General features: G+C 44.3%; 1 protein-coding gene and 1 pseudogene across 1 annotated transcript; one reads left to right on the top strand and one right to left on the bottom strand.

Annotated features, from left to right (window-relative positions):
• Nucleotides 1-14,603: 14,603 nt before the first annotated feature.
• LOC140723097 (uncharacterized) lies at nucleotides 14,604-48,865 on the bottom strand. Its single transcript, XM_073037718.1, is given in 4 exon segments — nucleotides 14,604-14,664; nucleotides 42,092-43,044; nucleotides 43,046-43,900; nucleotides 48,819-48,865. Coding segments are annotated over 3 exon segments (1,458 nt in total). The 5' UTR covers nucleotides 43,490-43,900; nucleotides 48,819-48,865.
• On the top strand, nucleotides 48,859-66,598 carry LOC140723096 (uncharacterized; annotated as a pseudogene).
• Nucleotides 66,599-72,089: the final 5,491 nt, after the last annotated feature.

Genomic DNA, 72,089 nt, shown 5'->3' with positions numbered 1-72,089 from the left:
CAATTTCCAAGCACCTTAAAAGACTGTATGCCCCCCATATTAGCCATTTCTGCCCTGGGGAAAAAACCTCTGGCTATCCACACAATCAATGCCCCTCATCATCTGATACACGTAAAAAAAGGCTCTGAACATAAACAAGGAAATAATACATTGCTTTGAGGATTTGTTTGAGGTATAGAAGATAGTTTTTTCTCTCTCACACAGAGAGTGGTGAGTGCATGGAATGGGCTGCCTGCAGCCGTGGTGGAGGCGGAAATGAAAGGGTCTTTAAGAGACTCCTGGATGGATACATGGAGTTTAGAAAGTTAGAGGTCTAGGGGTAAGCCTAGGTAGATCTAAGGTAAGGATATGTTTGAGCCAAAAGGTCTGTATTGTGCTGTAGTTTTCCTATGTTTCTGTGTAGACAAAATATAAGGGTATAGAATGGGTAAATGCAAGCAGACTTTTCCAACTGATTTTAAGTGTGACAACAACCAGAGGTGATGGTTAAGTGGGGAGGTGAAAATTTATGGGGAATATGAGGAAAACCTCTCACTGAATTGACCGTGAGAGTGTGGAATGATATGCCAGCACAAGTGGTGTATGGTAGCTCGATTTCACCATTTAAGAGAAGTTTGGATGGGTATCTGGATGGTAGGTGTATGGAGTGCTATGGCCCAGTGCAGGTGATTGCATTCCACAGCTTGAATGTTTTTCCAGCATTGAGAAGATGGGCCAAATGGCATGTTTCTGTACTGAACTTCTCCATGTTTCAATGACAGAGAAGCTGGCCAGACTCGATTGGAAGGGATACTGGCAGCAGTGACAATGGAGCAGCAATGGCTGGAGTTTCTGGAGCAATTTGGGAGCTCAGTGATGGATACATCCCCAAGTAGTGGAAGCATTGGAAAGGCAGGAGGACACAACTGTGGCGAAATGACAAGCCAAACACAACATAAAAGCCAAACAGAGGGCAAACAAAAGAGCAAATATTATTGGCAAGCTTTTAGAAGCCAACAGATGACAACTAAAAAAAAGGTCAGATATGCTATGGGCATGGAATGATGATATTGTAGCCATTAATGCATCTTGGTTGCACCCAACAGCCTGAGGCATTTAGAGGAACAAAATATCTGGGGCCTCGATTCCTCTTGAAAACCAAGGTTCCCTGCACCATTTGCATCTCAACTTTTATTTTGACAGGCACACACAAACTCTACACCCTTAAAATTTCACTTCTGAAGGCCTCCCACTTACTAAGTACTCCTTTGCCAAAAAAGATTCTGTCCCAAACCACACTTGTCAGATCCTTTCTGATACCATCAAAATTGACCTTTCTCCAATTTAGAATCTCAACCTGTGTTCCAGACCTCTCTTTTTCCTTATTTACTTTGAATCTCATGGCAGTATGATCACTCATTTCTGTCACCAGCCCTGGATCATTTCCTAACTGATTATTTCACACTTCTACATCAGAAATTCTACATCCTGAAGAAGGGCACATTTGACAAACTCTACCCCATCTAGTCCTTTTACAGTATGGGAGTCCCAGTCAATATATGGGAAGGTAAAATCGCTTACAATCTCAGCCTTTGTTTCTTGGCATAGTCTGTGATATCTCTACAAATTTGTTCCTCTAAATCCCTCGGATTGCTTTGTGTAACCAACTCCCAGTAATAGCAACAATATCAGAATTCCCTGTCCTGAGCTCATCTGGCTTTCCTACGATGCTTCTTGCATTGTGATATTCACAGCTCAGCTCATTCATCACACCATGCTCAACCTTTTGATTGCTGACTCTATCTGAGGTCTGAACAACATCTTGGCAGATGGCGTTTAATGTGAATAAGTGTGAGATTATCCACTTTGGGAGTAAGAACAGGAAGGCAGATTATTATCTGAATGGTATAGAGTTGGGTAAGGGAGTAATACAAAGAGATCTCGGAGTCCTTGTTCATCAGTCACTGAAGGTGAATGAGCAAGTGCAGCAGGCAGTGAAGAAGGCTAATGGAATGTTGGCCTTTATTACAAAGGGAATTGAGTACAAGAGCAAGGAAATCCTCTTGCATTTGTACAGAGCCCTGGTGAGACCACACCTGGAGTATTGTGTGCAGTTTTGGTCTCCAGGGTTAAGGAAGGACATCCTGGCTGTAGAGGAAGTGCAGTGTAGATTCACGAGGTTAATTCCTGGGATGTCTGGACTGTCTTACGCAGAGAGGTTAGAGAGACTGGGCTTGTACACGCTGGAATTAAGGAGATTGAGAGGGGATCTGATTGAAACATATAAGATTATTAAGGGATTGGACAAGATAGAGGCAGGAAATATGTTCCAGACACACACAAACACCACACCCTTAAAATTTCACTTCTGAAGGCGTCCCACTGACTTCTTTGCCAAAAAACATTCTGTCCGAAATCACACTTGTGAAATCCTTTCTGATACCGTCAAAATTGACCTTTCTCCAACTTAGAATCTCAACCTGTGTTCCAGACCTCTCTTTTTCCATATTTACTTGGAATCTAATAGCATTATGACCTCTGGATACAAAGTGTTCCCATACACTAATTACAGTCACTAGCCCTGGATCGTTTCTACATCAGGAATTCTATGTACTGATTAAGGGCACATTTGACAAACTTTACCCCATTTAGTCCTTTGACAGTATGGGAGTCCCAGTCAATATATGGAAAGGTAAAATCGCTTACAATCTCAACCTTTGTTTCTTGAGATAGTTTCATGTTTCTTGGTAAAGTCTGTGATCTCTCTACAAATTTGTTCCTCTAAATCCCTCAGATAGTTGGGTGTACTCTGCTCCCTGTAATGGCTATAACATCATAACATAATATGCCCTGGGTTAATCTGGCTTTCCTACAATGCTTCTTGCATTGTGATATACACAGCTCAGCACATTCATATCACCATGCCCAACCTTTTAATTGCTGACTCTGTCTGCAGTCTGAACAACATCTCTCTGGTGTCTAGAAAACAACCTCTCCCTCATTGTCACAAAAACAAAGGAGCAGGTTGTGGACAACAGAAAGAATGGATACAGGATAAACCCTTCTAACATCAATGGATCTGCTGTTCAGAGGGTGAACAGCTTTAAGTTCCTCAGCAAACACCTTACCGAGGATCTCACCAAGTCTGTACATACCGGCTGTCTGGTGAAAAAGGCACAACAGAGACTCTTTCACCTCAGACGGTTGAAGAAGTTTGGAATGTTTCCCCAAATCCCAAGAACTTTCTACAGGGGCAACTTGAGAACATCCTGAGAATTTGCATCACTGCCTGGTATGGGAACTGTAAGGTCTCTGCAGAGAGTGGTGTGGACAGTCCAGCCCATCTGTATATGTGGATTTCCCACTATCCAGGATATTTACATTATTGTGTAAAGAGGACCTGCAGGATCATTGGGGAGCTCAGTCACCCCAACCACAGACTGTTGCAGCTGCTACCATCCGGGAAACGGTACCGCAGCATAAAAGCCAGGACACCAGGATCCGGGACAGCCTCTTCCACCAGGCCATCAGACTGATTCATTCATGCTGATACAATTGTATTTCTGTTATCTTGAATGCCCTGTTGTACATATTAATTATTATAAATTGCTAGAAATTGCACATTTAGATGGAGACATAACTTAAAGATCTCTACTCTTTAAAGAGTATGAAGGATGTACATAATCCTCTCCACTATCTGTTCTGTCATTCTGGCTCCAATCCTCCCTGCAACTTTAGTTTAACCACCCACCCCACAGGGGAGCACAGGCAAGCCTTGCCACTAGGATATTAGTCACCTTCTAGTTCTGTTCTCCTAACTAACAAATCCCCCATCTCCCCTTTGACTTTCCCCCATCAGGTAATCCACCCCCCCCCCCCCACAGCAGTTTCTAAAGTAGTCCACCTATTCTTGTGGGGGATGGCCACAACAGTACTCTGTGATGGCTATTTAACCTCATTCACCTTCCTGACTCTCACCCAATTTCCGGTGTCCTGCACCCTGGGTGGAACTCACATCTCTACATTTCATATCCAACTGCCAGATGATCTGGAATTCATCCATTTCAAGTTCCAGCTCCTTAACGTGCAGGGTTACAAGCTGCAGCTGGATGCACATCTTGTTGGTGAGGGCATCAGGGACACTGCAGTCTCCCCTCATTCCCATCAATTTCCCCTCTAATTTGAAATATGTGCACAAAAACCTTGTGCTGTGCAATGTTTACCCAGTGACAACAATATGGTCTGCACTGAATTTTACATTTTGAGGTATTCATTCAACAGCTAGCAAATCACTGTCAGTAAGAACTTTGATCTCCTCTCAGTTCAATCGAGTTCATCTGCACTGTCACACAGCCTATGTAGCAAGCCTGTAGCTGGTAATGAACGATGTTCTCGTCAGAGCTTTTGCATACTATCCATATCTGATTTGTTTGCTAAATGATGATTTTAAAAGTCACAATTCCAAAGATTACTCGACTTCTTCCCACTTGCAAATTCTCCAGCAACTTTTGCTTCATCACAATACACACAGGGGACTCCACTTTCTGTATTGTACATATATATTCCCCCTGAACCCTCCCCCAGGGGACTGACGGTGATGAACTCAGTGATGGTAATCCCAATGAATATGAAGGGAAGGGCAGTAGACTGTCTCATTGGAGCCTGGCAAATTTGTGATCTGAAAGCTACTTGTTGGCCAGGGCATAGGTGTTTGATATCATTATGTAACCAGAGAGAATGGGTTGAAGCATGTTCTCACCGGTAGAAAATTCCAGAACAAGAGGTGGTAGAACAAGGCACACACACAAAATGCTGGAGGAACTCAGCAGGCCTGGCAGCATCTATGGAAAAGAATATTATTGCAGTAGTGATATCACGTGTCAGAACGTAATGTTTCAGAGTTCCAAGCATGCACAGTAATGAAAAATGATCGAAAAGCATGGTAGCGTAAAACGTGGTTTTGTTTCTGTTAAATAGCAGGTCAACTCTTCCAGAATATTATTTGTTATGAGTAACCCACTGTACATATAAAGCACACAACACCCCTGACATCTCCTTCCAACCGGCTTCCAAGCACCCTAAAACTGTGCCCTCTCCACAGATTTTCTCTTTTATGATTGGAGGTAGAACAAAGGTGATTTTCTCAACTGCTGCTGTAAAAGATTTTGTTCCCGTTCTCCGAGTTCCTAATCCTTGCACTTAGATAGCTGGAGCTCAGCTCTGTCTGAGAGATCCATCGGTTCCCATTCCCTCATCGGCCGGAATCTCCCCGGGGCTGAGAGAGAGGGAAGAGAGCATAACTGTGCCGGGATTGCGGGTCACAGTGTCCGAAGCTCAGAGAAATTTCCCTAAATCGGTGTTGCAAACTTCACGTGGCGAACACTCTTACCTTATGCTGATCCTTCCGTTTGTGCACTGCGCGCATGCGTGATATCCGGGTAAGTGAACAACGCAGACGCCTGCGCATTCAATCGGTCCTTCAGTGAAAGCAAGATTTCTAACGCACGGATTTATGGGTAATTACCGTGCCATTGAAAGTTTCTGCAAACACCGGTTCCATGACAATACTTGTTTTTTTTTGTGTGGCGGCTCCCATAAACAATATACTCCATATCAGCAGGCACTTTGTGTAAGAAAAAAAACCCACCACATTAGTGCTGTCATCATCTCTGTACCAACTTCCACGCAACTTAAACTTAAACCTATGCTCCCTCATGTTAGCTGTTCCAGCCCTGGGGAAAAGCCTCTGACTATCCACACGACCAATGCCTCTCATCATCTTATACACTTGCATGTTTTTCTCCAGACTGAATAAGATGATGGCCAAACTGTGGTTCTCAAGTTCTTCAGTGCTCCGGGCTAAGGTGGTTAAACTCCTTCTTCCCTGCTCTTTTGAACGGTTTGGGTCACTTCACTAATTTCAAAGGATTGTGCCTCAGACAGTTGGACTGTTGCAATGCACCTCTAAAGCCTGACAGCAGACTAGCAAGTCAATCTTCGATGGAGAAGAGTCGGAAACTAGAGTTGCCAGGCTGAGTCAGGGCTTTGGGGCTCCAGAAACAAATGAGGCCTGGAGTTTACGATGAGTAGGAGGAAGAGGAATCACACCAGCAGGATGTGGCTGCAAATGAAAGATCAGAAACATTGTGAAACTGTTTGATTGAAAAAAGGTGGTTAATTTCTGCAAAGTACTGGAGGAAATCAACAGATCAGACCGCAAATGTGGAGAGGAATAAATAGACAACGTTTATACCGAGCCCCTTCAGCATACCTAGACTGTGTACTCCTCTGCTTAGTTGCTGCCTGAACTGCAGAGTTCCTCCAGCATTGTGTCTGTGCATCTCTCTATCTCCAGCAACTGCAGAATCTCTTCTGTTTCATATCTGAATTTGCAAAAGGATTCTACTTTGGCATTAGATACACAGATTTCCTGTTAGTATTGACGTTTTTGTTTATGGGAGCCGCCAAACAAAACTGAGCTGTGGACATGCAACCGGTGCTGCAGAAACTTTCAATGGCACCGTGATTACCTATAAATACATGCGTCAAAAATTTTGTGGTCGCCGAAGCACCGATGTAATGCGCAGGCGTCAGCGTTGTTAATGTACCCGAACATCACGCATGCGCGCAGTGCATCAGCATCCGGTAAGAGTGTTCGCCACGTGGAATTTGCAACACCGTTTTAGGGAAATTTCTCTGAGCTTCGGACACCGTAGTCCGCAATTCCAGCACAGTCCTGCTCTCTTCCCTCTCTCTCAGTCCCATGATCCATACACGGACCCTGGGGAGCTTCCGGTTGATGAGGGAATGGGAACCGATGGATCTCTCAGACAGAGCTGAGCTCCAGCTATCTAAATGCAAGGATTAGGGACTCGGAGAATGGGAACAAAATCTTTTACATCACCAGTTGAGAAAATCACCTTTTTTTCTACCTCCAATCACAAACAAGAGAAAACCTCTAGGGAGGGCACAGTTTTAAGGTGCTTGGAAGCCTGTTGGAAGGAGCTGTCAGGGGTGTTGTGTTCTTTATACGTACCGTGGGTTACTCATAACAACCATATTCTGGAAGAATTGACCTTTTATTTAACAGCAACAAAACCACGTTTTACACTGCCATGCTTTTCGATCATTCTTCATTTCTGCGCATGCTCAGTGCTCTGTACCATCCCTTTCTGACACGTGATATCACAATGAGGGGGGAGTTTTTTTTACGCAGAGTGGTGAGTGTGTGGAATGGACTGCCGGCGACTGTGATGAAGGCGGATACGATAGGGTCTTTTAAGAGGCTCCTGGATAAAAACATGGCACGTAGAAAAATAGGAGGTTATGGGGAACTCTAGGTAATCTCTAAAATAAGTAATGTTCAGCAGAGCATTGTGCACCAGGCCTGTATTATGCTGTAGGTGTTTTCCAGGGGGGGGTGGTTTCTATGTTGGAGATCCAAGAAACACAAATGCTGGAGGAACTCAACAATAATATTCTTTTCCATAGATACTGCCCGGCCTGCTGAGTTCATCCAGCATTTTGTGTGTGTTCCTTGTTGTTCTGGAACCTCTTGTTCTGGAATTTTCTACCAGTGAGAACATGCTTTAACCCATTCTCTCTGGCTACACAATGATATCAAACACCTTTGCCCTGGGCAACAAGTAGCTTTCACATCACAAATGTGCCAGACCCCAATGAGACAGACTACTGCCCTTCCCTTCATATTCATTGGCATTGCATCAATCAGTTCACCACCTTCAGTCCCCTGGGGGAGGGTTCGGGGGAATAATTATATACAACACAGAAGCTGGTGTTACCTGTGTGTATTGTGGTGATGCAAAAGTTGCTGGAGAATTTGCAAGTGGGAAGAAATTGAGTAATACTTAGAAATCTGACTTTTCAAAGCATCATTTAGCAAGCCAATCAGATATGGACAGTATGCAAAAGTTCTGGTAAGAAAATCCTTCATTACCTGCTACAGGCCTGCTATATAGGTTGTCTGAGAGTGCAGATGAACTCGATCAATCCCAGAGGAGATCAACGTTCTTATTGACAGTGATTTGCTAGCTGTTGAAATGAATACTTCAAAATATAAAATTCAGTGCACACCATATTGCTGTCACTGGGTAAACATTGCACAGCAGAAGGTATTTGCGCACATATTTCAAATTGGAGGGGACATTAATGGGAATGAGGGGAGACTTCAGTGTCCCTGATGTCCTCACCGACAAGATGTGCATCCAGCTGCAGCTTGTAATCCAGCACTTTAAGGAGTTGCAACTTGAAATGGATGAATTCTGGATCATCCAGCAGTTGAATGGGGTGGTAGGTATGACATGAAGAGAGGTGAGTTCCACCCAAGGTGCAGGACACAGGAAACTGGGTGAGAGTCAGGAAGGGGAATGAGGTTAAATAGCCATCACAGAGTACTATTGTGGCCATCCCCCACGAGAATAGGTGGACTACTTTAGAAACTGTTGGTGGGAATTACCTGGCAGAGGAAAGTCAAAGGGGGTGATTGGGGATTTGTTAGTTAGTGGAACAGAACTAGAAGGTGACTACTATCCTAGTGATAAGGTTTGCTTGTGCTTCCCTGTGGGGTGGGTGGGTAAACTAAAGTTGCAGGGAGGATTGGAGCCAGAATGACAGAACTGATAGTGAAGAGGGTGAATTGAATTGAATTGAATTGATTTTATGACTTACATCCTTCATATACTTAAAGAGTACAAAATCTTTACGTTATCTCTCCGTCTAAATGTGCAATTGATAGTAATTTATAATAATTAATATGTACAACAGGACATTCAATTGTATCACCATGAATTAATCAGTCCAATGGCCTGGTGAAAGAAGCTGTCCCGGATCCTGTTGGTCATGGCTTTTACACTGATGTATCATTTCCCGGATGGTAGCAGCGGCAACAGTCTGTGGATGGGGTGACTGAGCTCCACAATGATCCTACGGGTCCTTTTTACACAATAATGTAAATACCCTGGGTAGTGGGAAGTTCACATCTACAGATGAACTGAGCTTTCCACACCACTCTCTGCAGAGTCCTGCAACTGAGGGAAGTACAGTTCCCTCAGACTCTCAGGATGTTCTCAAGTGTGCCCCTGTAGAAAGTTCTTGGGATTTTGGGAACCATTCCAAACCTCTTCAACCGTCTGAGGTGAAAGAGGTGCTGTTAAATTGAGGGATAGACTTTAAGAAATGCGATGTAATGATGCAGCTCTGTAAAGGTCAGGTTAGACCACACTTGGAGTACTGTGTCCAGTTCTGGTCGCCTCACTATAGGAAGGATCTGGAAGCATTGGAAAGGGTACAGAGGAGATTTATCAGGATGCTGTCTGGTTTAGAGAGTATGGATTATGATCAGAGATGAAGGGAGCTAGGGCTTTACTCTTTGCAGAGAAGGAGGATGAGAGGAGATATGATAGAGGTGTACAAGATATTAAGAGGAATAGACAGAGTGGACAGCCAGCACCTCTTCCCCAGGGCACCACTGCTCAGTACAAGAGGACATGGCCTTAAGATAAGGGTAGGGAAATTCAAGGGGGATATTAGAGGAAGGTTTTTCACTCAGAGAGTGGTTGGTGCGTGGAATGCACTGCCTGAGTCAGTGGTGGAGGCAGATACACTAGTGAAGTTTAAGAGACTACTAGACAGGTATATGGAGGAATTTAAGGTGGGGGGTTATATGGGAGGCAGGTTTGAGGGTCGGCACAACATTGTGGGCCGAAGGGCCTTTAATGTGCTGTGCTATTCTATGTTCTATGTACACGTGTATTGTGATGATAGAGTTTTAGTGAGAAAGAGCCCAGTGAACATACCTGTGTCCATTATGACTCTGACTGTCGTTGGTTGATTGTCGTCTTCTTGTCTGCCGTCCGGGTAGAAGAAAGCACCACCTGCTGGCGATGACCTGAATTACACAATAAAACAGAGCGTGTCAGTTACTCTGCCCTTCATAATTTAAAACACTTCTGTAAGATTGCTGCTCAGTCTCCGACATTCCAGGGAGCAAAAACATAGAGCGGACATTCTCTCCCCAGAACGGAGATCTCTGGCCCTGACAATAGACTCACAAATCCCTGCACTCTTTCCACTTTAACCAAGCCTTTTCAAACATATAGCAGCCAGAACCATTCTTTGTACTCCAAACACAGTCTCACCAACGACTTATACAATGGCCTAAGCCTTTACAGTTAGAACGCCCTGGATGCAATTCCCGCCGCTGCCAGTAAGAGTTTGCAGGTTCTCACTGTGATCGCATGGGTTTCCTCCGGGTGATCCGGATGCCTCCGTCCCCACACAGTAGGCAGGTTATTTGGCCATTGTAAATTGTCCTGTGACAAGGCCAGTATCAAATCGGGGGACTTAATAAGCTGCATGGCAATAGTCAGGCCATAGCATCACCGCAAATCCTTACAAACGTACTGTGTTTCCAGTGCTACCTAATGCCATGATCGGGCTGGAGATAACCGGAGGCCCCGTGACTCAGCCCCATTCGGCGGAGCCTGATCCCGCGTCCAACGGCATGGAGCCACTCACAATGTTTCTTATGAATCCGTATTTGTTGCACAAAAGGAGAAAACCAAAAATAAAATGTTCCCGCAGAGGGCTATAATGTACACTCTAAAAATATTGTGACATAATGTGATAGCCTTGTCAATTGGCTCGTCTCTCAATACGTAACTGCAAAACTTCAAAAGATACTTACCTTCACCCAATTGACAGATCTTATTCTGGGGTCTATGACACTGTACCCATAACAACCACAAAATGCTGGCAGAAATCATAGGTCACACAGCATCTACGGAGAATTGACAGATGACGTTTCAGGTTGAGAGATTCCTCTCCATCGATTATGCCAGGCCTGCGGACTTCCTCCAGCATTTCGCGTGCGAATCTCTTTTTTCCACATCTGCTGGATCTCTATTGTTTACTATCTCCGGATCCCCCTTTTCACTGCTGTTAAGTATATAAAATCACACTTATTGTGCATTAATACTACCTCTATATCTTGAATTGAGAACATTCGGATTCCTTAGTTAACATCTACGCAGATTTTTCCCCTTTGAGCTGCTGTTCTTTCACAACACTGTGTAATCTGTAATAATGGACATCTAGACCCGGTCTTACAGTCACATCTCTGTAGCACTGTTCGGCCGGCCTCAGTTATGATGCTTTCAGAGTAGTAAAGAAAACAATATTAAAGTTTTCCTTTGGATACCAGAAGGGCTTAGACAATGGACATAATTTACTTGGATTTTCGGAAGGCGTTTGATAAGGTGCCACACACAAGACATGTTAAAATCAGGATAAAATCCGATTGCGTTATAGAAAAGATACTGTCATGGAGAGTGGAATGCCTGCCAGGCAAGAGACAACATGTGGGAATAAAAGGGGGCTTTTCTGGCTGCCTGCCCGTGATTACCGGTGTTCCTCAGGGGTCAGTAATGGGATCGCTGCTTTTCACATTGTTTGTTAATGATTTAGATAATGGAATTGATGGTTTTGTGGCAGTGTTTATGGATGATAGGAATATAGCCGGAGGGGAAGGTGGTGCCGAGGAAGCAATGCGATTGCAGCAGGAATTAGACAAATTGGAAGGATGGGCGAAAAAGTGGCAGATGGAATAAACTGTTGGGAAATGTATGACAATGCGTTTTTGGTAAAAGAAACAATAGCACAGACTATTATCTAAATAGGGAGAAGTTTCAAACATCAGAGGTGTAGGGGGATTTAGGCGTCCACGTGCAAGACTCCCAGAAGGTTAATTTACAGGTTGCGTCTTTGGGAAAAGGTAAAAACAATGTTGGCAGTTATTTGAAGAGGAATAGAATATAAAAGCAAGGAGATTATGCTGAGTCTTTATAAGAGACTAGTCAGGTCGCATTTGGAGTATTGCCAACAGTTCTGGACATATCTCAGCATGGATGTGTTGTTATTGGAGAGTCCCGAGGAAGTTCACGCATATGATTCCAGGAATGAAGGGGTTAACATAAGAGGAGCGTTTGACGGCTTTGGGCCTGTACTCACTGGAATTTGGAAGAATGTCTGGGGATCCAATTGAAACCTACTGAAAGTTGAAAGGATTAGTTAGGATAGGATTTTTCTGATGATGGAGGTATCCTGAACTAGAGGGCACAGCCTCAAAATTGAGGGGCAACCCTGTAGAACAGAGGTAAGGAAGAGTTTTTTTCATTGCCAGAGAGCAGTAAATCTGTGGAATACTCTGCCACGGACTGCAGATGAGGCCAAGTTCATGCAGATATTTAAGGTGGAAGTTGATCATTTCCTGATCGGTCTGGGTATTAAAGGATTTGGCAAGAAGGCAGGTGTGTGGGGTTGAGTGGGATCTGGGATCAGCTATCATGGACTAGCAGAGCCGACTCGATGGGCTGAATGGTCTGATCCTGCTCCTCTGCCTTATGGTCTGAGGTTCAGGGGCTTGGAGATGCTGGATGTGGTGATACATTGGTTTGGCCATCGGCTTCGCGGGAGAAGCCAGCAAATGCTGAAAGATGGTTGAACCCTCTGTGACTGGAGACCAGTGGGTAGTTGGATGGCCCAGGGACCGGTGCTGGATCTATTGTTGCTTATCATCTATGTCAACGCCCTGGATAATTTAATTGCGGCTTTAGTTCGGCGACAGGTAATTTACATGTGTTATGGGCGGTTTGCATTAAATTGATTTACAATGACTGTAGTCAGAGCTTTTGTTGTGAACATACCACGCAGAAATTGACCACTCAGCCCATCGGGCTTTCTGCGCACACAGTGAAATCATGGTTTTCGTTTTGTAACACCACCTGCCGCTTTCTGTAACTGTTTCCCCATCCCCACCTCCAACTGTTCTCTATGTATCGAGGCCTAAAGCAAAATCAAAGTCTTTGCTTCTACATGACGCTGAGGAGATCAGCTCGAAACACCCAGAATAAACACAGTCACAAACAGGAAAGAACACACATTCATCTGAAATGACAAGTTTGGAAACGGAACCCGTGTTGGCAAAACAGCTTTTCACACGCTGGCTTTGAAATCGTAACCTCTGGTTCGAGAACTGTTTTTAACCTTGACATAAATTGTGGAAAATCTCACCCGTGCGGACGGTAAACTGCAGGATCACTGACACCACCACCGCCAGATGAGGTTACTATAGAACTGATGACTTCTTGATCACTGACCCAAAACACAGACAACGTGCTGATTGGGAATAAAGATCCGGAAAAAAAAATCAGAAGCTGAGTTAGTCTCACCTCAATTCACCAAGAATGTTCTATCTCCGTGTCGGTATATTTTCAAGTCGTTTTCTGCTAACTTCAGTCCAACCAGTCCAGCGACAGATATTTAGAAGCTGCGGGGGAGGGGCTGGTGTTGCTGTTCTGTGAGACTCACAGCGCGATTTTCCCTGTACAAGCTGCTGCCAGTCCGCAGGGCGGATTCTCTGCTAAAACCAAACAGACCAGTTCGACACTCCTCTTCAACTGTGCACAAAGGTGGATTAATGTTGTATTTAAGTATTTCTGTTACAGGAAAATAAAACAATAAACACCCGTTGATATATAAAAGAAACTTCCCCAGTGTCTGCAATCTGAATGACTACTGGTTATAATTGCTACCAGACTTTGTGAGATTCCAATATTTAATTTTACTCCAAACTCTCTACATTTATAGTTTTAATATCATTTTTTTGCAATTTATTTAAATAAATTGATCTTTGACATTCTCCAGAGCGACTGTCCGAGTAGTAAAACAGCAAAATCTCACGGTCGCTCTGTTATTCTGAGTAGTTAGTTTTTATTTTGTGTGAGTGCGTGTGTGTCTCTGCGTGACAGAGTGAGAGAGAGAGGGCGGGAGGGGGAGAGAGGGAGAGAGGGAGAGAGGGGGAGAGGGGGAGAGGCAGAGAGTGAGAGAAATCGAAGAAGGGACCTGTGGGACATTTTAGATGTCATTCTCCGTGGGCAAGGTTCATCTGCACTGACTCAGTAGAAACCACCGTAGAAAATGTGTATGACAGAAGGGAACGTCGTCGTTTCTTGTAACGGATCTGGTCAACAATTAATTTGTTAACTTGACCGTCTCCCTTCTCCCCTTGTATTCCCTCCCGACCCCGACAAAAGCCGAGCCCCGCTGTAAACGCTCACTGATTTGCAGAATCGGAGACAACATTTACCTCTGATGTTGATACCGGACGGGGTTCAGTGGCGGTCCCAGATGACAAACATGCCGACCATGCACCGAGAATTCAGTCTGTACTGCTGCTGCCGATGCTGTTATACAGTGTCAGTCGCTGATTCCCTATCCGGATGAGCCGAGGTTAATGAGGCTGTCCGCAGTTCTGATCCCTCACCTGCTCGCCGGTCTGGTACAGGTCGGTCAGCGGGAGGAGAGGGAACCAGGACAAATGCAGCAAACACAGACAGAACTACAGAGACTTTGTGAACCTTCCCTCGCGGTCGCATGTAGTTTCTGTCTGGATTTCCGTGCAGATCTCACTTTTCCTCCTTATTCCTCTGACGCAACGTGATTCTCCGTTTTATTCGGCCAGTCTCAGGCTGTGAGTTTGATCCTGCTGGGTTGAGGCTCCACCCTGTGTGTGAACGGGACTGTCCGGCGCAGGGCCAGAGAAAATGTCACGGCAGTGCTCCGTCAGGACAGACTGCAAACAGGACTAGTGAGGCGTCCTGTGTGGAACTGGGAAATAAGAAAGGTATGGCCACTTTAACGGGACTGTGGCGACCCATTTCCTAGCACACTCGAACCGGCTCACAATTAGCCAGCGTGCAGGCACAAAGGCTAGGTCCGCAACAAAGGGAGAAAAGCCTGCGGGGGTTTGTGAGTACGTGTCTCTTGGAGCATCCGCGCCCGGGGAGGGCGGGATGAGGGAGGCTTTAAAGCAAGGCTGTGGAGTTCGAATAAAACAAGGGTGTCAAACTCATTTTAGGTCACGGGCCGGATTGAGCAAAATGCAGCTTCATGCGGGCCGGATCAGTCGGACGCGTGCGAACGCAGCTTTCGGTGCCTCCGTTTTTTCAGCCTGCTCTCATGTGTCTCAGTCTCTGCTATAACTACAAAGTGTTTCACTTTACAAATTCCGTTTCTTATGAAGAAGACTGCCGTATAAACACCAAAAACCCTGAAAACCTGGTACCTGATTAAACTCAGCATTAGCCATATCATACGCCATAGGCTCTTCGATTACTGGGGCCAGCTTTAATAGTAACTAGATATTATCTCGCGGGCCAAAGATAATTCCACCGCGGGCCGGATTTGGCCCGCGGGCCTTGAGTTTGACCTATACGCAAATGGACAAGGGAGGATAGAGTTTGTCAAATGTGTCGAACAACTTTTCCTTCATCAGTACCAAAGGTCCCAACAAGCGAGTATGCAGTATTGAATCTGTTATGAAGGAATGAGGCAGGGCAGGGGACAGAAGTTTGTGCATAGGAACACTTTGCATCCAGTGACCACGATGCCAAAAATATGCACTTAAATATGCAAAACTTAGGCCTGATCCGTGCATTGAGATTCTGAGTTGGAGAAAGCGCAATTTTGATGGTATCGGAGTGGAACTGGCAAGTGTGGATTGAGACAGGCTGCTGCTTTGTGGCAAAAATGTACTTGGAAGGTGTGAGGCCTTCAAAAACAAAATTTTGAGACTACAAGCTTGCAAGTGCCACGCAGAACTAAAGGTAAGAATAGCAAGTCTAGGAACGCTGATATGCAAGAATTATTGAGGCGCTGGTTAAAAGAAGAAAGGAGGTGAATGGCAGAGAATGGCAAGTAGGATCAAATGAGGTCCTTATGGAGTCTAATACATGCAAGAGAACGCTCAAGAGAGAAATCCGGGCGGCTACAAGAAGGCATGAAGTTCCTCTAATAGACAAGGTGAAGAGAAGTATTGAGGATTCGCTGGAATTCAGAAGGATGAGGGGGAATCTCATTGAATCCTTTCAAAGCTGAAAGGGCTAGACCGAGTAGATGTGGAAAGGACGTGGAAGAGTCTAGGACAAGAGGACACAGCCTCAGATAGAGATTGGTGCTTGTCCCTTTGTTGTTTATCATCTATATCAATGATCTGGAGGATAATGTGGTTCACTGATGAGCAGATTTGCGGATGGCACCACCTTTGGGGCTGTAGGGCACAGTGAGGACAGTATCATGGCTTGCAGAAGGATCTGCATCAGTTGTAAAGTGGGCTGAAAAATGGCCGATGGAAATTAATGCAGAAAAGAGCAAGGCTTCGCACTTCTCTCAGACCTACCAAGCTATGTCTCACACAGTGAACATTGGGGCACTGAGGACTGTGAATAAACAAAGAGATCTGGGGACACAGCTACATAATCCAGTAAAAGTTGTGCCACAGGTAGATAGGGTCCTCAAGAAAGCTTTTGCCACGTTGCCATTCATACATCGATGTATTGAGTACAGGAGCCAGGCTGTTATGTTGAAGTTGTATAATACGGTGGTGAAGTCTAATTAGGAGAACTGTGAGCGGTTTTGGTCACCTACCTACAGGAAAGGTGTAAACAAGGTTGAAGGAGTACAGAAAAAATACCAGCATGTTGCCGGGTCTGGGGGACCTCTGTAATAAGGAAAGATTGCGGAGGGTAAGACTGGATTCCTTAGAGAATGGAAGATTGAGAGGGGATTTGATAAAGTTAAACACAATTACAAGGGGCATAGATGGGGTAAATGCAAGCAGGCTTTTTCTATTTAGGTTGGGTAGGGTTACAATCAGGGTGAAATGTGAGAAGTTTATGGGGAACGTGGAGGGAAATATAGCAACATAGATAACCGACAGCACAATACAGGCCGTTCGGCCCACAATGCTGTGCCGAACATGTACTTACTTTAGAAATTACCTAGGTTTACCTCTAGGCAATTCGTCTTCATTCAGAGCATTGTAACAGTATGGAATGAGCCTGCAGTACAAGTGGTGCGGGCGAGCTTGATTTCAATGTTCAGTCGAAGTTTATATCAATACATGGGTAGTAGGGATATGGAGAGTTATGATCCCAGTGTAGGTTGGTGGGGGGTAGAAATTTTAACCGGTTTCGGTACTGACTAGATGGGCTGAAGGGCCTGTTTCTGTGCTGTTGTTTTATATGACTGCATGTTCCGGGACATGTAATTTCACCCTTTATTCTGGAAACAAACAAAAGCCAGTTCGCCCCTGTACAATTCAGGGATGTTTATGACTATTCATTTATTGACTCCAGCATTAACTGATTATTGTATTTCCATCCGGGCAATTCTTGCCACAGAAACACCTTCCCCCTCGGTTAACCAGCGGGTTGTTGAGTCTCACGGCGTCAGAAAGATTTGAGAAATTTATTTTTCTTAACAGACGCCCATTCTAAATGGCCAGAAATTGTGCCCATGTCGGGAGTTAGAGGTTGTTTGGAAATAGGCGCTATTGAGGGAGTGACGCATGAACTTGAGATGGGCGTCCTCGCTGTTATTGGAATGGCCGTCGGGGAGGGAGAGACGGAGAAGCTGACTATCTTCACCGCAGTTAACCCGGCGGTCAGGGTGGGAATGACTGATTTATTGAAAATTAGAACCAGCCAGGGAGTTGTGTGGTAGGAAAAATGGGAGTCAGGAAGGGAATCATTTCCAATTTTAAAATACTTAAGGGAGTGCGGACAAAAGCGCTGATGACATTCGCAAACTGATAGGCTATGGTCTACGGCAGAGAGAGTGAGTGGAGAAGACAGGGACTGTGGTGAATGGAGAGAGTGGGGGAGGGAGAGAGAAAGGGAGGAGAGAGAGAGAGACACACACAGATATAGATGGAGAGTGAGGAACACCCGGAATTGGTGACAGAAAGCAAGAGGGGGAGTAGCTGAAACAGGAAGGGAGAGAGGAAGAGAACGCTGGGGAGAGAGAGGGCGAGAGATTGGAAAACAGTTAGCTTCAAGGAAACAGTTTGCAGCGTGGGATACGGAGACCTATACTGGGCGTAGGAAACCCCCGTTGTGGTGTAAGGAACAGAGAAGAGGTACACACAATTCTGAAGGGTATAGATCGGGTTAATTCAAGCAGGCTTTATCAACTTAGGCTGTGTGTGACTGGACCTAGAGGTCATGGGTTAAGTGTGACGTGGAAGGTGAAATATTTAATATGAAAATAAGGGGAAACTTCTTCGCTTAGAGGGCGGACAGAGTGGGAACTAATGGAAGTTGGATTGGGTTTGATTTCCGGTAACGAGACACAGATTCACAGAGACATAGAAGTACAACACAGAAACAGTCTGTTCGGCTCATCTATTCTGTGAAAAAATCTGCCTATTCGCATCGACCTGCCTCGGACCACATCCGTCCATGCCCCTGCCATCCAGGTACCTATCCAACCTTCTCTGAAACATTGAAAGCGGGCTCGCATGCAACAACTGCAGTAGCAGCTCGTTCCACACTCTCACCATCCAGTGAGTGAAGAAGTTTCCCCTCACTTTCCTCTTCGGCTTTTCAACTTCTATCCGTCACCCATGACCACTGACTGTAGTCTCGCCCAACCTCAGTGGAAAAAGAAACACGAGAAAACCTGCAGATGCTGGAAGTCAAAGCAACACGCACACAATGCCGCTGGGACTCAACAGGCCAGGCCGCATCTATCGAAATGAGTTAGCTTTATAAAGATCTTTTTTTTTCCTTTTCCATCTTTTTATTATCATTGTTAATAACAACAAAATAAAATTGATACATAGATAATGAGATTACACGCATACATATTTCAACTAACTATAAAAGATTACAAGAGCAATGATTACAGTATAAATGAGTATTCCCACATCGTAAATGATACAATATACAAATAGATAAGGCAAACCTAAGTGTATCATAATATAAAATGAAAAAAGAAAAAGAAAATAAGAAAAAAAATATGCAAAAAACTAATCTAAAAATCTAATAATAGAAGAGAAAAAAAAGAAAAAAAATAGAAAAAAGGAAAAAAAAGGGCTGTTTATAATATCTCACAAAAATACAAAACATCAGTGTCGTCTACTCCGATCCTCTTGACATATATGCAATCAAAACTGGAAAATCAAATAGGCCTGGAACAGGGTCCTATTACATCATATGAAAATATTGAATAAATGGTCTCCATATCTTTTCAAATTTAGTAGAAGTGTCAAATACACCACTTCTAATTTTTTCTAAATTTAAACATAACATAGTTTGAGAAAGCCAATGAAATACAGTAGGAGGATTAATTTCCTTCCAATTCAACAACATTATTATTCCTATTGAGAATTGGGATAAAATTCTTCAATTAGTTAATACATCATCTATACGTGCTAAACATTCATTAATGCAGTTTAAGGTTGTACACAGGGCTCATATGTCCAAGGGTAAATTGGCTCATTTTTATTCCTATATCAATCCTATTTGTGATAGATGTCAATCTGAAATAGCGTCTCTAACCCATATGTTCTGGTCGTGTCCGCTTTTGAAAAAATATTGGAAAGATATTTTTGATATTATCTCTGCGGTATTGAACATTGATTTACAACCCCATCCTATTACCGCAATTTTTGGTTTACCAATGATGGACTCACTTCATTTATCTTCTTCCGCTTGTCGAATGATTGCATTTCTTACACTAATGGCTAGAATTCCCTTTTATTGAAGTTTATATCCTGAAAATTTACCAAAATCTTTTAGTGATTCCAAAAGATTAGGAATTGATTCCACAGGGTTTGAAATAAAAACTAAAAGATCATCTGTGTAAAGAGAAATCTTATGTACGGTTCAACTCATAGAAATACTATGAATATTTTTAGCTTCACAGAGTTTTATGGCCAAAGGCTCCAGTACAGGATTAAATAATGAAGGGCTTAATGGAAAACCCAGTCTTGTGCCATGTAAAGGTGAAAAAAAGTGGACCTGAAGTTATTAGTAATGACTGTGGCAATAGGATTCTTATAAATCAGTTGAATCCACCTATTGAAATTATTACCAAAACCAATTTTTTTCTAAAACTTTAAACAGATATGACCACTCAACTCTATCAAATGCCTTTTCTGCATCGAAAGAGATAACATATTGGGGTTCCTTAGGTAGTGATGAATATATAATGTTCATCAATCTCTGAACATTGGAGAAACAGTAACAGCCTTTAATAAAGCCTGTTTGATCCATCGAGATAATTTCAGTTAACATATTATCCAAGCGGTTAGCCATTATTTTAGAGAGAAATTTTGAATCCACATTTAATAACGAAATAGGTCTATATGATGAACATTCAGTAGTATTTTTATCTTTCTTAAGGATTAAGGAAATAGAAGCTTCATAAAAAGGTGAACTACCCTTCTCAAAGGATTCATGAAATATTTCCAAAAGGTATGGAGAAAGTAACCTTTCAATTTTTATGTAAAATCCTACCAAATACTCATCAAGTCCAGGAACTTTACCTGACTGCATTAACAACATAGCTTTCTGAATTCCATGCTCAATAATTGGAGCATCAGGCATCTGCTGATCTTCAACAGTAATTTGAGTAAATTTAATCTTATGTTTAAAAAAAAGCCTTCATTTTGGAGGAATCTGCAGAAAGTTGAGATCTATAAAGATCAGAATAAAAATCCTGAAAAGTATTATTGATGTCTTCATCGTTACTTGATATATCTCCATTATTTTTACGAATCTTTAAAATTTGTCTTTTAGCTCCAGCTGCCATTAATTGGGAAGCGGTCCTTATTATTTTAATCCCCAAAAATATAAAACTGACTTTTCAATTAAGCAAATATCCTTCAATAGGATATGTTAGTAATAAATTATACTGTGATTGTAATTCCACTCTTCTTTTAAACAAAACAACACTTGGAGAGGTAGCACTGATTCTTTAATTTGTTTAGAGATTTTCTTTTTCAATCTTTTTATTAGTATTAATAATATTATGAAGAAAATACAATTGATATATTAACAAAGGGATTACACGCATACAAATTCCCTTTACACATGAAAGAATACATAAGCAATGAATACAGTATAAACAAGTTTTCCCGAAACATGAACCATATAGTATATATATGAACAAGGTAAATCAAGATATTTCATAATATATAATATAAAAAGAATATATATATATATATATATATATATATATATATGCAAAGTTGACTAATCTACTAATCTAGTATCTAAGGGAAAAAAAGGAAGCAAAAAAAGAAAAAAAAGAAAAACTAAAAAAGAGAGAGAAAAAAGGGCTGTTTATATTATCTTACAAGAATACATAAACATCAATGTCGTCAACTCCGATCCTCTCAACATAAATACGATTAAAGCTGAGAAAACCAATAAGCTTGGAACAGGGTCGTATTACATCATATGAAAATATTGAATAAATGGTCTCCATATCTTTTCAAATTTAATAGAAGTATCGAATACACCACTTCTAATTTTTTCTAAATTTAAACATAATATAGTTTGAGAAAGCCAATGAAATACAGTGGGAGGATTAATTTCCTTCCAATTCAACAAAATAGATCTTCTAGCCATCAAAGTGAGAAAAGCAATCATTCGACAGGCGGAAGGAGATAAATGAAATGAGTCCATCATTGGTAAACCAAAAATTGCGGTAATAGGATGGGGTTGTAAATCGATGTTCAGTACCGCAGAGATAATATCAAAAATATCTTTCTAATATTTTTTCAAAAGCGGACATGACCAAAACATACTCATATGTTAACTCATTAAAGACGCGATTTCCAATTGACATCTGTCACAAATAGGGTTTATATAAGAATAAAAATGAGCTAATTTATCCTTGGACATATGGGCCCTATGTACAACCTTAAATTGTATTAATGAATGTTTGGCACATATAGATGATGTATTAACTAATTAAAGAATTCTATCCCAATTCTCAATAGGAATAATAAGACTGAGCTCTCTTTCCCAATCCTTTTTGGTCTTATCAAGGGGCACTGAACGTATCTTCATAATTATATTATAAAGTTTTGATATAAGCCCTTTTTGAAAAGGGTTTAATTCAAACAAACTCTCCAAAATATCTGAAGACACCAAATTTGGAAACGTAGGAAGTACCGTACTTTAAAAAAATGCCGAACCTGTAAGTATCTAAAAAAATGAAATCTAGGCAAATTATATTTATTAGATAATTGCTCAAAAGACATAAAACAATTGTCCGAAAATAAATCAGAAAATCTTAATAAACCCTTAGTTTTCCAAGCCAAAAAAGCTTGATCTATAATTGAGGGGTGGAAAAAACAATTAGATACAATAGGAATATTTAAAACGAATTGAGTCAACCCGAAAAATTTCCGAAATTGAAACCATATACGTAAGGTATATTTAACTATCGAGTTGTCAATTCGTTTCGGCAATTTAGAAAGAGCAAAAGGGAGAGAAGTCCCTAAGATAGAACCCAAAGCATAACCTGGTACCGATTTAATTTCCAAACTCACCCAATGAGGGCCAAAAGGACCATCCCATTCTTTCAACCAACATAACAAATATCTAATATTAACTGCCCAATAAGAAAATCTGAAATTGGGTAATGCGAACCCACTTTCCTTCTTTGTCTTCTGTAAGTATGTTTTACCTAACCTGGGATTTTTATTCTGCCATATATATGAGGAAATTTTTGAATCAACATTAGTAAAAAAGGATTTTGGAATAAAAATTGGTACCGCTTGAAAAATATATAAAAACTTAGGTAAAATAACCATCTTAATAGCATTAATCCTACCTATCAGAGATAAAGATAATGGTGACCACTTAGTAAACAAGCCTTTAATCTGATCAATTAAGGTTAGAAAATTAAACCTAAATAATTCTTTATGGTTTTTTGTAATTTTAATCCCTAAGTAAATAAAAGAGTCATTAACTAATTTAAAAGGTAAATTACCATAGCTTGGGACCTGTCTATTCAAAGGAAACAATTCACTCTTATTAAGATTTAACTTATACCCAGAAAACTCACTAAATTGAGCCAACAATGATAAAACTGCTGGAATAGATTTCTCAGGGTTAGAAATGAATAATAATAAATCATCTGCGTACAAAGATACCTTATGAATATCTGTTCCACGGTTAATACCCAAAATATCCTGTGATTCTCTGATGGCAATTGCCAAAGGTTCTAAAGCAATGTTAAATAGTAATGGGCTAAGAGGACAACCTTGTCTAGTGCCCCGAAATAAACGAAAGAAGGGAGATCTTTGATTATTAGTAAACACCGAGGCTACTGGAGTTTGATAAATCTGTTTAATCCAAGAAATAAAGGTCGGACTAAAATTAAACTTCTCCAACACATAAAATAAGTAAGGCCATTCAACTCTATCAAATGCTTTCTCCGCATCTAATGAAATAACACATTCTGAAGTGCTATGTGAAGGAGTATAAACAATATTCAGTAATCTCCTAACATTGAAAAAAGAATAGCGATTTTTAATAAAACCGGTTTGATCTTCCGAAATAATTTGGGGTAATACCTTCTCCAGCCTGGAAGCCAATAGCTTGGAAAAGATCTTGGAGTCCACATTCAATAAAGATATTGGTCTATAAGATGCAGTCAGTAGGGTCTTTATCTTTCTTCAGTATTAAGGAAATGGAAGCTCTATAAAAAGATTGTGGCAAATTCCCCAATCTAATTGCTTCTTCAAAAACCTTGCATAACCAAGGAGAGAGAGTAGCAGAAAAACATTTAAAAAATTCTGCTGTATACCCATCTGGACCTGGTGCTTTCCCAGAATTCATTGAGGAAATAACCCCTTTAATTTCCGCATCCGTGATCGGAGTATCTAATACTGAAAGTTCATCGGATGATAATTTTGGAAAATTCAATTTCCCAAGAAAATCACACATGGTATTATGATCCTGAGGGAATTCAGATTGATACAGGGAGGTATAAAAGTCTTGAAAAGACTTATTTATATCATCATAGTTAACTGTCAAATCCCCATTCTGCTGACGAACCTTAGTGATTTGACGTTTAACCCAAACATTCTTCAGCTGACTAGCTAACAGTTTTCCCGATTTATCACTATGTGTATAAAAATCAGATCTGGTTTTCATTAATTGATTTTCAATCGGAGATGTAAGTAATAAACTGTGTTCCATTTGAAGTTCAACCCTTTGTTTGTAAAGTTCCCTACTAGGAGTGGTCGAATATTTCTTGTCAATCTCTTTAATTTTATCAACCAATAAAAGAGTTTCCTTCTTAATGCGTTTTCTCAGACCAACAGAGTAAGAGATAATCTGTCCACGTATATACGCTTTAAAAGTGTCCCAAAGGGTTCCGCAAGCGATATCTTCTGTGGAATTAGTTGAAAAGAAGAAATCGATCTGCTCCTTCATAAATTTAATAAAGTCCGGATCTTGCAATAAGGTAGAGTCAAATCGCCATTGTCTAGCACTTGAAGCTGTATCCGTAAAATTAATAGAAAGTTTTAATGGAGCATGGTCAGAAATAGCTATAATATCATAATTACAACCAATTACCGATGGAATAAAACAAGAGTCAATAAAAAAATAATCAATTCTCGAGTAGGAATGATAAACATATGAGAAAAAAGAAAACTCTTTGTCATTAGGATGGCGAAATCTCCAAATATCAAAAACTCCATTATCAGTCAAAAAGGAGTTAATACAAGTGGCCGACTTATTGGGTAAAGTCTGAATAGTTATAGATTTGTCCATCAAAGGATTCAAACAACAATTAAAGTCACCACCCATTATTAACTTATATTCATTTAAATTAGGTAAAGAAGTAAATAAGGACTTAAAGAAATCAGGACAATCCACATTTGGGGCAGAAACATTAACCATAGCAACCTTTTTATTACAGAGTAAACCCGTAATTAACAAAAATCTACCATTCGGATCCGAAAGGATATCATGTTGAACAAATGCAATAGAGGAGTCAATAAAAATTGACACTCCCTTAAATTTGGCATTCGAATTCGAATGATACTGTTGATCCTGCCAAGACCTAAAAAAGCGATATTTGTCCTCCTTCCTCACATGAGTTTCTTGTACAAAAATGATATGAGCATTAAGTCTTTGGAATACTTTGAAAATCTTCTTTCGTTTAATCGGATGGTTTAAACCATTAGTATTCCAAGACACAAAGTTAATAGTTTGAGCCATGCTTCTAAAGTCAACCCTTTGGTATAGAAAGGGTTAACCAAATTATAAACTCATGCACCCGGAAGAGTAACAAAAATAAAGAGCGGACCCGGAAATGACGACATCGCAGACATATTTGTAGTTCAAAAACAGCCCGAATGAAAAAACTGAAACAAACTGATAAAAGAAAAATAAAAAAGGAAAACAGACCAACCCCCACCCCCACAAGAAAAAGAAAAAAACCCAAAATATGGCTAGAAAAAGGAAAAAATGAGACTAATTCTACCCCCATATCAGCGGCAGACCACTCCGTCTTTAAAGGATATATAAAAAAAACCCACCCCAACTTTAAAAATTATGATTACAATACTAAAATCTACGCTTCTTAATATGCTTAGTTGTAAAAAAAAGAATACAATCACTAAAAGTTTATAAATCGGGATATAACCCAAACAAATCAAGAAGTATTTAAACTATGATAAGCGATGCAGTATAGGAAGAAGACGAAAGAAGAAACAATAACGCCATCTTAAACAAAACCAAGAATATTTTTGCAAAAAACCACCATCTTGATAATAAAAAAATTTCCCTTCGAAAGGTTAAAAATATACCTTCAAGGGAACAAAAATAATAGTCAAAAATATAGTATAGTGGTTAAAGTGTATAAGACAGAACGGTTAATATAACGAAAACACACTTTAACTTAAATATGAAGTATAGGATAAACCTACACCAATAACCAGAGACTAACCCTGGTTTGAGGAATCGAAAACCATCTTACACGATCAGAATCACTCATTTATTAGGGATTAGTGTCTATAGCAGTAGGGAAGTTCTCCTCCAGATACTTTCTCGCTTCAAATGTAGAAAGAAAAACCTGGCGTGGAGCATTCGACGGAGATATTCTAAGCTTCGCAGGGTATAAGAGCGCAGGTTTTAGTTTTTTCTCATAACATTCAGACATCAGAGGTTTAAAAAGAAGCCTTTTTTTCATAAGTTCAGGACTAAAATCTTCCACCAAATGGAAGTAGTAATTTTGAAATGTAATCATCCCAGCCCTCCGAGCCTCACGAATAAGTTGTTCTTTGTCGTGTACATAGTGAAACCGGACAATTACCAACGGGGGTTTAGCTGAAGCACACGATGAACGACTCCAAATTCTATGTGCTCGGTCAAGTAATGGGGGGGGGGGGGGGGGGGTTCTCTGGAAAAACCGACGGAAACGCATCTTTTAAAGGTTGAGCAAAATATTTCGAAGGATCGCCTTTTTCTATGCCGTCTGGGAGACCAAGTACACGTAGGTTCTGTCTTCTGGACCGATTCTCCAAGTCGACAATCTTGGCTTTAAGTGTTTCCACCAGTTTATTGGTCGAAATTAAATCCTGTTGCAATTTTTCGATTGTCAAATCTCGTTTCCGAGCTTCTTCTTGCAGAGACGCGATAGGAGCTTGCTGCTGGTTAATTACTGAATCCGTCTTAACCATATAATCTTGAAAAGCCTTTATATCTTGTTTAAAAACTTGTAGTTCATCGAATTTTTTTAATCCAAAACCTCCATAACCAGTTCATAAGTTAACTCAGTGCGTTGCGGTTGAGCTTGCTTCTTTCCATTACCGTTCGGGTTACGCCCCGGTTCTCGTCCTTTGGATCTAAGAGCCATTTCTGTTTGCATATCTTCAAAAATTCACAATAAACTCTTAACGATAAGCCCGAGAAAATAGTAAGAATCTTTTGGTGTAAGCGTAGAGGATGCATATAGTGCATCCCCGCTGCCTGCACTGGGGAAAGCTGATCACAACCTGGTTTTGTTACAGCCCAGATATAAATCAATTGTGATGAGGCATCCCACTACCACACGCTCTTTTAGAAAGTGGACTCCTGAAGCTGAACAGGCCCTGAGAGACTGCTTCGGTACTACTAACTGGGATGTACTGCAAGGGGGGCTCTGTGGGGGCGTTGAGGAGGTCACTGAATGCACAACGGACTATATTAACTTTTGTGTGGATGCAGTTGTCCCTGTTAGAACTGTTCGCTGCTATCCCAATAATAAGCCCTGGATCACTAGTCACATCAAAAGCCTCCTAAACCAGAAGAAGAGGGCCTTTAAAGATGGTGATCGGTTGGAGCTTAAAAGAGTTCAGAAGGAACTCAGAGTACAGATAAGCGGGGCAAAGGAGCAGTATAGGAGGAAGCTAGAACAAAAGCTGCAGAAAAAAAGCATGAAGGAGGTGTGGGATGGGATGAAGATCATCACCGGATGCGGTGCAAAGCGGGGGGCAAACATAAGTGGAGATGTGGAGAAAGCGAACCAGCTGAACAACTTCTTCAATAGGTTCGACAGCACAATCTCATCCTCACCGCAGAACTCCACACCAGGCTTACTTCCCTCACAGGAAAATAGCCACTCACAGGAGACCTTGCCCACGCCCAGGATTACGGCTGCACAGGTGGAAGGTCAACTGAGGAAGATCTGTACCAGCAAGGCGGCTGGACCGGATGGAGTTTCCCCACGATTACTGAGGGCCTGTGCGACTGAGCTGGGAGAACCACTACAGCGCATCTTCAACATGAGCCTAGATCAGAGAAGAGTACCCAGACAGTGGAAAACATCCTGTATTGTCCCGGTACCGAAGAAACCACAACCAAAGGAGTTGAATGACTTCAGACCTGTTGCCTTGACGTCGCACGTGATGAAGACCATGGAGCGGCTGATAATACAGAATCTGAGGCCACAAACCAGGCACGCCCGGGATCCGCTTCAGTTTGCGTATAAGGAGAAGGTGCGAGTGGAGGATGCTATCACGTATTTGCTGCACAAATCACTCTCTCACCTAGATGGGGTCAGTTGTGCTGTGAGGATTACATTCCTTGACTTCTCTAGTGCCTTTAACACCATCCAGCCCAAGATCTTAAGGCACAAACTAACGGAGATGGGAGTAGACTCTCACATGGTGGATTGGATAGTGGACTACTTGACAGATAGCCCTCAGTATGTGTGGTTGGGAGACTGTAGGTCTGACTCGATGGTCAGCAGCACAGGAGCGCCGCAGGGAACTGTACTCTCTCCGGTCCTGTTCACCCTGTACACATCAGACTTCCAATATAACTCGGAGTCCTGCCATGTGCAGAAGTTCGCTGATGACACGGCCATAGTGGGGTGTGTCAGGAATGGACAGGAGGAGGAGTATAGGAAACTGATACAGGACTTTGTGATATGGTGCAACTCAAACTACCTGCGTCTCAATATCACCAAGACCAAGGAGATGTTGGTGGACTTTAGGAGATCTAGGCCTCATATGGAGCCAGTGATCATTAATGGAGAATGTGTGGAGCAGGTTAAGACCTACAAGTATCTGGGAGTACAGTTAGACGAGAAGCTAGACTGGACTGCCAACACAGATGCCTTCTGCAGGAAGGCACAGAGTCGACTGTACTTCCTTAGAAGGTTGGCGTCATTCAATGTCTGTAGTGAGATGCTGAAGATGTTCTATAGGTCAGTTGTGGAGAGCGCCCTCTTCTTTGTGGTGGTGTGTTGGGGAGGAAGCATTAAGAAGAGGGACGCCTCACGTCTTAATAAGCTGGTAAGGAAGGCGGGCTCTGTCGTGGGCAAAGTACTGGAGAGTTTAACATCGGTAGCTGAGCGAAGGGCGCTGAGTAGGCTACGGTCAATTATGGAAAACCCTGAACATCCTCTACATAGCACCATCCAGAGACAGAGAAGCAGTTTCAGCGACAGGTTACTATCGATGCAATGCTCCTCAGACAGGATGAAGAGGTCAATACTCCCCAATGCCATTAGGCTTTACAATTCAACCGCCAGGACTTAAGAACTTTTTAAAAGCTATTATTAATGCTTTTTGAGAGAGTGATTTAGATGCATATCATATTTTTACTGAGTTAAGTATTGTATGTAATTAGTTTTGCTACAACAAGTGTATGGGACATTGGAAAAAAAAATGTTGAATTTCCCCATGGGAATGAATAAAGTATCTATCTATCTATCTCTCTATCATATTCACATTTCTGAACATTAAATAGAAATCGGGGGGTCGACTATAAAATAGTCGATTTTCGAATATTTATTATGAACATGTGAGAAAAAAAGAGTATTCACTATCACTAGGATGCATATCCCTCCAAATGTAATTATGCCATAATCAATTGAAAAGGAATTAATAAGTGATGCAGAATGATTAGGGAGTTGATGTTCGGATGATAGAAACATAGAATATAGGTGCAGTAGTAGGCCATTCGGCCCTTCGAGGACGCACCACTATTCAGTATGATCATGGCTAATCATCCAACTCAGAACCCTGTACCTGCTTTCTCTCCGTACCCCTGGTCCCTTTAGCCACAAGGGCTATATCTAACTCCTTCTTAAATATAGGCAATGAACTGGCCTCAACTGCTTCCTGTGGGAGAGAACTCCACAGATTCACCACTCTCTGTGTGAAGAAGATTTTCCTCATCTCGGTCCCAAAATGCTTCCCCTTTATCCTTAAACTGTGACCCCTCGTTCTGGACTTCTCCTACATCGGGAACAATCTTCCTGCATCTAGCCTGTCCGATCCCTTTAGAATTTTACACGTTTCAATAAGATTCCCCCTCAATCTTCTAAATTCCAGTGAGTATAAGCCCAGTCTTTCCTCATATGAAAGTCCCGCCATCCCAGGAATCAATCTGATGAACCTTCTTTGTACTCCCTCTATGGCAAGAATGTCTTTCCTCAGATTAAGGGGACCAAAACTGCACAAAATACTCCAGGTGTGTTCTCACCAAGGCAACTGCAGGAGAACCTTCCTGCTCCTGTACTTGAATCCTCGTGCTATGAATGCCAACATACCATTTGCCTTTTTCATCGCCTGCTGTACCTGCATGCCCACTTTCAATGACTGGTGTACAATGACACCCAGGTCTCATTGCACCTCCCCTTTTGCTAATTGGCCACAATTTAGATAATAATCTGTTTTCCTGCTCTTGCCACCAAAGTGGAGAACCTCACATTTATCCACATTAAATTGCATCTGCCATGAATCTTCCCACTCACCAAACCTATCCAAGTCACCCTGCATCCTCCTCACAGCTAACACTGCCACCCAGCTTCATGTCATCTGCAAACTTGGAGATGCTGCATTTAATTCCCTTGTCTAAATCATTGATAAATATTGTAAACAACTGGGGTCCCAGCACTGAGCCTTGCAGTACCCCACTAGTCACTGCCTGCCATTCTGAAATGTTCCCATTTATTCCCACTCTTTGCTTCCTGTCTGCCAAACAATTCTCTATCTACTTCAAAACCATACCCCCAACACCGTGTGCTTTAAGTTTGCACACTAATCTCCTGTATGAGACCTTGTCAAAAGCCTTTTGAAAATCCAAATATACCACATCCACTGGTTCTCCCCTATTCATTCTACTGATACATCCTCAAAAAATTCTGAAAGAGTTGTCAGACATGATTTTCCTTTCACAAATCCATGCTGACTTTGTCCGATGATTTCACCGCTTTCCAAATGTGCTGTTATCACATCTTTGATAACTGACTAGCATTTTCCCTACCACCGACGTCAGGCTAACCGGTCTATAATTCCCCGGTTTCTCTCTCCCTCCTTTTTTAAAAAGTGGGGTTACATCAGCCACCCTTCAATTCTCAGGAATTAATCCAGAATCTAAAGAGTTTTGAAAAATTATCACTTCCCTACTAACATGTATTTCCCTCAGTTCCTCCATCTCACTAGACCCTCGGTCCCTTACTATTTCCGGAAGATTATTTATGTCCTCCTTCGTGAAGACAGAACCGAAGTAGTTATTCAATTGGTCTGCCATATTCCCCATGATCAATTCACCTGTTTCTGACTGTAAGGGACCTACATTTGTCTTAACCAATCATTTTCTTTAAAAGCCTATAAAAGCTTTCACAGTCAGTTTTTATGTTCCCTGCCAGCTTTCTCTCATAATCTTTTTTCCCTTTCCTAATTAATCCCATTGTCCTCCTCTGCTGGACTCTGAATTTCTCTCAGTCCTCAGGTGTGCCACATTTTCTGGCTAATTTGTATGTTTCTTCTTTGGAATTGATACTTGTCAGAAACGAGCCACGCTCCCGAATAATGGCTTCAAGACAAATTCAAGGAAACAAAGTTTATTAACAGTTCTGCAGAGCTGGGCCCCTTCAGAGAAGGGAACCCTGAACCTTACAGGGCAGCAGGTTTTATCCTTCTTCCTTACCCCTCCCCTCCCTGACTCGGGAGGTACACAGTGTTTTCCCATTCCATATTTGGAGTTGTTTTTTTACACGTTTCTGTAAAACAATAATCCATATCTCAGGACTTCAATGATTCCACAAACAGTTAATTTTGTCAAGGCTTCTGCATTCATAATTAGATCACACTTGTTTACAGACTTTAACCCAGACATAATTAAATCACAGTTGTCCTTTGACTTTAACCCGGACCTGTCAGAAACGCACATCTTAATTTTGAATCTTACAATACCACCCTTTTTCTTTTTAAGATGTGCGTTTCAGCTAGCATTTCTCTCACTCCCAGGGGGCCCACTTTCTTCTTTAATAGCATAAGTTTTAGCTCGTTTGTCCCATGATGGGGTATCGCTACTGCCTGGAGCTGGAATATACTGCGCCTGATCAGTGCTCGTATACAAGGAATCAAACACGGCAAAAGTAAGAAAATCATTAGACCCCCGCCTGCTACTAGGAGAGCGGTGTGCCACCAACTACCTCCCAGTAGCCCGTCTAGCCAACTCATGTTCCCCAGGGATCTCCAGGTTTGTACTGGCACGTGGGCCAGTTTCCGAATTTTGTCGGATATTTTTAACACGGCCTTTCCACTGTCGTCTATCTTAAGGCAACAGTTTGTAAGATTGAACTTCCCACATACCCCGCCTTCAGAGGCCAATAGGTAATCCACAGCCAGCCTGTTCTGGTATATTGCTGTTCGCATCTGACTCTGCTGTTTTGCCAACAGCTCCAATGCCAGTGCCGTTTGATTGGTTATCACTTCCACCACCGCCTGCAGTCTAATAATTCGGTTTAACATGTAGACAGGAGTGCGATACCCCCAAGACCCATCCTGGGCCCAGGTCGCTGGCCCATAGTATTCAATGATGCGAGCCGGTGGCCACTCATCACCCCACTCGCCCACCTTTATCTCCCGTGTTTCTCTCCTTAATGAATCAAACAGCTTAATTCCCAGCTTCCGGTCACCCTCCTGATGCAGGAGGAAGAACTCCGGTCTTTCCTGGGACAGCTGAGACTTCTCATGGTCCCCCCCTGTCCCATGTATCCTTTATTATAGACTTGGTAATAAGGTTTACTATTCTCCCAACATGTTTCTCTCTTGCTTAGATCATAGCATCGATCATTCACATGCGAGTGGGACACAAATGATCCTGGGAACACCCTCTGCCCCACTCGTACCACGGTTCTGCACTTGTCACATTTCCCTTCAATTTCCCCGACATATAGAATCAAATATATTACAGTCAATAATGTTACAGTCCACATAGAGTTCATTTTTGCTGCCTTTTTAGCCTCACCACCATCGGTTCTTCACCGGGAACACAGGTCCACTCAGTGCGGCTTTCGGGCTTCACCGGTCCTTTTACCCTGGATGCGTGTGTCCACCCTTTTTCTTTTGTCCGTACAGCCGCCTCTGTTGTTAGCAGGACCTGGAAAGGGCCTTCCCACTGTGGCTGTAACTTCTCCGGATTCCAGGTCATTACCAGAACCCAATCTCCAGGCACGATCTGATGTAAAGCAAAATCGAGCAGCGGAGTCTGGGCCAAGAGACCCTTTTTCCGCAGTTCTGCAAAGGAACGGGACAGTGCCAGTAAATTGTTCTTTACAAATAAATCACCCCCCCCCCTGTAGTGTGGGATACCCCTCTATTTTATTCCAATATGGCAGTCCAAAGAGCATCTCATAAGGAGATATTCCTATATCCTTGCGGGGTGCAGTTCGTATTCTCAGGAGAACGATCGGCAAACACTTGGTCCATGGTAGCTTGGTTTCCAACATCAACTTGGTTAGCTGTGCCTTCAGGGTGCTGTTCATTCGTTCTACTCTTCCCGAACTCTGGGGATGCCACGGGGTATGGTACTTCCATTCGATATCAAGTGCATCACAAATTAACTGGTGCGTATCTCCTTCTTGGTACGTGGTAGTGACATTCCCGTTATTCCAGCTATCCTTTCTGGAGTAAAGGACCGCTGTCCTTTACTGACCCGGTGTCCCAGATACCTTACTTCCTTTTCTACAAATTGTAACTTTTTCTTTGAGACCCGTAGCCCCTGCTTCCCCAGGAAGTTCAGTAGTCTGATGGTGTCTTCCTGCACCCCTTCCTGTGTTGGCCCGGATAGTAATAGATCGTCCACATACTGTAGCAGTTGGCTCTCTGGAGCACATTGGAATTCTGCTAGTACTTGCTCCAAGACCTGCCCAAATAGGTTAGGTGATTCGGTGAACCCCTGTGGCAGGACCGTCCACCGGAGTTGTCTTTTCCGCCCCGTCGTAGGATTTTCCCATTCGAATGCAAACATGTCACGACTGCTCTCTTCTAGCGGGCAACTCCAGAAGGCGTCTTTTAGATCTATTACACTGAACCATTCATGGTCAGGGGAGATCTTACTCATCAGTGTGTAAGGGTTGGGCACTACCGGGTATCGGGTTTGGACTACTGCATTTAGGCCCCGCAGGTCTTGTACCATCCGATAAGTCCCATCTGGCTTTAGCACCGGGAGTATTGGGGTATTATACGGTGACATACATTCATCCAGTAGTCCGTCAGCGATCAGTCCTTCAATCACCGGCTGCAGCCCTTTTCTTCCTTCCATTGAAATAGGGTACTGTTTTCTCCGTACTGGTGAACTGTTAGGTAATAGTGAGATTTGCAAGGGGGGACGTTCAAACCCCCCCCCCCCCCCCGGTTCCCTTCCTGGTACCATACCTCCGGGCTTATTTTCCTATCGTCTTCTTCCCTGAGGGCAAACAGCTGTACCATTATCTTCCCGTTCCTGGGCACAGTCCCGATGCCTAGCCTGACTTGCAGATCCCGCCCGAGCAGGTTGAATCTCGCAGAGGGTAACAAAAGTAGGTCCTGTTCCGTTACCCTATCCTCATGTTCAATTTTCACGTTTTCTATAATAGGTACTTGTATTATTTTGCCTCCAATACCGGATACTCCCATTACCTTTGTTCCGGTTCGGGCGCCGGGAGGTATCTGGATTATGCTAGATCTTTCGGCACCCGAATCTACCACAAAGGTTGTATCTGACCCTTGGGGACCTACTTTTAAATTTACCAGGGGTTCCTGCCGATAATTCATCCCCAAGGGGTGGAACCCCCGACCTCCCTAGTCTTCATCTTCCATCATCCCGGACGAGCCCCCAAGTTGTCAGAAACGAGCCACGCTCCCGAATAATGGCTTCAAGACAAATTCAAGGAAACAAAGTTTATTAACAGTTCTGCAGAGCTGGGCCCCTTCAGAAAAGGGAACCCTGAACCTTACAGGGCAGCAGGTTTTATCCTTCTTCCTTACCACCCCTCCTCCCTGACTCGGGAGGTACATAGTCTTATCCCATTCCATATTTGGAGTTGTTTTTTTACACGTTTCTGTAAAACAATAGTCCATATCTCAGGACTTCAATGATTCCACAAACAGTTAATTTTGTCAAGGCTTCTGCATTCATAATTAGATCACACTTGTTTACAGACTTTAACCCAGACATAATTAAATCACAGTTGTCCTTTGACTTTAACCCGGACCTGTCAGAAATGCACATCTTAATTTTGAATCTTACAATACTATCCCTAATTTCCCTTGTCAGCCACGGGTGCACTACCTTCCCTGGTTTATTCTTTTGCCAACTGGGATTAACACTTATTGTAGTTCATCCATGCGATCTTTAAATGCTTGCGATTGCATATCCACCATCAACCCTTTAAGTATCATTTGCCAGTCTATCTTAGCTAATTCCTGTCTCATACCTTCAAAGTTACCCTTCTTTAAGTTCAGAACCTTTGTTTCTGAATTAACTACGTCACTCTCCATCTTAATGAAGAATTCCACTATATTATGGTCACTATTACCCAAGGGGCCTTGCACGACAAGATTGCTAACAAACCCTTCCTCATCGCTCAATAATACTCAGTCTAGAATGGCTTGCTCTCTAGTTGGTTCCTCAACATTTTGGTTCAGAAAACCATCTCACGTACATTCCAAGAAATCCTCTTCCTCAGCACGCTTACCAATTTGGTGCAGCCAATCTATATGTAGATTGAACTCACCCATTATAACTGTTATTCCTTTATTGCACACATTTCTAATTTCCTGTTTAATGCCATCCCAAACCTCACTACTACTGTTAGGGGGCATGAACACAACTCCCACCAGCGTTTTCTACCCCTTAGTGTTATGCAGCTCTACCCATATTAATTCCACATCCTCCAGGCTAATGTCCTTTCTTTCTATTGTGTTAATCCCCTCTCTAACCAGCAACGCTACCCCACCTCCTTTTTTTTCCTATCTATCCCTCCTGAATATTGAATATCCCTGGATGTTGAACTCCCATCCTTGGTCACCCGGGAGCCATGTCTCTTTGATCCCAACTATATCATATTCATTAATAACTATTTGCACATTCAATTCATTCACCTTGTTACAAATGCTCCATGCATTGACCCACAGAGCCTTCAGCCTTGTATTTAAACACTCTTAGCCCTTATACAATTATGTTGAAAACTGGCCCTTTTTGATTTTTGCCCTGGATTTGCCTGCCTGCCACTTTTACTTTTCACCTTACTACTTTTTGCTTCTACCCTCAGAAGTGTGAGGCTTTGGAAGGTGAAATCTCCAAGGCAGAGTACAAAGTAAATGGTAGGATACTTGGTAGTGTGGAGGAGCAGAGGGGTCTGGGGGTACATGTCCACAGATCTCTGAAAGTTGCCTCATAGGTAGATAGGGTAGTTAAGAAAGCTTATGGGGTGTTAGCTTTCATATGTTGAGGGATAGAGTTTAAGAGTCGCAAGGTAATGATGCAGCTCTATAAAACTCTGGTTAGGCCACACTTGGAGTATTGTGTCCAGTTCTGGTTCCCTCACTATAGGAAGGATGTGGAAACATTGGAAAGGGTACAGAGGAGATTTACCAGGATGCTGCCTGGTTTAGTCAGCATGTGTTATGATGAGAGATTAAGGGAGCTAGGACTTTACTCTCTGGAGAGGAGGATGAAAGGAGACATGATAGAGGTAAAAAAAATATTAAGAGGCATAGATGGAGTGGACAGCCAGCACCTCTTCCCCAGGGCACCACTGCTCAATACAAGAGGATGTAGCTTTAAGGTAAGGGGTGGGAAGTTCAAGGGGGATATTAGAGGAAGGTTTTTTTACTCAGAGAGTGGTTGGTGTGTGGAATGCACTGCCTGAGTCTGTGGTGGAGGCAGATATAGTGCAATTCAAAAGGCTACTAGACAGGTATATGGAGAAATTTAAGGTGGCGGGGGGGGGGGGGGGGGATATATGGGAGGCAGGGTTTAAGGATTGGCACAACATTGTAGGCCGAAGGGCCTGTACTGTGCTGTACTATTCTATGTTCTATAATCAGCTGCTTCATCAACTGTCAAAGCAGAATCGGCTTGCTAAGCCTTCCCCTGAATTACACTTTGTAAGAGAATATGCCAACCCTCTCTTGGCCACTTTAAACTCTGAGCAAACTTCTCAAAATGCTGAAAGTATTTATCAACCTCTGCCTCATCAAATGGAGGTACCAATTTAACTTCTTGACTGGCCTCAATTTATCACCAGAGTCCAACGCTTGGCCCCTTTTGCTGCAATCTCTATCTTTTCCAGCTCAAACAGCCTCTGCCTTTCTGCTTCCTCCCTGTTTTTCTGCCTCTCTAGCCTCAAACTGCCTCTGCCTTTCCGCAGCCTCCATCTTTAATTTTTCTCACTTGTACTGGAGCTCAAGCTCACTAGGTTTACTTTCAGGAAACTCCTCCAACTCCTCCACTTTAAACACACCCTCAGATACATAATGTTCAGCTATTATCCTCTGCAGCTGTGCCCTCCTCATTGTCAATTTCACCTTAGCAAGTTTTAACCTTCTGGCAGTATTCAACAACTCAATCCTTCTGGTATCTTCTAATACCTCAGAGGTTGGGTGCTTCCAGACATCTATCAACATCCATTGCTGCTGATTTTCCACAAAAAAATAAATCAAATGGAATTTCCCAAATGAAATCGATAATTAATCAATACACCCCCAAATCTGTTCATATTCCGGACACAGGCCCCAATTTTATTCTGAATTGTAATGCTTTAGAAACGAACCAGCAGCAATGGAGTCTGTTTTTGATGTTAAAACTATCTTTAATAGAATCTACTTATAATATAGTAACTTAAGGAAGATAAACAGAAGTTAACAGTGTCATGTGTAAATATAACTCCCAAACTATTGAGCTCGGGGTCTTGAGATGGTAAAGTATGAAAGTTCAGTTCATCCACAGAATAGGTGATGAGAGGGATATTTGTAATCCAGGGTAAATGTCGAGAGAAGGCAATTATGTTGCATTCCACAGGTTCCATGGTGGTAAAATGAGAGAACAGTCACTTTAGATTTTATCTGTCGTCATTTCAAATCCACATACGAATTATCACTGAAAGTGACTTGTCACAAGAGGTATCGTCAAGTGAATTACCACACCTCACCAAGGCAAGGGTTAACACATCAGTGGTCTTCACAGGATACCCCAAATCAGATCCACTCCTACGGATCAAACAAGGTAACAACCACACATTCGATGTACACTGAATCGATAATTAACCAACCCTTGTGGGAATAGGAAAATTCCAAACAGTGACCCTTGGCCACTAGTTCCCTGGTTTCGATCCTTCCATTTTTCCTCCTTCATGTCCGTCTGACTCTGAGAGTCTGTGTCCTCGGTTAAAAATAAACAGTCTGCGAGCAATGTAAACAAGCTGCAAGTCAGACTGATTCAACTTCTTAATCTCTCTCTCTGTCTCTTAAAATGACAGTCCACAGCAAACAAAACCTATTGTGAACTGACTGGTGTGCCAGTAGTTGGGATGACTGAGTGAATCCCTTCCCACATTCTCAGCAGATGAACGGCTTCTCCCCAGTGTGAACTTGCTAATGTCTCTGTAGGCTGGAAGAGCGGGTGAATCTCCTCCCACATTCTGAGCAAGTGAATGGCCTCTCCCCAGTGTGAACTCGCTGATGACTCTGTAGGGTGGATGACTGAGTGAATCTCTTCCCACAGTCTGAGCAGGTGAATGGCTTCTCCCCAGTGTGAACTCGCTGATGTCTCTGTAGGCTGAATAACTCAGTGAATCCTTTCCCACATTCTGAGCAGGTGAATGGCCTCTCACCAGTGTGAACTCGCTGATGACCCTGTAGGTGGGTTAACTGAGTGAATCCCTTCCCACAGACTGAGCAGGTGAATGGCCTCTCCCCAGTGTGAACTCGCTGATGTACCAGTAGGGTGGATGACTCAGTGAATCTCTTCCCACAGATCGAGCAGATGAACGGTTTCTCCCCAGTGTGAAGTCGCTGGTGTTTCCACAGGGTGGAAGAGTGAGTGAATCTCTTCTCACAGACTGAGCAGGTGAATGGCCGCTCCCTGGTGTGAACTCGCTGGTGAGCCATTAGGTCAGATGACAGAGTGAATCCTTTCCCAGAAATTCAGCAGATGACCAGCCTCTGCCCGGTGTGGTGTGAACTGACTGCTGTGTCCACAGGTGGGAAGACCGACTGAACCCCTTCTCACACACAGAACAGATGAATGGCCTTGCCCAGTGTGAACTTGCTGATGTACCTTTAATTGTGATAACTGAGTGAATCCATTCCCACTGTTTGGGCAGGTGAATGGCCTTTCTCCTGTGTAAAATGACGGGTGTGCCAGTTCGTCAAATGATCGAGTGAATCCCTCCCCACAGTCTGAGTAGGAAGGAAGATCGATTGAATCACTTGCTCCACTTCTTAAATATCTAGACAGAAACAGCAACCTGGCGTGCCGAGTTTGAGATTCCTGGAGACAAATTCCTTCTCATTTTTAACCTGTAAAACGATTTTCAAAATCCATCAATGGGTTTAGGACAACATTTCAGATGAGATTACTTGAGTTGCCAAGGTTTGATCTGGTATCACACTGTTAGTGATGTACAACCCAACTTGGACAGAGAAATCATCTTCTGACTGGGCAGAGTGCTGGTATCTGGAATGACCATCAATTCCCTGATGCTCTTCCTGTCTCCATAAGAATGGGGCATTTCTGCCATCTCCAATTTGTTCCTTGGCTCAGTTTGACTCTCTCCATTGGTATTATTCCCTTCTCTTGCTGAGCTGCATGGGGGCCTGGCCCCACAGTAACTGAAACAGTCTCAGGCAAATAGTCTTTCTTGACGTGCAGCTGGGATTTTCTTTTATGTATTATTCACTTAAAGTGCCACAGTTTTAACGCCATATTAAAAATTCCTGCTGAGATGAATGGTTGGTCTGCACAGCTGTTAAAAGGGCTTAGTGTGAATTTTTGTAATATTTCAGGTTCTTCTAGAAATGTACAACACAGAAACAGACTAAAATAATAGATAGGGATGGGGGTAAGGGTGGGGGGGGGGCAGGGGTATCAATGGAGGTCAGTGAATTGGACATTCATGCCGGCAGGAAGGAGTCTACCTTGGCGGGAGATAAGGTATTGCTCCATCGACCTGCATGTGGCCTCATCTTGATGGTAGAGGAGGCCATGGACAGACATATCAGAGTGGGAGTGGTCTGTGGAATTGATGTGTGTGGCCACAGGGAGATCCCGCCACTGCTGGAGGACCGAGCGCCAGTGTTCCGCGAAACGGTCTCCCAGTCTGCGGCGGGTCTCCCCAATGTATAAATGGCCACATCGGGAGCACCGGATACAGTAGATCACGCCAGTTGACTCGCAGGTTAAGTGGTGCCTCACCTGAAAGGACTGTCTGGGGCCTTGGACTTCATTAACTTCGCCTCCAACTTTCACCCCACCCTCAAATTCACCTGGTCTATTTCCGACACCTCCCTCCCCTTTCGAAATCTTTCTGTTTCTATCTGTGGAGACACCCTATCCACCGACGTCTACTACAAACCTACTAACTCCCACAGCTACCTAGACTATTTCTCCTCCCACCCTGTCTCCTGCAAAAATGCTATCCCTTTCTCTCAATGTCTCCACCTCCACCGCATCTGCTCTCAGGATGAGGCCTTTCATTCTAGGACAAAGGAGATGTCTTCCTTTTTTAAAGAAAGGGGCTTCCCTTCATCCACTATCAACTCTGCCCTCCATCGCGTCTCCCGTATTTCATGCACCTCTGCCCTCACCCCATCCCCCTGCCAGCCCACCAGGGATAGAGTCCCCTGGTCCTCACCCATCACCCTACCAGCCTACAGATCCAACGTATAATCCTCCACAACTTCCGTCACCTCCTACGTGATCCCACCACCAACCACATCTTCACCTTCCCCCCTCTCTCGGCTTTCCGCAGGGATCGCTCCCTACGTGACTCCCTTGTCCATTCATCTCCCCCATCCCTCCCCACAGACCTCCCTCCGGGCACTGATCCCTGCAAACGGAAGAGGTGCTAAACCTGCCCCCACACTTCTTCCCTCACCACCATCCCGGAGCTCCCGATGTGGCCATTTATACATTGGGGAGACCCGCCGCAGACTGGGAGACCGTTTCGCGGAACACCGGCGCTCGGTCCTCCAGCAGTGGCGGGATCTCCCTGTGGCCACACACCTTCTACCTGCCGGCATGAACATCCAAATCACTGACCTCCGTTGATACCCCTGCCCCCACCCTTACCCCCATCCCTATCTATTATTTTAGTCTGGTTCTCTTTCTCTCTCTTTTCCCCCCTCACTATAATCTCTCCCCCCAGCCCTACCTTTCTTTCTCTTTTATTTCCCATAATTCTCCACCTTCCCCCAGCCCATTTCCCTCCAGCCTATCACTTCCAAGCTCTCTACTTCATCCCTCCCCCCACTTCTTATCCCCCACCGACCATCCCACGTTACTTCACTCCTGATGAAGGGTTTCGGCCCGAAATGTCATTATTACCTCCTCCCATATATGCTGTCTGGCCTGCTGAGATCTGCCAGCATTTTGTGTTTTTTTTATTTATTTCCAGCATCTGCAGATTCACTCACATTGAACACAGAAACAGGCCCTTTGGGCCATCTGGTTTGTGCTGAACTATTTAAACTACCCACTCCCACACCTCTACCATCCAGGTACCAACACAAACCTCTTAAATGTTGAAATCGAGCTCGCATGCACCACTTGTGCTGGCTGCTCATTCCACACCCGGGTGACTGTCTGTGTGAAGAAGTTTCTCCTCATGTTCCCCTTAACATTTCACCTTTCACCCTTAACCCATGGCCTCTGGTTGTCGTTCCACCCAAACTCAGTGGAGAAAGCCAGCTTGCGTTTACACTATCGATGCCCCTCTATCACAATCAAATCTCACCTCAATCTCTAACATTCCAAGGAATAAAGTTCCTGTTCAATCTTTCCTTATAACCCAAGTCCTCCAGGCACACAATACTTCAAATTAGGCATCACCAATGGCTTCTCCCCAGTGTGAACTCGCAGATGACTCTGGAGGTTGGATGACTGAATGAATCCCTTCCCACAGACTGAGCAGGTGAATGGTCTCTCCCCAGTGTGAACTCGCTGATGTCTCTGTAGGTGGGATGACTGAGTGAATCCCTTCCCACAGACTGAGCAGGTGAACGGCCTCTCCCCAGTGTGAACTTGCTGGTGACTCTGCAGGTGGGATGACTGAGTGAATCCCTTCCCACATTCTGAGCAGGTGAACGGCTTCTCTCCAGTGTGAACTCGCTGATGACTCTGTAGGTGGGATGACCGAGTGAATCTCTTCCCACAGACTGAGCAGGTGAACGGCTTCTCCCGAGTGTGAACTCGCTGATGACTCTGTAGGTGGGATGAATGAGTGAATCTCTTTCCACATTCTAAGCAGTGTGAACGGCTTCTCCCCAGTGTGAACTCGCAGATGACTCTGTAGGTAGGATGACTGAGTGAATCCCTTCCCACATTCTGAGCAGGTGAACGGCTTCTCCCCAGTGTGAACTCGCTGATGACTCTGTAGGTGGGATGACCGAGTGAATCTCTTCCCACAGACTGAGCAGGTGAACGGCTTCTCCCCAGTGTGAACTCGCTGATGTCTCAGTAGGTGGGATGAATGAGTGAATCTCTTTCCACATTCTGAGCAGGTGAACGGCTTCTCTCCAGTGTGAACTCGCTGATGTACCAGTAGGGTAGATGACACAGTGAATCCTTTCCCACAGACTGAGCAGGTGAATGGCCGCTCCCCAGTGTGAACTCGCTGATGATTCTGTAGGTGGTATGACCGAGTGAATCCTTTCCCACAGACTGAGCAGGTGAATGACTTCTCCCCAGTGTGAACTCGCTGATGTCTCAGTCGGTGGGATGAATGAGTGAATCTCTTTCCACATTCTGAGCAGGTGAACGGCTTCTCCCCAGTGTGAACTCGCTGATGTACCAGTAGGGTAGATGACAGAGTGAATCCTCTCCCACAGACTGAGCAGGTGAACGGCTTCTCTCCAGTGTGAACTCGCTGATGTACCAGTAGGTTGGATGACTGAGTGAATCCCTTCCCACAGACTGAGCAGGTGAACGGCTTCTCCCCAGTGTGAACTCGCTGATGACTCTGTAGGGTAGATGACAGAGTGAATCCTTTCCCACAGACTGAGCAGGTGAATGGCTTCTCTCCAGTGTGAACTCGCTGATGACTCTGTAGGTGGGATGACCGAGTGAATCTCTTCCCACAGACTGAGCAGGTGAACGGCTTCTCCCCAGTGTGAACTCGCTGATGACTCTGTAGGTGGGATGAATGAGTGAATCTCTTTCCACATTCTAAGCAGGTGAACGGCTTCTCCCCCAGTGTGAACTCGCAGATGACTCTGTAGGTAGGATGACTGAGTGAATCCCTTCCCACATTCTGAGCAGGTGAACGGCTTCTCCCCAGTGTGAACTCGCTGATGACTCTGTAGGTGGGATGACCGAGTGAATCTCTTCCCACAGACTGAGCAGGTGAACGGCTTCTCCCCAGTGTGAACTCGCTGATGACTCTGTAGGTGGGATGAATGAGTGAATCTCTTTCCACATTCTAAGCAGGTGAACGGCTTCTCCCCAGTGTGAACTCGCAGATGACTCTGTAGGTTGGATGACTGAGTGAATCTCTTCCCACAGACTGAGCAGGTGAACGGCTTCTCCCCAGTGTGAATTCGCTGATGTCTCAGTAGGTGGGATGACTGAGTGAATCCCTTCCCACAGACTGAGCAGGTGAACGGCTTCTCCCCAGTGTGAACTCGCTGGTGAGCCATTAGGTCAGATGACTGAGTGAATCCTTTCCCAGAAATTCAACAGATGACCAGCCTCTGCCCGGTGTGGTGTGAACTGACTGGTGTGTCCACAGGTGGGAAGACCGACTGAACCCCTTCTCACACACAGAACAGATGAATGGCCTTGCCCAGTGTGAATTTGCTGATGTACCTTCAATTGTGATAACTGAGTGAATCCATTCCCACTGTTTGAGCAGGTGAAAGGCCTTTCTCCTGTGTAAATTACAGGCATGCCAGTTGGTCAAATGACTGAGTGAATCCCTCCCCACTGTCTGAGCAGGAAGGGTGGTCAATTGGATCCCTTGCTCCACTTCTTAAATATCTAGACAGAGACAACAAAACTGCTGTGCCGTGTCTGAGCTTCCTGGAGACGAATTCCTTCTCATTTTTAACCTGTAAAAAGATTTACAAAATCCATCAATGGGTGTAGGACAACATTTCAGATGAGATTACTTGAGTTGCCAAGGTTTGATCTGGTATCACTCTGTTACAGTGAGGTTCAACGAAAGTTGGACAGAGAAATCATCTCCTGACTGGGCAGAGTGCTGGTATCTGGAATGACCATCAATTCCCTGATGCTCTTCCTGTCTCTATAAGAATGGGGCATTTCTGTCATCTCCAATCTGTGCCTTGGCTCAGTCTGACTCTCTCCATTGGTATTACTCCCTGTTCCTGCTGAGCTGCATGGGTGCCTGGCCCCACAGTAACTGAAACACTCTCACACAAATAGTATTTCTTGACGTGCAGCTGGGATTTTCTTTTATGTATTATTAACTTAAAGTGCCACAGTTGTAACGCCATATAAAAAATTCCTGCTGAAATGACTGGTTGGTTCGCACAGCTGTCAAAAGGGGATAGAGTGAATTCTTGTATTATTTCAGGTTCTTGTCATGATCATAGAAAATTTCAACACAGAAACAGGCCCTTTGGGCCATTTGATTTGTACTGAACTATTTAAACTGCCCACTCCCACACCTCTACCATCCGGGTACCCACACAAACCTCTTAAATGTTGAAATCGAGCTCGCATGCACCACTTGAGCTGGCTGCTCATTCCACACCCAGATGACCGTCTGTGTGAAGAAGTTTCCCCTCATGTTCCGCTAACATTTCACCTTTCACCCTTAACCCATGGCCTCTGGTTGTCGTCCCACCCAATCTTCGTGGAAAAAGCCAGCTTGCATTAACACTATCTGTGCCTCTCTATCACAATCAAATCACCCCTCAATCTTCTACACTCTAAGGAATAAAGTGCTGATTTGTTCAATCTTTCTTTCGAACCCAACTCCTCCAAACCTGGCAAAATCCTTGTGAATTTTCTCTGAACTCTCTGAACTTCTTTTACAGCTTTCCTGTAGGCAGGTGACCAAAACTGCACAGAATTCTCCAAATTAGGCCTCACCAATGTCTTCTACAAGTCAACATAACATCCATCTATTGTCAGTATATGGTTCATGAAGGCCAATGAACTAAAATCTTTCCTTCCGTCACTATCTAACTGTGATACCACTTTCAGTGAATTAAGAACTTGTATTCTCAGGTCCCTTTCTTCCACAACACTCCTAAGTGCCTGACCAGTCACTGTGAAAGACCTCCCTTGGTAGGTCATACCAAAGTGCAACAACTCACACTGGTCTGCATTAAATTCCATTTTCCATTTTTCAAACCATTCTCCCAGTGGGTCCAGATCGCACTGCAAGCCATGATAGTCTTCCTCACTGTCCACTACACCACCAGTCTTGGTGTCACCCACAAATTTGCTGATCCAGTTAACCACACTAACATCCAGATTACTGATATAGATGACAAACAACAACAGATCCAGCACTGATCCCTGTGGCAACCACTAGTCACAGGCTTCCAGTCAGAGAGGCAACCATCTGCTACCACGCTCTGGCTTCTCCCAAAGACAGTGTCTCATCCGATTTACTGTCTCATCTTGAATGCTGAGTGACTGAACCTTCTTGACCAAACTCCCTTATGAGACTTTGTCAAGTGCCTTGCTAAAGTACATGTAGACAACATCCACTGCCTTGCCTTCATCCACTTCCCTGATAACTTCCTGGAGAGACTCTATAAGATTGGCGAGAGCCATGCTGTCTATCCTTTATCAGTCCACACCTATCCAAATACTTACAGTATATATCGGGTTCCTGCACACCACATTCCAATAACTTTCCCAGTACTGATGTCAAGCCCACAAACATATAATTTCCTAGTTCATTTTTACAGCCTTTCTAGAACAGCAGAACAACGTTGTCTGTCCTCCAATCCTCCAGTACCTCACCTGTCACTAAGGATGATTTAAATATCTGTGCTAAGGCTCCAATAATTTCTGCACTTGTCTTCTGCAGGGTCCTAGTGAACAACTTGTCAGGCCCTGGGGATTGATCCACATTAATTTGCCTCAAGACAGTAAACCCCTCCACCTCTGTAATCCATTACACTCCCCAATGCCATTAGGCTTTACAATTCAACCGCCAGGGCTTGAGAACTTTTCAAAAGCTATTATTAATGCTTTTTGAGAGAGTGATTTAGATGCATATCATATTTTTACTGAGTTAAGTATTGTATGTAATTAGTTTTGCTACAACAAGTGTATGGGACATTGGAAAAAAAAATGTTGAATTTCCCCATGGGGATGAATAAAGTATCTATCTATCTATCTGTACAGGGTCCATGAAGTTGATGTGGCTTTGCCTCACTTCTACAGACTCTGTGTTCATCTCTTGAGTAAATACGGATGCAAAAAAAATCTCCACAATCTATGTTATCCCTTCATATGGATTACCATTCTGAACTTCCAGAGAATTATTTTTTTCCCTTGCAATCTTTTTGCTCTTAACATGTCTGCAGAATCCCTGAGGATTCTCCTTCACCTTGTCTGCTGGGGCAACCTCATGCCTTCTTTTATTTCTTTCATAAGTGTTCACTTGAATTTCCTGTATTTCATAAGTACCTCATTTGTTCCTATCTGCCTGTACCTGGTATGCACCTCCTTTTTATTGATCTGGGAGAGGAAAGCCAAAGGGGTGATAGATCTGCATGATGGGAGGTTGGGGTAAGGAGGGTTAAACTAAAGTTGCAGGGGGAATGGGAGCCTGAATAACAGAACAGATAGTGGAGAGGTTGTGGAGACAGATGTTGTTCAGGCCTCAGACAAAGTCAGGAATGAAAAAGTTGAGCATGGTGCAGTGAATATGCTGAGCCCTGTATATTTCAATACAAAGTGCAGTGTAGGAAAGGTGGATGCATTCAGGACATGGATCAACACCTGGAATCAACACTAGGATCTGGCAACTGTGGATTGGGACAGGCTGCTTTATGGCAAAGGTGTGCTTGGTAAATGGGAGGCCTTCAAAGCAAAATTTTGAAAGTAGTAAGCGGGTATGTCAGAATAAAATGTAAAGATAGAAACTGTAGGGAAACTTGGATTGCCAGAGATATTGAGACCCTGGTAAAGCACAAAATGGAATTGCATAACAGGGATAGGCAGTCAGTTTCTTATGGATATCAGAAATGCAAGAGAACACATAAGAAATCAATCAGGATGGCTAAAAGATGGCATGAGGTCACTGTCACAGAAAAGGTGAAGGATAATCCTCAGGGATTCTAGTGATAGATTAAGAGCAAAAGGATTGCAAGGCACAAAGTTGGTCCTCTGGAAGACCAGAATGTTAATCCACGTGTGGAAACAAAGCAGATGGTGGAGATCTTAAATATTTTTCCATCTCTATTTACTCAGGAGATGGACAAAGGGTCTATGGGAGTGTGGAAAAGCGGCATTAACCATTTCAACCCTGGGGAAAAAAAAAAACACTCCTCTGGCCACTCACACGCTCAATACCCCTCATCATTTTATACACCAAAAAATGTCTCTAAATATAAACAATTATACATTGCACAATGTACTTTCCACGATTCAGTACATTTACACGGACAGGTGTGTAAAAAGGGCCCAACAAATATCGGGGACAAACTGGCCTAATTCACCAGAACCACAAACTGTTCCTGCTGCTACCATCCAGGAAACGGTATCACAGCAAAAGGACCCACAGGCCTCGGGACATCATCTTCCACCAGGCCATCAGACTGAATAATTCATGCTGATACAGTGGCATTTCTATGTTATATTGACTGTCCTATGTGGAAACTATCTATTATAAATTACTATAAATTACACATTGCACATTCAGATGATGTAAGGTAAATATATCTACTCCTCATGTTTATGAAATATGTATTTAATAAAGTCAATTCAATTCACCCTCTCCACTATCTGTTCTGTCATTCTGGCTCCCATTCCCCCTACAACTTATTTTAACCACATCACCCCCTCCCCTGCTCACTACCACTAGCAAGCCTAACCACTAGGATATTCGTCCCCTCTTGTTCTGTTCCAAGATGTGCACAGTGAATTTTATATAGAGAGGTTTTCATTTTAACATCTAGCAAATCACTCTCAATAGGAACTTTGATCTCCTCTGGGTTTGATCGAGTTCATCTGCACTCTCACACAACCTATGTAGCAGGCCTGTAACAGAAATGGAGAATTTTCTCACCAAAGCTTTTTCACATTGCCCATATGTGGTTTTCTTGCTAAATTACACTTTAAAAAGTCAGATTTCCAAATATTACTCCACTTCTTCCCACTTGCAAATTCTCCAGCAACTTTTGCATCACCCAAATGCAAACAGGCATCACTAGTTTCTGTATTCTACATAAATATTCCCCTTGAACCCTCCCCCAATGACTGACGGTGGTGAACTCAGTGAATGCAATGCCAATGAATATGAAGGGAAGTGCGGCAGTTCTCTGTCTCACTGGAGTCTGGCACATTTGTGATGCGAAAGCTACTTTTTTGCCCAGGGCAAAGGTGTTTGATATCATTACGTACCCAGAGAGAATGGGTCAAAACATGTCCTCACCGGTAGAAAAGTCCAGAGCAAGAGGAGGTAGAGGAAGCAACACACACAAAATACTGGAGGAGCTCAGCAGGCCAGGCAGCATCTATGGAAAAGAGTACTAATGCCGATTTTCTCAACTGCTGATGTAAAACATTTTGTTCCCTTTCTCCGAGTTCCTAATCCTTGCATTTAGATAGCTGGAGCTCAGCTCTGTCTGAGAGATCCATCGGTTCCCATTCCCTCATCAGCCGGAAGCACCCCCGGGCCCCGTGTACGGATAGTGGGGCTGAGAGAGAGGGAAGAGGGCAGGACTGTCCCGGGATTGCTGGCCACGGTGTCCGAAATTCAAAGGAATTATCCCGAAGTCGGTGTTTTAAGATAAAAACACAGAGAATCGCTCTTACCTGCAACCGACATTTTGAAAATCTTCTGTGTACTGCGCGCATGCGTGATACCTGGGGACGTCCTCAGCCTGACGTATGCGCATTTCATCGGCGCTTCAGCTCCGGCGAAATTCTTAACGCATGGCCCTATGGGTAATCACGGTGCCATTAAACATTTCTGCAAGCATCGGTTCAATGTCCATACCTCATTTTTAAAAATCATGTGTATAGAAAAATCTGCAGCTGTTTTAACGCAGAAAGCGGCTCCCATAAGCAATATACTCGATATCAACGTGTATCTAATGCCAAAGTAAAATGCAGATATAAAACACAGGAGATTCTGCAGTTACTGGAAATACAGAGACGCACACATACAAAACGCTGGAGGAACTCTGCAAATCAGAGAGCAACTAAACAGCGGAGTACACAGGCTAAGCATGCTGAAGGGGCTCTGCCTAAACGTTTTCTATTTATTCCTCTCCAAAATTTCTGCCTGATCTGTTTATTTCCACCTGTGTTTTGCAGAAATTAACCACCTTTTTTCGATCAACCAGTTTCCAAATGCTTTTAATCTTTCACTTTTGACCACATCCTGCTGGTCTACACAGGTTGGTATCGAAGCAATGCTCCTCAGACAGGATGAAGAGATCACTACTCCCCAATGCCATTCGGCTTTACAATTCAACCGCCAGGAGTAAGATATGTTAAAGTGCGGGGATTAGGACTGAGCTTCAGTTACCATTCAATGTATTTAAATAGTTATGTATTGTATGTAATTAGCTTTGCTACAATAAGTGTATGGGACATTGGAAAAAATGTTGAATTTCCCCATGTGGATGAATAAGGTATCTATCTATCTATCTTATTCGTCCTCCTGCTCTGAACCCCATCTCTCTCTGGAACCCCTGACTCAGGCTGGCAAATCTTCGGTTTCTGACACTGCACCATCGAAGATTCACTCGCTAGTCTGCTGTCAGACTTTAGAGGTGCATTGTATTGCGAGACCGCAGGTTCGTTTACTGTGAGTATCGCTTTAAGTGCCTGAGTGAGGCGGGGCTGTGACGTCAGACACAAGCTGCGGCAGCCTGAGGGAGCGGGAGCGGGAGCGGGAGAGGGAGCGGGAGACAAGCTGTTGGAACTTCAGCGTGTGACTGCTGTAAGCTGCAACTCTTCCATGCCCAAAAGGTTGGGTTGATCTGATCATCGGCACGCAGTGCACAACGGATATGTGACTGTCACTTCGTATCATCCATATGTGTGGATTTGCTGGAGTATCCTGTGATATCACTTTTGTTGGCCCTTACCTGGAATCGGGGTGTTCTGTGGTAACCACTTGAAGACGATATTCCTGTGACTGTCACCTGGTGATATTTCTAAGTGGATTTCGGAACTAATCGACGGATAAGATCTTCGGCGACTGTTATTTCGTTTACCCAGCGTGGAATGTGTGTGGAATTCTTCGTAATTGCCTTCTCTCTACTTGTTCGTGTGGATTTACAAATCTCTCCTCTCACTCACTTATTCCGTGGATTACTGAACTTTTCCACTTTACCATCTGAAGACTTTAAGCATTGTTTCCCAAGCTTGATAGTTTGGGAGCTATATATACGCATAATACTGTTAACTTCTGTTTATTTCCTTTAATCTTTTATATTTGGAGTAGATACTGTTACGTACCCCGTGACGGGTCAAAGAACCAGCAGAAATAGAAAACACCCTGGAGTCTGGTATTGCTATAAACTAATGCTATTTATTAGTAACTACGCGATACAGCAATATTAATGCAGATATATCAAACAGGTTAGCAATGATTATGTGTGTGTGTGTGTGTGTGTGTGTGTGTGTGCGTGCGTGCGTGCGTGCCTGCGTGTGTGAGTGTGTGTGTGTGTGTGTGTGTGTGTGTGTGTGTGTGTGTGTGTGTGTGTGTGTGTGTGTGTGCGTGCGTGCGTGTGTGTGTGTGTGTGTGTGTGTGTGTGTGTGTGTGGTCTGTGTGGAAATAGGAAAGCCAAGCTTCTTCACGCCTCGGGGTGAATGGATGCCGTCTTACGGTGATGAGTGAAGTTCAGTTCAGTTCGTGGGATTGAGTCGAGTAGTGATGGAGAGAGAGAGAGGGAGAATTTTGAGGCTTCAGGTAAGCTGACGCCGTCGATAGTCCCGTCGTCCTCTGAAATCCTTTGGAAGTAACCGACTGTGACCACTACAAACGGGACCGTTCTTCTGTGGTGGAGTTATTAACCCAGGCGAGGGATGGGCACACGAATAACTCCCCACCGGTCACAGCCTTTTCACACTGCGAGAGCCACTGATCGATGCTCCTGATCGATCTTCCAAAACCCATCTTTTTCTGTGGACACAACAAAGCTCATTCAGTGTCCAAAACCATGTGTCTGGAGGTCTATCAGCGGACCTCCTACTTATCTCACCGTGGTGAGCCCCAGCTGTCTATCAAACAGTTCCTCCCTTCTCTCTCTGTAAGAACACAGAAGCTGACAGTGTCCTTGTAAAAGTGTAAACAAGCTTGCAGAGAAACCATCTCTCTCTCTCTCTCTCTCTCTCCTCTCTCTCTCTCTCTCTCTCTCTCTCTCTCTCTCTCTCTCTCTGTCACTCACTCTCTCTCTCGCTCTCTCTCTCTCTCTCTCTCTCTCTCTCTCTCTCTCTCTCTCTCTCTCTCTCTCTCTCTCTCTCTCTCTCTCTCTCTCTCTCCCTCTCTCCAACAAGGTGTTCGGTGTTGAACAACAACTCCCTCTCTCTCTTCAAAAACACACTTCAAATGGGTAATTCAGGACCCCGTTACAATACGAATGAAGATAGTGGTTTTAACATCGAAACCAGACTCCGTTAGTGATCTATTGCTGCTGGTCCGTAACAATTGCAACAACCCAGCTGTCTGAGGCACAGTCCTTTATAATTGGTGAAAATGACCCAAAACGTTGAAAAGAGCAGGGAAGAAGGAGTTTAACCAAATTCGTCCAGAGCCCTGAAGAACGTCACAACCACAGAGAGCTCATCGTCTTATTCAGCCTGGAGAAAATCATGCAGGAAATTCATGCAGGTGTATAAGATGATGAGAGGCATTGGTCGTGTGGATAGTCAGAGGCTTTTCAAGAGAAATCTCCTATCCGACGGAGTGCTGACTAGTTGCAACCTGTCATCTCAGGGAGGGGGAGAGGGGAACGGCAGGGGTAGATTTTCATATACTGATATGGAACAGAAACATGGGCAGGAACCAGCTGGGCCGAGCGGCCTCTCAAGCGAGACACGGGATTTGATACAAACTGATTTATCTTTCACAGATCCACAATATTAAACACCAGTCCAGTTTAAGGCTAACATCAGCAGAACAGACTCCTCCAATGCTCAGTGACCAGGGTTCAGTCCTGGGTGTGATGAGCAGCCGCAAGAACTGCAGAATCTGACAGTAACAGTCCCTCATGAACCTGCAGCTGCCTTCAGTCACCGTGATGGTTAAACATTTAACACGGAGCTGATTTGAACTTCCTCCCTGATGTGAAGCTGCTGGTGTTGCAGCAGCTGGGATGATTGAGTAAAACTCTTTGCTCACTCCGGACAGAAATGTGGCCTCTATTTATTGTGAACTCACCGGAGTATCACAAGGTGGGTTAACTGAATGAGTCTCTTCACACACACGGAGCAGGTGAACGGCCGCTTCCCAGTGCGAAGCTGTTGGTGTATCTGCGATGGCCGACTGAATCCCTTCCAAAATGAGAGCCAGTGAATAAAGTCCCACTGCTAGAACGTCAGGGCGATGTATCCAATCAGGTCACGGACATGGACACGTGCTCGGGCTCTCCCTGTAGCGAGTGGGGCGCTGTCTTCTCCAACATCTCCGCCTCCACATGAAAGGATCGGCGGCATTCAAGCGCTGGTGAACTGACAGATACAGCGGAACTAACGTGCTGTTGTGTTTGTGATTCCCATACACAAATCCTTTGACTTTCCTACACTGCTAAACGTTTACAAAGCAAGTCAGTGGGTGAAGGACAACAATTCAACTGAAATAATTTCAGTCTCCATGGTGCCTTCTGATTAAAACACTGTAACATCTCAAAACAATTTAGAGGAACAAGATTTCATCTTCTAACTGGCCGCAGTTCCGGCATCAGGCACAATATCAAACTCTCTGCTTCCCTCTCTGTGTCAAAATGGATCATTCCTCCCAAGTCTGTGACTTGGCTCAGTTTGTCTGTCTCCTTCGCATTCTGAGCATGCGCCACACACCTACTGAGATCACATTTTATTTACACGGCTGTGACTAGAGACTTTCTGATTATTATGTCCCTCCCGGCATTTGACGGTGGTAAACTCAGAGTCAACAATGGTATTGAAGCTCAGGAGTAGGTGATTAGGCTTTTTCGTTGGAGATCGATAAACTGCCGGTAGTGTGTGGCTGGATGAGAGGGCCGTTTTCAGACTGGAAGGAGGTAGCGTTTGGAGTACCCCAGAGATCAGTCCCTGACCACAGTTGTTCACAGTTTAATGTCCTGGCGGAGGCAGCGAGATGTGAGATGTCCCAGTCTGCTGGTGACGCAGAAAGAGTGGAGTTGGGGGAGGGGAGGCTATTCACATGCAATTTCGTAGCTTTGCAATCAGTACATAGTGCACTGTGGGGCTGCAGTGGCGGGTTCCAATCTGCTAATTAGATTTGCTGACGGCACTACATTGATCCCCCGGATCCCAAACAATAACGAGGCAGCGTATAGAGAAGAAGTCATCACCCGACACTGTTGTGTCAAGAAAACAACCTCTCCCTCATTGTGACAAAAACAAAGGAGCTGGTTGTGGATTACAGGAGGAATGGAGACAGGGACCAAATTCAACATTTCCAACTCTGTTATTGACACAAATGCACATTTTAATATTGATCATGACACAATGTATTTTATATATCGTTATTAACATAAAACATATGTATAGATTGTTACTGACAGAGAATCGTACAATTTGTGTTCCGTGTGTTATCTGAATGTACTTGCCTGTGATGCTGCCACAAGTCAGTGTTTCTCTGTACCTGTACCTTCCCGTACTTGTGCACTTGGCAATAAATTCAACAGGACCTGAGAAATATCAGTGAGATTTGATTAGTGATGATCATCTTGGCAGCTCGGTAGGTCGAATGTATGCGACAGTACACTGTTAAATGCAAAACCCTGAACAGTGTCGATGATCAGAGGGATCTTAGACTCCAAGTTCATCGCTCCCTGAGAGAGACTGCACAGATTGATCGGGTGGTTAAGAAGGCAAATGGCATGGTTGTCTTTATTAGTTGAAGCATTGAGTTCAAAAGTCGGGAAGTTGTGTTGCGGCTGTTACGAGCCTGCGGTCGTACTGTGACTGTTTCTTTAAGAGCGCCAGCGTGAGGAGGCGGGGCTATGACGTCAGTCACAGACTGACAGCGCTGACGGTGGACTGAACCTTAAGAGAGAGAGAGAGCGATCTGCAGACAGCCAGTCAGCCAGTCTAAAGAGAGAGTGAGTCTGGAAACGCTGATCGCTTCAGTTAGTCGCAGCTGAGGCTTGGAACTCTCCTATGCCCACAAGAGTGGGTTGATCATCGGGACACGGAACCACAACGAATGAGTGTGGCTGCCACTTCGTATAATCCATAGGAGTGGATTTTGGAATATCTTGTGTTAACCCTTGCCTGGGTATGTTGTGCAGTAACCCCTGGAAGACGGTATTCCTGTGACAGGTCAATTTCGCTGTTAACTCGTATGTGGACGGATTCAACGGATAAGAACTTCGTCGACATTATTTTGATGTAACGGCCTTTTCTCTACGTTTCACCCTGGATTACAAATATCTCTCTCCCATCATTTATTCCGTGGATTACTGAACTTTCCTACTTTACTATCTCAAGATTCTGAGCTTTGTTCCCTCAGGCTCGATAGTCTGGGAGCAATATTTACACATATATACACTTAACACTGCTAACTTTCCTTTATTTCGTTAAGTTACTATGTTATAAGTAGAGACCAATAAAGAGAGTGGTATTAACATCAAAACCAGACTCCAGTGTGAACTCTGTTGCTGCTGGTTCGTTTCTAAAACGTTACGGTTCGTAACACAGCTTTATAAAACTAGTTAGACCACATCTGGAGTGTTTCATACAGTTCTGGTCGCCCCATTCTCGGAAGGATGTCGGGGCTTTGGAGAGGGCGGGGAAGAGGTTTACCAGGAGGCAAGAGCTATAACGAGAGGTTGGACGAACACAAAGTACACTGCTGATGCTGTGGTCAAATCAACACGTACACACACGCTGGAGGAAGACAGGACTGACGAAGGGTCTCGGCCCGAAACGTTGACTGCTCGTTTCGACGGATGCTGCCCGTCCTGGTTGGACAAACTTCTGTTGTTTTCTCCAGAGCGGCGCAGGCTGGGGTGAGACTGGATGGACGTTTATAAGATTACGAGAGGAGTAGACCGAGTGGACAGACGATATATTTTTCCTGGGGGTTGAAATGTCTAATACATTTAAGGTGAGAGGAGATCTGAGCGACAAGATTGCTTCTTTCCACAGAGTGGTGGGTAACTGGACATCTGTCTGGGGGTCACATGATGCAGTTTACCCCCCCCCCCTATTAAACCGCAGGATGGCAACATTGCGCATCCGTTTCTGAGGCCCCGCCCTCTTGGTGACGTACCACACATTTCGCGCATGCTCACTGTCTCCGGGTATGTGGTGTTTTCCCTAACGCTCAGTGCTGAAGTCTGCGGGATCGAGAAAGGCTTCGCGTCTCCTATCTCGGGGAACTGGGGATCCGGATTACTGTCTCCAGGCTGAAGATATCACTTTTCTATTTGTGAGTATTGATACCGATCCCGAGCGGGGAGATCCGATGTTGGCCGTGAGCCCCGAACTGAGGGCCAGTTACTCATTTATTTTCCAGTTAAATGGGCTCGGCAAAAATGTGCCGACTTCACTTAATCTGCATTGAACGATTCAAACCAGGAGTCCAGGCTGTCTATTTCCGCAGGGTTGAAATGGGAGACCCACGAACAGGTCACGTAAGGCTGTGTGCCGGAGATCTCCCCCGCCCTCCGCTTTGTGACGCAAGATCACGTGGCGTGTTGATAACAAGGTTGACATGAATAATATCAGGAACGATCGGCTTTATGTATGAGGAGCATTTGATGGCTCCGGACCTGTGCTCGATGGAGTTCAGAGGGACGGTGGGGGGATGTGGGGCGGATGTATGGTTAGGTAAGCCTACCGAATGCTGAAAAGCCTGGATACAGTGGACATGGAGAGGTGTTTCTATTAAACGGAGAGTCTGTGATCTAACAACACTGTTTCAGAATACAAATGCTTCCTGTTAAAATTCAGTTGAGAAAAATCTTTTGGCCAAAAGGTGTCTGAAGTGTGGAATTTGTTGCCGCAGGGTTTGGTTGAGGCTGCCGTTTGGATATATTTATGACGGAGATTAATATATTCAAGATTGCTAAGTAGCTACAGGGTTACAGGAGGAAGGCAGGAATATGGTGTCGGAATAAAAATCAACCATGGTTGAATGGTGGAGCAGATCAGATGGATTGAATCATCTGATTCTGTTGCTTATGTCTTACCATGACTGAATGATGGCTCCTTCTTATCCCATATCGTTTTGTGACGTGTGTGGGACAATAAACGATTGTTCATTGAGATCATTACTGTATATTTGCCTTCAATATTTAAATTTCAGTGAGTTTTGTTCTTAATAACATTAAGCAGAAATGTTTGGTTCTCTTTTTTGTTGTTAATTTGCGTCATTATCTTTCAATTTAAAGTTAGACCTGCAGTGAGAGATTTATTGGAAGAAAAACCCCAACTGGAAGCAAACCACGAGTGAAGACGAGGGAACAGCAACAAGTGAACCAGCCCGAGGACTGAGAGCATCAACTGGAGAGAACCCAACTGGCTTGGAGATTCCAATGATTCAGTCAGGAGAAAGTTCAGTGAGTCTCATTTACTGTTCTTTAGACATTACGTACCTGTACAAAGGAAGGTAGGAAATAGCTGGGGTGAGACTGAACATGCCCAGAAGAACCAGTTATGCCTCTGTCAGACCCAGTTGCAATCACTCCAGGTCTGGTAATGTGCATCCAGCAGCCCAGCCCTTTGAAACCACTCCCATTATGTGGAAGTCGAATCCGGATAAAGTCACTGAGAGACTGTATAAGTACAAACTCTTTATTCCAAGCATCGGGCTTACTCAGTTAGTCGCTCAAAAAGGAACAGTTGATGACTGTTCCCGCCCAATCCACTAACTGACTAACAATTCCCCTTCACCACAGATATATCCGTCCAGATACTCCCCACACAAGAAAGGCTGGAGCCAAAGTTATTTACTATATGACAAGCTGGAGCCCCTAAAGACAGATTACAAAACAGTCATAATGGCTTACACACACAGAACAGACCGAAGCTATCCTATCTCTAGATGTGAATGCGCAAGGAGATAAGCATCTTGAAACCCTAGCTAGCTACCCGCAAGAAGAAATATGGCTCAGCATGGCTTAGAACATCTGTTGATTATCAGCAGTTTCTTTCAGAAAAACAGGCTGCTATTTTTTAACAAAGTGTTAACCCTTTTACACATTTTATCATTCCCTCCTTTTGATCATTACATAATCAACAAAGCAGTAATTTTTTGCAGGGAAAGCAAACAAGTACTACATTGACTTAACAGTGGGAAAAAAAAACAGCGTACCACAGTATTTATAACAATGTTATGGACAATTATTAGGCCGTAATGCAATATCCTGCTCCATGTATTACTGAACTGACCTACAAAGACCACCATTTTAACCCTTCAGTGAACCAGTGTAAATCCTGCCTTACTTTCTTGATGCTGTCAATCTCCTAGGCAGTGTGCTTGGAGAGGGATGTAATGTTAGTAGATTCATCAGGGATATAGGTGCAGCATTCTGTGTCAATAATACCACAGGTTCCCCCTTTCTCAGCTAGGATAAAATCTAAAGCCATACAATTCTGCATGACTGTTTGCCAGATTGCAATCATTTCAGTAGATATTTCTGTTACTTGGGCCTGTGTTTCTGTCAGGGCCCCTGCAGTATTGTGCCCAGCTCCTCAAGTGCTGTATCCAAATTGATTATCTCTTGTGAATTCCTGGCTACTCCATAGGAGAGAAAAGCGATTATCCAAAAGCACTCAATCTGTTATTCCTCTCCGCTGCTGGGCACCTTGCAAGTAAGACCAGGATGCATGTTTCCCAGTGTAGGAAGTTCCATTTGATGGGAACTTGAGATACCATCCCTCAAAACACTGACAGTCACAGTCATCTCTGACTGGACCACAGTTACTCACCTCACTTCCCTGAGTGTCATTTGAGAAAGCCCAGGCTGAGAGTTCCTCACGCTGGTTGAGCGGGATTACTGACATTGGAATCATAGTTTTATCATGCTGTGCAATTGCAGCACAAACCCAGCAGGCCCCTAGTTCTGCCTGTTTGGCATAGGTGTGACAGAGAGACAGAAAGGTGTTAACATGGGGGCCCACGGATGTTGTTTGAGCAATAAGACAAAACACAAAGACCACTATCAACGAATACATTTTCCTTAAGTCCAAGAGAGCCCTTCTACTCAGTTCCTTCTGTAACACATTTTCAGTCTGTTCATTGTATCCATCGAGATTGCCCCTTCGGTTTCACAGCTGTGAGAGTGGTCAGTAACACCTGATATGTTCCTCTCCACTGAGGTCAGAGTTTCCCTCAATCCCAGTTCTGGATTAGGACAAAATTCCCATGTTTTGTGGTGGGATAGTCACTCCTCTCTGCGGGGTAGTTCTCTTCCTTGTAAGCCTGTCGTACCTGTGAATGTAATGCTTGGAAAATTTTGGTTAGTTGGCATACATATTTCCCAATCTCTTCCCTTCGGGTATGCATATCCAATTTTGCTGGTAGACTTTCTGGGAGCAATGGTACACAAGGTCTTAGTCCCCAGGGTGTCTTCATGGGCCATCCAGAAATGATTTCAGCTGGTGACAACCCTGTTTTCCCCTGTGGGGTAACCCTCATGTGGAATCGGGCCAATGGTCGGACCTTCAACCAAGTGAGTCCAGTCTCCGCTGTTAGTCTGGCCAGTTTACTCTTCAGAATGCCATTGACTCTTTCCACTCTGCCAGCGGCCCGTGGGTGGTGTACACAGTGGAATTGTTGCTTGATAGCTAGTTTGTTACGTACCCCTTTGTTTACTTTCACCACAAAGTGTGGGCCATTGTGAGAGCTCAGCTTCTTTGGCAGGCCATACATGGGAAATATTTCCCATAATAATAACTTCACAACAGACATAGCAGTATTATTTGTAGTTGCAATAGCTTCAATCCATCTACTAAACACATCGATAATAACTAAGCAGTATCTATAGCAATGTACTCTAGGCAATTCAATAAAATCAACTTGTAGACACAAAAAGGGTCCACCTGGCAAGGAGTCTTACCCGATGTGCAGGGTACAGGTTACCAACTACTCCCTCCTTTCCCAGGTGTGTTAAATCATGTATATGATTGACCAATATTGGTAAAAACTGTGTAGGAACACAAACCTGTCCCGCTGGGTAATCCAAAAAGCTAGGTTGGGTTCTTTCTGGCACCCCATCTGGGACCACAATTTGCGCTCCTCCTCAGAGACGTCCCCCTGAAAAGTACGTACCTCCCACATGTCTGGCAAACCCGTTCTGCTTTAGTCGTGGAGGGTTGCTTGACGGGAACCCGAGGGGACTACAACTACTGAGGATTGTGCCGCACTTTTCACTGTCTGATCTGCTAGAGTATTGTGTTTAGTGACACAGTCGGACATGCGTGTGTGGGCAGCACATTTCATAACAGCCAGAACTCGAGGTAGCTGCAGAGCGGTGAGTAAGTTGTTTACAATGGTGACATTACTAATGGGGTGGCCAGAGGAAGTCAGGAATCCCCACGTTCCCAGAGAGCCCCGTAGTGATGTACAATTCCAAATGCATAACGGGAGTCTGTGTAAATGTTCCCACTTTAGTCTGTTGCTGGGATACAGGCACGAGTCAGAGCAAACAGCTCAGCCTTCTGGGCGGAGACAGCTGCTTCAAAAGAGGCCTGTTCAATTACTTCACTGTCCGTCACTATCGCATAGTCAGAATGTCGTTTTCCTGATGGATCCACAAAAGAGCTTCCATCCTCAAGAAACGTTACCTCGGGCTAGAGTGGGTATTGCGGAATGGATGGGAGAGTCTGTCCTCCTTTCATGGTGATCTGGATGGGGGGCAGTTGGTGCAGTCAACTTCATTGCCTGAAATTGAGCAGAGATTGTGTGCAATGTCTTGGGTTCAGTCAATATTAAAAGAGCGTCTTACCAGATGTCCTGTCTTCACCTCACAGTCCTTCCAGTATCGGAGTTGGCCCGCGGCCAAGTCTTGCCAGTCTCCCTCGGTGCTGGAGGCTTGTTTCCTCAGGGTGTAGGCAATGAACTCTAGGCTCTTTGACTTGAACCCAGGGCAAACCCTAACAATGGTATGGGGAGCCACCAGTCCTGTCTGTCACCAAAGGAAATCCGGAACTTCGGCCAGTAATGCACTGCCCTCTTTTCCTTAATCCTGTCCAATCACCATGACTGGGAACCTCTCTCGCTCGAGGGGTGCATAATATTGGCTTTCCTCAATGAGCACCCCGGAGGGTCATAGCACAGAGTCACATGAGGGTCGGCCGCTGGCGGAAGGGGTTCAAAAGTGGTGGAGTCCAGATTAAATGCCCACCACTGGGGATTCGGAAACTGGGGAAGCTGTCGGTTGTTCACTAGTCCCAGGGTGATGCCCTTATCTGTGTCTCCATCCCTCCTGTCCTCCACAATCAGCTCCTTTGTTTTTGTGATAATGAGGGAGAGTTTGTTTTCTTGATACCAGTCAGATATTGTTCAGACCTCAGACAGGGTCAGCAATCAAATGGTTGAGCATGGTGCGATGAATGTGCTGAGCTGTGTATATCACAATGCAAGAAGCACCGTAGGAAAGCCAGATGACCTCAGGACAGGGAATTATGATATTGTAGCCATTATTGGGGCTTGGTTGCACCCAACAGTCTGAGGGATTTAGAGGAACAAATTTGCAGAGCGGTCACGGACCATGCCAAGAAACAATGATTGAGATTGTAAGCGATTTTAACTTTCCATATATTGACTGGGACTCCCATACTGTAAAAGGACTAGATGGGGTAGAGTTTGTCAAATGTGCCCTTAATTGGTACATAAAATTCCCAATGTAGAAGTGTGCAATAAGCTGTTAGGCAATGTTCAGGGCTGGTGACAGACATTAGTGATCATAATGCCATGAGATTCAAAATAAAGATGAAAAAAGAGAGGTCTGGACCATGGGTTGAGATTCTATATTGGAGAGAGGTCAATTTTGATGGTATCAGAAAGGATCTGACAAGTGTGGATTGGGACTGGCTGTTTTCTGCAAAGGAGTACTTAGTAAGAGGGAGGCCTTCAGAAGTGAAATTTTGAGGGTGTAGAGTTTGTATGTGCCTAACAACGTAAAAGTTGAAACGTAACTGGTGCAAGGAATCTTGGCTTTCTGGAGATATTGAAGCCCCGGATATTTTGTTCCTTTAAATGCCTCAGACTTTTGGGTGCTACCAAGACTCATTAATCATCATCCATGCCCTGAGCTCATCTGAACATTTTCTTTCATCGTCTTCTGTTGGTTTCTAGCTTCCCAATAGCTTTTGCTCTTTTGTTTGCCCTCTCTTTGGCTTTTATGTTGGCTTTAGCTTCTCAATTCAACCATGGTTGTGTCCTACTGCCTTTCCAATGCTTTCACTTCTTTGGGATGTGTCGATCACTCAGCTCCCGAATTGCTCCCAGAAACTCCAGCCATTGCTGCTCCGTTGTCACTCCAACCTTTTCCCTTCCAAACAAGTTTGGCCAGCTTCTCTGTCATAGAATAATGGAGACGTTCAATACGGAAACAGGCCATTTGGCCCATCTAGTCAATGCCAAAAAAACATTTAAGCTGTCTATTGCAACTACCTGCACCGAGACCATCGCCCTCCATACCCCTACCATCCAGGCTTCCATCAAAACCTCTTTGAAATGGTGAAAATGAGCTCATATTCACCACTTGTGCTGACATGTCATTCCACACTCTCACGACCATTTCAGTAAAGAGTTTTTCCAAATGTTCTTGTTAAATTTTCACCTTCCCCACTTACCCATGACTCTGGTTGACATCCCACCCAACCTCAGTGGAAAAAGCTGCTTGCATTTACCCTATCTATACCCTCATAATCTTGTATACTTCTAACAATTTCCCAAAGCACTGTATAACTTCCTTGTTTATGTTTAGAGCCTTTTTTACGTGTATAAGATGATGAGGGGCATTGATCGTGTGGATAGCCAGAGGTTTATTCCCAGGGCTGAAATGGCTAACACGAGGGGGCATAGTTTTATGGTGCTTGGAAATAGATACCGAGGGGATGTCAGGGGTAAGATTTTTACCCAGAGAGTGGTGGGTGCGTGGAATGCACTGCAGGCTATTTGCGTGAGAGTATTTCAGTTACTGTGGGTCCAGGAGCCCATGCTGCTCAGTGGGAACAGGAACCAATACCAATGGCGAGAGTCAAACTGAGCCAGGTCACAGATTGGAGATGGCAGAGATGCCCCATTCTTATAGAGACAGGAAGAGCATCAGAGAGTTTGATGGTCATTCCAGATACCAGCACTGTGCCCAGTTAGATGATTTCTCTCTCCAACTTGGGATGAACTTCAAGGTAAGAGTGTGTTGCCAGATCACACCTTGACAACTCAAGTGATCTCATATGAAAAGTTGCCCTACACACATTGATGGATTTTGTAAATCTTTTTACAGGCTAAAAACAAGGAATTTATCTACGGGAATCTCGAGCACAACACGCCAATTTTGCTGTCTCTGTCCAGATATTTAATAAGTGGAGCAAGGGATTCACGATCATCCTTCCTGCTCAGACTGTGGGGAGGGATTCACTTGGTCATCTGACCCACTGGCACAGCGGTCATTTTACACAGGGGAGAGGCCGTTCATCTGCTGTGACTGTGAGAATGGATTCAGTGGGTCTTCTCAACTGAATGTACATCAGCAAGTTCACACTGGACAAGGCCATTCACCTGTTCTGTGGGTGAGAAGGGATTCAGTTGTCTTCCCACCTGTGGACACACCAGTCAGTTCATACTGGGCAGAGGCTGGTCATCTGCTGAAGTTGTGGGGCAGGATTCACTTGGTCTTCTGACCTAATGGCTCACCAGCAAGTTCACACTGGGGAGAGGCCATTCACCTGTTCGGAATGTGGGAAGGGATTCACCTACTCATCCCAACTGAAGATACATCAGCGAGTTCACACTGGGGAGAGGCCATTCACCTGCTCAGACTGTGGGAAGGGATTCACACAATTAGCTGGCCTACAAGCACACCAGTCAGTTCACACTGGGGAGAGGCCGTTCACTTGCTCAGACTGTGGGAAGGGATTCACTTCGTCATCTCAACTGAAGGTACATCAGCGAGTTCACACTGGGGAGAGGCCGTTCAACTGCTCAGACTGTGGGAAGGGATTCACACAGTTAGCTAACCTACAAGCACACCAGTCAGTTCACACTGGGGAGAGGCCGTTCACTTGCTCAGACTGTGGGAAGGGATTCACTTCATCATCTAAACTGAAGGTACATCAGCGAGTTCACACTGGGGAGAGGCCGTTCAACTGCTCAGACTGTGGGAAGGGATTCACACAGTTAGCTAACCTACGAGAACACCAGTCATTTCACACTGGAGAGTGTCCATTCACCTGCTCAGAATGTGGGAAGCGGTTCATTCGGTCATCTCAACTGAAGGTACACCGGTCAGTTCACTCTGGGGAGAGGCCATTCACCTGCTCAGACTGTGGGAAGGGATTCACTTTGTCATCTCAACTGAAGGTACATCAGCGAGTTCACACCGGAGAGAGGCCATTCACCTGCTCAGACTGTGGGAAGGGATTCACACAGTTCTCTGGCCTGCAAGCACACCAGTCAGTTCACACTGGGGAGAGGCCGTTCAACTGCTAGGTCTGTGGGAAGGGATTCACACAGTTATCTAGCCTGCAAGCACACCAGTCAGTTCACTCTGGCAAGAGGCCGTTCACCTGCTCAGACTGTGGGAAGGGATTCACTCTGTCATCTTGCCTACTGACACACCAGTCAGTTCACATTGGAGAGTGGCCATTCACCTGCTCGGAGTGTGAGAAGGGATTCACTCGGTCATCTCAACTGAAAGTACATCAGCGAGTTCACACTGGGGAGAGGCCATTCACCTGCTCGGACTGTGGGAAGGGATTCACTTCGTCATCTCAACTGAAGGTACATCAGCGAGTTCACACTGGGGAGAGGCCGTTCATCTGCTCAGACTGTGGGAAGGGATTCACACAGTTAGCTACCCTACAAGCACACCATTTAGTTCACACTGGGGAGAGGCCGTTCAACTGCTCAGACTGTGGGAAGGGATTCACTCGGTCATCTCAACTGAAGGTACATCAGCGAGTTCACACTGGGGAGCGGCCGTTCACCTGCTCATACTGTGGGAAGGGATTCACACAGTTAGCTGGCCTACAAGCACACCAGTCAGTTCACACTGGGGAGAGGCCGTTCACCTGCACATTCTGTGGGAAGGGATTCACTCAATCATCTCAATTGAAGGTACATGAGCGAATTCACACAGGGGAGAGGCCATTCACCTGCTCAGACTGTGGGAAGGGATTCACGCGGTCATCTCGCCTACTGACACACCAGTCAGTTCACACTGGGGAGAGGCCGTTCTCCTCCTGTTAATGTGGGAATGTATTCACTCAGTCATCTAACCTTATGTAACTCTCACTCCGGCTAGCAGCTTAATTTAGGGGGTGATAGCCCCCTGGCTCGGCCAAATGTGGGTGGATGCTGTGCCGTGTCCCCTGTTACAAATCAGTACCACAAAATAACAAACAGTACACAATATGTGATTGATAATTCTTACTTTGACTACAGGGTTAGTGAAGTAAAAAAAAACAGGGCCCACTCTCCCCATTTGTGGCTTCTCATCTCTCCCCAGAAAAAGCCCATGAAATTCTCTCATCCAGACTCACAGGAAAGAACATTTCAGTCATTGGATAGCCCAGCACTCCAAAACCCTGTTATCTTTAGTTGTAACCTCGACATTGCTGCTACAGAGAAACCACTACCTCAGCAGTGAAACATTACAGAGAGGCCATTACATTAGCAGTGAAACCTTACAGTGTGTTACACTTACGACACACTACCGGGTTCACACTGGGGAGAAAATTTCAATAAGCTGCATGCTGGATATTTGTCCATCACCGTTGCTGAATGCAATTTCGAGAGTGATTGTCGGTGCTGAACTCTGCAATTATTGCTGCTGCTCACCAGGCATGGGAGGAGTTTCTTCTGCTGCATATTCACCTTTAATGGGACTAGATCTGTGACAACTGAATCAGCTCTATTTTAATCACTGTCTGCGGTACTTAGTGAATTTATAACACACCTAGTATACAGTAGAGAGTCAACTCAGGCTGGCTGAACCCTGCCAGTGATTCTGTTACACAACAGATCTTTCAAATCCTCCCCTGTTGTTCACCTTTCACTCTCCCTGGGATGAGGTCCAAACAGTCACCACTCTGTGGGCGAAGAGGTTTCCCTTGAATTTTCTGCAGACTGAAGAAGTGGAGCTGACTGCACATTGTCTGAGATGTTCTTCGCCCCTCAAATCTCTGGGCTGAGGAAGAATGACATTGGTAGTTAACCTCCTCAATCATGACTCATGTCCACATTATGGGTCACTTTCCCCACTTCTAAAGTGTTGTTAGCGAACACCACTGTCCTCTAAAGACTGAAAGCAGAGTGGGAAACCATCAATTGGATTTTCAACAAAGCTGGGTCAGAAACCAGAGGCGAGTCTGCACAGAGCAGAGTTTGGGGCTCTAAACGATGGTCGAGGTAAGAACGTATGATGAGGAGAAGGGATTCAGCAGCGGGGCATGGCAACGAATGACATTTGGAAGCAGATTGACAGAGAAAATAATTAGGTTATCTGACTGACGACACAAACACTACCTGTGGTGAGGTGCTCCACTGGTTGAGGAACACGTGTGTGTTGGGAATGGTTTTATCTATTGGGGGAGTTGTTCCTGCTTGTTTATCCTGTAATATAACCAGATGGATTGACCTATCTGAAATAATGTATTGATGATCACATAATTTGTAAGATTTTGACTCTAAAACTGGATCAGGCTTGAATTTATGGTGCCTTCATGAGGTGATGGAGGGCATTCGTGAGTTTGTGTTTTAAAGCAAGATTTTGGTGAATGGTACTTGCCACTTGATTGTACCTCTGTAAGTAATCAGATTGAGTTAAACTGCTGCAGGATCCTGGAAAGTGTTGGATTTTGTCTGGTTTCACTTGGCCTTTTCTGCACTTACTGCCTTGTTTGTTTGTATTTCAAGTATTCTGATTTTGTTTTCTTTTGTTAACTACTTTGTACTGTATTTGGACGCTAATTGGCAGACGAAATAATTTGGTTATCTGACTGACGAACAATGCCTGTGGTGGAGGCACATGTGTGTGCTGAGAATGGTTATACCTATTGAGGGAGTTATTCCTGCTTGTTTATCCTGTAATATTATATCCAAATGGTTATTTGAGATGATCCTATCTGAAATAATGTATTGATTATCATATAAATTGTGAGATTATGTCCTTAACTGAATCAGGCTTGAATTTATGGTGCCTTAATGAAGTTACCGTGGTCATTCATCCGTTTGTATTTTAAGGCAAGATTTTGGTGAATGATATTTGCCTCTTGATTGTACCTGCGTAAGTAATCAGATTGAGTTAAACTGCCGCAGGATCCTGGAATGTGTTGGACTGTGTCTGGTTTCTCTTGGCCTTTTCTGCACTTACTGCCTTGTTTGTTTGTATTTCATGAAGTTTCGATTTGTTTTACTTTTGTTACCCACCTCATCCTGTATTTCCGCAAGGAACTCCTCTGTTTTTGGGGAGAGGTCTCCAACTCTCAGTTAGGTGCTCGATGCTTCGTTGTCACCATCTCGTCTGCTCAGATCATTGGGATGTCTCCCATGGAGGGTCATACTCATTTCACTGGTTAATGTTTTCTTCCAGAGTGATGATTTATTTTTCTGAGCCAGCTTCTCATTTAAGTTTTCTGGTCTGTATTTCTTATCATAATTGCATATACACACATGGAGTCAGTTCAGTTCCTCTGCCATTTCCTTATCTCCATTTACAATTTCTCCAGCATCATTTTCTTTCAGTCCTATAGCTACTCTCACCTGTCTTTTACTCTTTACATACTTGAAAAAGCTTTTAGTATCCTTTTTGATATTATTTGCTATCATTCTTTCATAGTTCTTCTTTTCTCTATTAATGACCTTCATACTTTACTTTTGTAAGTTTTTAAAAAACTTCCCAATCCTCTGTCTTCACACTAATTTTTGCTTCCTTGTATGCCCTCTGCTTTGCTTTTACTTTGGCTTTGACTTCTCTTGTCAGCCACGGTTACATCCTTTATCCATTCGAAAACTTCTTTTTCTTTGGAATATATCTGTCTTGCACTTTCCTCACTTCTCGCATAAACTCCAGCCACTGCTGCTCTGCCGTCCTTCCTGCTAGTGTCCCTTTCCAGTCAACCTTGGCCAGTTCCTCTCTCATGCCACTGTAATTTCCTTTACTCCACTGAAATACCGACACATCTGATTTCGGCTTCTCTTTCTCAAATTTCACAGTGAACTCAATGCCTCCTAAGGGTTCCTTCACTTCCATCTCTCTAATTACCTCTGGTTCATTACACAATACCCAATCCAGTACAGACGATCCCCTAGTGGGCTCAACAACAAGCTGTTCTAAAAAGCCATCTCATAGACATTCTACAAATTCTCTCTCTTGAGATCCAGTGCCAACCTGATTTTCCCAATCCACTCTTCCAGTAGCGATCTGATTTTCCCAATGATTTTCCTTGATTTTGACCCCTTGTCAAAATTTCTGCTACTGTGAATAGATCAGCGAGTAAAAGATGACCTGATTTCCAAAAGGCATAAAGTTAGAGATGACACATTTCTTTAATATTTAAGGAAGATTACATTTTTATTTCAATCTATTACAGTTTGAAAATAACAAAAAAAGGAAAAGGGCCAGAAGCAAATGTTTGGGTGCCCTACATGTTCAGTAGCACCCCCTTTGGCAAGTATCACAGCTTGTAGACACTTTTTGTAGCCAGCCAAGAGTCTTTCAGTTCCTGTTTGGGCAAATTTCTGGGTTCAGACATTAGTAGCAATGTACTTACTGTGGAAATTACAAATCACAATATTATTAGAATCACAGAGCCAAGCAGCAATGAAACAGGCCTATCAGCCCTTCTAGTCAATGCCGACCTGTTTTTGTTGTTACTGCCCATTTCCAGCTACCTGCACCAGAGCCTCCATACACCTCCCATCCAAGTCCTCACCCAAATTCCTCTTTAGTGTCTAAACCAAACCCACATCGTCCACTTCCACTGGCAGCTCATTCCACCCTCTCACCAACCTCCCAGTGAAGAATTCCCCTTCAGATTCCCTGAAAATAATTCACTTTCACCCTGAACTTTTGTCCAATGTTAGGGTGAGAGGGAGGATGGGGCAGAGAGGGAAGACAGTAAAGGGAGGGGTGGTCGAGTGTGGAGAGGGAAACAGAGCAGAGAGATTATACATAATATTTTTGAGAAAAACTAATTGTTTGAACTTGCTGCAAACCTACTCTCCATATCCTGTATATTCTTAACCAGATTATTGATCGAGATGTCAAGTAGCAATGGTTGATGTTCAAAGTAAATTTTATTATCAGAGTACAGAAATTTTATATAGTCACATACCACATAAAACCCTGACATAGTTTTTCCTACAGGAACACTTAGCAAATCTTTAGAATAATAACAGGATCAATGAAAGATCAAGTGAAGCATCGAATTCAACTGTGCAAATGCAAATATAATTAAATATCAATGAATAATGAGAGCAATGGGGTGTAACCCTGGGGAACCTCACTAGGCCGGGGCCTCGAGTCCAATAAACAGCCTCCCACCATCACTCTCTGCTTCCTACCATCAAGACAACTGTGCATCCAGTGAGCCAGCTCTCCCTGGATCCCGTGTGATCTGATTTTCCACAGCAACTTACCATGCTGAGCCTTATCAAAGGCCTCACTGATGCCCATATCGGCCCCGATCCTGGGACAGAGGTGTCACCGATCAGAGGGCATGGATTTAAGCAGAGGATGAAGAGGTTTAGAGGGATCTGAGGAGGAGATTTCTCACTCAGGGTAGTTGGATTCTGGAACACACTGCCCGAGGTGGCGGTGGAGGCAGGTCCCTTCACAACATTTATGAAGAGGATGAGCATTGAAACTGCCGAGATACAGTCGGGTATGATCCAAGTGCTGATAAATGGGACCAGTGTAGACTGTGAGTGGATGGTCAGAACAGGTATGGCCGGCCAAAGGCCTGTTTCCATGCTGTGTGATCCACCACTCCGGACATGCTAAATTAACGATGGTGGCACCGCAAGGCATTGATTTCAAAACTCCACACCCCTCTCCAACCTGAAATAAACCTGACTGAACCCCTTTGTCACCACTGTGAGTATCAGTTTCTGTCAAGGTAATTTACAAGTTGATCACTTTTGCTGAACAACTGGCAATTGATGAAGTTTCTTCCATTAATGTTGCTGCCTTACAGCAAAACTAACCCTCTCACTGTGTCAGAATCAGTGATTAAATCAGACCCCAAACACTGTGCTTTCACCCCTGCACGTTATAACTGGAACCATCTCACTGAGGGTCTGATGGAGACATGGGATCACATCTGCCCTGCTTCTGACATTTCAAATACCCTCAGAATGGTTTTCTGATTCAGTCTGAAGGTTATGGTACATTCAGCTCATCGTCAGACCTGACAAACCATGTCTTCCCACAGCTGGTTCCACCTGTTGGTGTGTCCTCTTTCCTCCACCTCCAGGGAAGCTGCATCTCCACACAAACTCCTCACTTGAGACGACTGTCTGTACCCGTGGCACAGGAAATCACATCACTGTCACTCTCCTGATACCGTGTCTGACCTGCTAACCTCCGGGTATCCTCCATCAACAAGCTCCTTCCTCAGTCACCGTCTGTGAGATTATATAAAAACACAATTACTGTAAAACGATCTATCAGACAGCTCCTGTACCCCTCCATCCCGGACGATTGTTTGCTGATTAAAACTGTCTCTCCTCAGCCCCTTCCCTATTCCCTTTCCCTTTGCAAACTCCAGATGCGCCAGCTGATCCGAATCCACTGTGAAGACATTTATATCTCACAGGAGGATGTAGAAACCCGTGTTCTCTGATACAGAGGTCACTGACACCCCACCGCCATCCCAATCTGCAGCAACAGCCCATGACGGTGACAGCTCTTCCAGACACTGGGGCTTTGTAACAAACACAATGTTAACAGCAAGATTAGACAGTAATTCATTTGAAGAGAGAATTGCTGCTCCCTGAAAGGACACGCGAGCGTCCGATACAACGGAGCAGATCCTCCCCCGTTCACAACTTTATTTGACCCGGGTCACGAAACATCCGATCATCCCACTTTCTCACAACAGCAACCCCACCCACACCTCCCCCCCCCCCGATTACAGTCCACCCATAACCTCTACCCCCCCACACACAGACAGATCCCCCTCACCCCAAACCCCTCCCAGCCTAGGAACCACAACTAACTGATCCCACAGCCCGGGCTCGGGCGCAAAGCTAAAACCGGGGCTGCGGGACCGGAGAGACCGGAGCCTCCAGCCGTCCGGCAGAGCTCGTTCCCGGCACTTTTCATAGAAACATAGAAAACCTACAGCACAATACAGGCCCTTCGGCCCACAAAGTTGTGCTTCCACGGCAGCCGGCCCCTGATTTCCACAACCCCGAGATCAGACCCTTCTTCACGGACGCCTGAATAGAAGAACCGCCGGAGACAGCTACGGTCGGCACTGCGCCTGCGTTCAGGAGGCGGGAGGGACAACGGAGAGGTAAATCACAAACACGACAAAGTCTGCAGATGCTGGAAATTCAGAGCAACACAAACAAAATGCTGGCGGGACTCAGCAGGCCGGGCAGCCTCTATCAGAGAGAAAAATCAAACTCCTACCCCCGCATGAAAAGGAACGTCATCCCAATCATCAACCCCCAAATCCACCCCTCCCGCACAAAAGGGAATAATATCATCGATTTCCCCCCCCCCCTCAAAAAAAAACACTACCCCGCACAACTGTGGAGGAGCCGGTGTCACCAGTGTAGAGGCGGCCGCATCGGGAACAGCGGACATAACGGGCGACCCCGGAAGATTCACAGGTGAAGTGTCGCCTCACCTGGAAGGATGTTTGGACAACGAAGAGAGTTCGGCCGTCCGGACCTTTCACTGTGACACCCCGAACTCCACATCAAATCCGTCCAAACGAATCTGGGCGAACTTTAATGACCAATAAATATAATTCCTCTCAGCGATCAGCTGTCTGAATGATTCCCTGACTCTGAGAAGAAGGGGTATCTATGGTCCACACTGTCAGGGTGTTGAGTTTACCAGGAGACAAAGACTGCAGGGACGAGAGGTTCTCTGTTGACTAATACACTGTGTGTGGACCCCGCTGGCAATTCTGGTGTTGTGACCCGAATCGAGACAAATCCCACGCTGCCCACTCCACCAACAACACGGCACAGCCGGACACATACCAGGGGACTTTACATCTCACAACACTGGATTCCGTGATGAAACCCGTGATTAATGTTGTTGTCCCACTGAAAAGTCCATTAAGGTGCTTTTAAATGCCAGCCCTCTCCCACGGGTGACGTCACACAGCTCCTCCCCCACACGCCTGACGTCACACATGTGCTCCCCACAGCGGGATCTGCCCTCACGTGCGCTGTGTCTTACGTTACCCACACGCTGCTGTGCTCGAGCTTTACAGGTTGAACGGCTGGGCTAATAATCACGTGACCAGCCCCTCCCCCACCGCTGTCAACAGAGGATTCAGGAGCTGCGCTATTCCCATTGGTGCGGAGCGATGCCAATCACAGGTTACAACCAGTCGCGGAGGCGGACAAGCCGAGTGGGCGTTACCCCCGCTGAGTCCGTCTCCCGCTCAGGCGCCGACCGCCTCCTCAGAGCGGAGAAAACCTCAAAGTAAATGTCCGCTTTCTGATTTATTTCCATTTCCCTCCGAGGGAAGTTGGGGCGT

Source organism: Hemitrygon akajei, unplaced genomic scaffold (assembly GCF_048418815.1).
Source record: "Hemitrygon akajei unplaced genomic scaffold, sHemAka1.3 Scf000100, whole genome shotgun sequence".
NCBI classification, from domain to species: domain Eukaryota; kingdom Metazoa; phylum Chordata; class Chondrichthyes; order Myliobatiformes; family Dasyatidae; genus Hemitrygon; species Hemitrygon akajei.
The sequence above is the reverse complement of the archived record's forward strand: the minus strand, read 5'-3'. Positions and strand labels throughout refer to the sequence as shown.